The 69,942-nt window shown below is 52.8% G+C and overlaps 2 long non-coding RNA genes, 1 other non-coding gene and 1 pseudogene across 10 annotated transcripts; 3 read left to right on the top strand and 1 right to left on the bottom strand.

The window, feature by feature from the left end:
- Positions 1 to 20,463: 20,463 nt before the first annotated feature.
- Positions 20,464 to 28,925, bottom strand: LOC102554501 (uncharacterized). Of its 5 annotated transcripts, XR_015684233.1 has the most exons (6): positions 28,695 to 28,917; positions 28,425 to 28,514; positions 26,800 to 26,843; positions 26,082 to 26,316; positions 22,179 to 22,219; positions 20,464 to 21,170 (listed from the first exon to the last, which is right to left on the bottom strand). It is a non-coding gene; the product is annotated as an uncharacterized LOC102554501 (transcript). The 5 variants fall into 5 exon arrangements; XR_015684230.1 differs by lacking the exons at positions 20,464 to 21,170; positions 22,179 to 22,219 and adding an exon at positions 22,862 to 23,096 and having other exon boundaries at positions 28,695 to 28,919; XR_015684234.1 differs by lacking the exons at positions 20,464 to 21,170; positions 22,179 to 22,219 and adding an exon at positions 28,183 to 28,259 and having other exon boundaries at positions 25,115 to 26,316; positions 28,675 to 28,925.
- Positions 28,926 to 29,035: 110 nt separating this feature from the next.
- LOC120101517 (uncharacterized) lies at positions 29,036 to 34,369 on the top strand. Of its 3 annotated transcripts, XR_015684237.1 has the most exons (4): positions 29,423 to 29,676; positions 31,599 to 31,758; positions 33,282 to 33,382; positions 34,052 to 34,362. It is a non-coding gene; the product is annotated as an uncharacterized LOC120101517 (long non-coding RNA). The 3 variants fall into 3 exon arrangements; XR_015684236.1 differs by lacking the exons at positions 29,423 to 29,676; positions 33,282 to 33,382 and adding an exon at positions 29,036 to 29,264 and having other exon boundaries at positions 34,052 to 34,369; XR_015684235.1 differs by lacking the exon at positions 33,282 to 33,382 and having other exon boundaries at positions 29,434 to 29,676.
- Positions 34,370 to 41,610: 7,241 nt separating this feature from the next.
- LOC147995412 (uncharacterized) lies at positions 41,611 to 43,175 on the top strand (annotated as a pseudogene). The gene is made up of 2 exons (XR_015683455.1): positions 41,611 to 41,651; positions 41,924 to 43,175. The product of XR_015683455.1 is annotated as an uncharacterized LOC147995412 (transcript).
- Positions 43,176 to 46,650: 3,475 nt separating this feature from the next.
- Positions 46,651 to 52,356, top strand: LOC147995411 (uncharacterized). Its single transcript, XR_015684929.1, has 4 exons — positions 46,651 to 47,040; positions 49,158 to 49,245; positions 50,231 to 50,300; positions 52,158 to 52,356. It is a non-coding gene; the product is annotated as an uncharacterized LOC147995411 (long non-coding RNA).
- The last annotated feature ends 17,586 nt before the right edge of the window (positions 52,357 to 69,942 follow it).

Raw genomic sequence — 69,942 nt, 5'->3', positions numbered from 1 at the left:
GGGGGTGGGGGGAACGAAGGACAGGACCTCCAGTGTCCCAGCAGAGCTGGCTTGCTTGCTGTGGAGTACCTCTCTATGCTGTAGACACTAGAGCATCCTCCCCACACAGACGGACCCTCACTCTCCCCAGCACAGGAGCCTGCTCTCTGGCTGCAGGTAGGATGAGAATTGCATCCAGTTTAGTCTGAGTCTCATCCATTGTAGACATCAGTAAACAGCCCAAGCTGGCCAGCAGCTCTTGGACGGAGCCACGAGACTTCTCCAGGAAGGCTGATGGCTGGTTTTCATTTTTTTTTTTTTTCCTTCCTCATACCTTGACTTTCTGTCTTCTGGACAAACCTCCCTGCTGGTGACACCCTTCCAGCCAGCAGGGTGCACATTTAACCTCTGCCAGTCCCCCTGAGCCACCAGGTTCCCATGGCCTTCTGCACCCCGGTATTTCGCTGCCAGCCATGTCTGAGTGACATTCTGACGGGAATGCCAAGTTTTTCCTTCTTTGCTGCACACACAATGCCCAGGCCGGGGGCGCCGCACCCTGAGGATTCCTGGAAGACGCTGGGAGGATGAATGAATGAGTGAGTGAATTAGTGATTGGCAGGTGAATGAATGAACTCTGCCATCAGTCTAGGAATGCGTGCTTATGAAAAGCTTGTGGACTTGGATGCAAGTGGGAATCCCACCTCTGTGGGTGGCTGGCTGGGCCACCAGAGTGACACCGTCTTCTCCTCCCCTGGCAGACTGTGGTTAACAGCACCTCCAAAAGACAGTAAGATGTTAGGGTGTGGAGCAGACCCTGACATCCTGCACCTGTGGTAATGGCCTTCCTGGAGCCACACTGGGGCCGATTCTACAACCCAATGTCAAAAATCCTCCGGCCTGGCTGCCTTAAGGGTGGGAAGAGCTGACAGAAGTTTTTACTGGGCCAGTGAGATGGTTCAACAGGTAAAGATGCTTGCTGCCAAGCCTGAGGACCTGAGTTCTATCCCAAGGACCCACAGGGTGGGAGGCTGGACTAACTCCTGCAAGCTGTCCTCTGACCTTCACTTGTTGTGTGTGCACGTGCGCACGTACAAATGCACACACACACGCACATATACACACAGATAAATAAATACAATAAAAATGAAATTTAAGTTTTCACCCATTCATTGACTAACTCACACATTCACTCATGCCCAGGATGAGCCACCAAATGGTTTCTGCACGTTCTTGGTGCCCGCTGGATGCTGATGGAGGCAGGCAGGGCCAAAGTCCTGGGGCTAAGCAGAAACCACCATGGCCAGCCTCTCTCTGTGTGGAGGGAAATGGCAGAGACCCTCTGCAGCCAGAGACTTGTGGCTCACCTGGCCTCCTGTCTGTCAGGTCATTTCTTATCTCATCCTTCCTTCCTGCAGGGGCCCTGCCTGACCCTGCTGTGACCTGGCAGGCAGGCCCTCCTCCTGCTGTGCTTCCTCCCATCCTCCTGCCAGCAACTCCTGGGATTCTGTGAACCATTGGTGACCCTGGTTGTGGGGTGATTCCACAGGGTCTGGGCTAAACCCAACTTCTCCTGGGATGCGAGTGGTGTGTGACTGCTGCAGAAGGCCGCTGGCTGCAGGAGAGCTCTGTGGAAGGTTCTTCACGGGAGAGCATGAAGAAGGGACTCAGTTACATAGCAGGCCCTTGGGCAGTAACGCTCACCCATTCTGTGTGTGTGCGTGTGTGTGTGCGTGCGTGTGCATGCGTGTGTACGTGTGCGTGTGTGTGTGGCCACACACAGTGTATCATGGGCCATGTGTGTCAGTCAGAGAACAACCTTCAGACGTTGGTTCTCCCTCGGCTGAGCCATCTTGCTGGCCCAGAGCTAATCCGGTCTGGGAGCACAGCACCTACAACTCTGCCCTGTCTGGAAGATCCTGCTTCTCAGTGAGTGGGACTGGGATTCTAACACCTAACCTTGGGGACACGTTGAAGCGATGTCCCTAGAACCTCTTGACAATGTTCCCATACTGCCACCTTTACCATGGAAACCAACACGGGTGTGCTCCTTGCTGGTACCACAGAATCCATCAGCAGCTTCTTTCCATCATTTTTAAACTGCCTGACATCCTTAGCAGTCCCAGGACCATCTCCAGGTCTGCTTCCCACACAGACTCCCAGGGGAGACATCTGATTAGCTTAATGCTTGTCTTGTTCCCTTGGTGCGGTAGCGGCAGCCATGCCCTGTGCTTATCCAGTGTGCACTGCAGCTTTTGTAAAGCCCCACTTTGTGGGCAGTGAGTCCAGGCCCGGGCATCAGCTTCTGGGAAACACAGAGATCTGGAAATCTCACAAATACAGGGGAGATCTGAGAACCTCACAAACAAAGGCTCTGGGGCCCCCTGGAACCTGCTGGTTCACAGTGCTCCTGTACATACACACGTACACACAAACATGGTACATGCGTGCCCATGGCACTGCCCACACATACATGTTAAATGTATGTGCATGCTCGCACGCACACACACACACACACACACACACACACACACACACACACACACGCAGCCTTCAAGGGGGTGCACTGCTTGTACATACAGAACACCATGCACATGCTGCAGACATGGACACACACTTGTCCTGGGATGGGTAGACATAGACAGTTATGATGGAGTCATAGAATACTAGTCCTGGTGACAAGGACGTATGTGAGTACATGCAAGAGCACCGTGGAAGAGAGGGTGACCACTTCTCCCAAATCTAGTTTGGAGCCTTCGGTCCTTACCGCTCTCTTCCCCTTCCCACCCGCTCGCCCAGTCAGACCCGCTGTCTGAATCTTCTGTCAGTTCACTCTGCCTGCTGCCAACCGTCCCAGCCCCCATCTGTAGAGCCTCCCTCCACCCCCGATAATGTGGCTGTTTCCACCTTTGCCCCTGCAGTCAATTTCACTCACGACAGCCAGAGAGATTTTTCTGGAAAGTGCTTCTAAATGTGCCACTCCCCCTGCCTAAAACCTTCTGTGGTGTCCATTACTCTCAGTAGGACACTGAAAATAACATGTCTACCAGCCCAGTGTGTCCAGCCCTCACCGACTTTCGCCTCCCAGAACTCTCCACTTCTGAAACAACCCCCTTTCAATCGTCTGGTTCTCCTCTGCTGTCAGCCCAGCCCTGGACCCTTGTATATGCCGTGTGTGTCTCTCTATCTGTCTCCAGGGCACCAGGGCACCCTCAGCTTGGGGCCTCAGGCTAGACCTGTCCGGCCTCTCTTGCTACCTGCCCCCATAGGGTGGCTCAGCAGTCTCCTCCCAACTCAATCCTTGCCACCCCAGGCCCTGGGCTGCCCTGGCTTCCCTCCCACAGCAGCGCTCTGCTCGGGAAGGGCACTTGGAAGGGCATTATGGGAAGGATGACCAGAGCTCTCTAGCCAGATGGCCACTGTTGGGTCTCTCTTACTTCTAACTGCCACAAATCTGGATACCGATACCGTGCAAGCCCAGAGGCAAAGAATAGCGAGGGGTTCTCAGGCTGGCCCAGTCCCAGGGGAGGCTCTGTACTTGTCTCCTTGCTTGTCTGTGAGCCTCGGTGGGGACTGACTCAGCCCCTCCTTGAGGTAATGTCTGTGCACCCTCCTTGATGGTTCTATACAGGGAAAGTGAGGTCTGGGGCTTCTGATGGAGTCTTCCCTCACCACCAGTCACGTGCCCAAGTGAACAGAAGATGGGAACCCATCTGGCCTGGCAGAGGATGGCAACATCAGCAGGAAGAACCAGTCCCAGCTCAAGAAAGAAAGAAATGACCCCCTGCTTGCTGTGAACAGGGTTGGTGGCTTAGGCTGGAAGTCCAGGTCATTGTCAACCTGCTGAAGACCACCTGGACCCCACCTACCAGCCACGGTGGCTTTGGCCTTCCCTCTTGTGGTGGCCCTCCTAGATAGCTCTGGGCACCTGGACTGTGCCAGCTTCAGAGGCTTGGAGTGGGAGCAGGGAGACTGCCCCCCAGAATCTCAGGCAGCTGGGGCAAAGGTACCCAGAGTCTCACAAACCAAAGGCAGATGCGGGGTTAGAACTGAGGAGTAGGGAACATCCTAGGCCTCCACCAATGAGCTCTGATTGGGCCCCAACAGGCTGCTCTTCCAAAGGACCTGGGTTCAATTCCCAGCACCCATAAGACAGCTCACAACTGTCAGTAACTCCAGTTCCAGGGGATCTGCTGCCCTCACACAGACAGACACACAAACACACAGCAGTCAGGACACCAAGGTACATAAAATAAAAAAGTAAATAAATAATTAAAACATTAAAAAAAAGAAAAACAAAAAACCAAAACCTAGTATGATACTGGCATGAAAACTGACAGGTTGATCCATGGAATCAAGTTGAAGAACCAGAAGAAAATCCACACATCACCATTTACCAGATAAGACTCCGAGGCCCAGGAAGGGCAAGCAGCATTCAGAAGAGTGGGTATAGCACAGACTCAGGCAAACCACACCCAAGGGGGTTACAGTCAAACAGGGGCCACAGGATATCCTGCATTCATTCCCCTCACTGATCCCACACCTGTCTGGTCACTGGACCTTTGCACATACTAGGGCCTCTCTTCCCTGTGTGCGACTGTACAAGTCGGGTCCCCATGAGGATGGAACCTTGTTTCTCCTTCATTCACCTAGGAAGCAATCAGCCTAGCCCAGTGGGATTTCTGAGCCCCTCTCAGGCCCCCAGCACCCCCAGAACTGATTTCTGCTCTCGTACATCAGGCAGCATTTTTCTAGAGTGTTAGAGAAATCTGAGCAAGCAGGTGGGCTGGTGGGCACACCCTGGGGGGTTTCTGGAATTTGTAGTGTATTCATAGCATGCTTTGAGCATACATGCCCCCTTCTTTGTATGGTTATCCTACTTCTGACACATTTACCTAGGAGTGGAATGACTGGGTAACTAACTGTGTATTCTAATTTTTAGGTATGATGCTGAGATTTGAACCCAGGGCTCCCCACCAATTCTAGGCAAATACTCTACCTCTGACACACACCCCCCCCCCCAGTCATAGTTTAGCATTTTTCAAATGCCAACCGGTTCCTAAAGTGGCCTGTTCACTTTACTAGGCAGTGTGGGGGGTGGGGGTGGGGTTAGGCTGGGGATTGATCCCAGGCCTACCCAACCCAAGGACCCTCTTCCCTTCCTGCCAAGGCTGGACCCCTGCTAACCCAGTCTCATCTGGCCTTGCTCATCTGGCTGCTGGTTGGAGAGGAGCCAAGAACAGCAGGGGTCTAGCTTTCTCCCGTAACCCAGCAGAACCTTCTTCTAGGCTCACAGGGCTTGGAGACAGACTCAGGCTCATGGTGGGTCTGTAAGCTAGCCACTGCGCACCTGTCTCCTGCTGGGTTACCCTGGTAATGACAGAGGCTGGGGGTGGGGGTGGGGGATGGACAGGGTGCTGGAGTCTCCTTAGACAACTGGCTAAAGCTGGTGTGGGGTAGGTGGGCGCACGCAGGGGGAGGCAGCTGCTCTCACGCGGCTGGGAGAGAAGAAAGACAGAACCCAGGCGGAGGGCGGATACCTACACCGAGCCCGGGGAACCGAAACCAGGAGCAGAGACTCTCTCCTCGCAGCCCCGGGAGGGGCGCGGGCTCCTCATTAAAACCGCAACCCGGAGCCGGGCCGCAGCGCACAGAACCGGGCTGCAGGCGGCCTCCCGCGCACCGGGGCCCGCGCCGGCTCCAGCCGCCCGCGGCCGACCTCGCGCGTCCTCAAAGCCAGCCTGTCCCACTTCCCCCGCCGGTTGCTACAGCAACTGAGCTCTGAGTAATCAGCTGCACCGTGACCTTTCTTCCCCGGGAGAGAGAGAGAGGGAGGGAGGGAAAGAGAGAGAGAAAGAGGGAGGGAGGGGAGGAGAGGATTGGAGGGAGGATGGAGAGAGGGAGAGGAGGGAGGAGAGAAAATGAAGGGGGGAGGGATGAGAGAGGATGGAGGGAGGATGGAGAGAAAGAAAGGGAGGAGGGAGGAGAGGATGGAGGGAGGAGGAAGAATGTGGGAGAGAAGCGGAGAGGAGGGAAGGAGGGAGACAGGCAGGGAGGCAGGCGAGGAGGGAGGGAGGAGTCGGAGAGGCTGAGCGGCTGGTCAGAGCTGTAAAGACACCGCAGCTGGGGTCTGGGGCCGTGTGGGGAGGGGCTGGCAGCCAGAAGGCAGGAGAGAGGAGGGGAGGGAGCTGGCAGCACCGTGTTGGAGGAGGGGGAGCCGGGACCGACCAGGACAGATTCCTCCCCCCTTCCCTCAGGGGAGGTGAGGGGGCTGAGAAAGGGTGGCAGGACCCCTTACCAACAGTCCTGACCCCTCTCCCATTCTCCAGATAGGACAACAGAGGCAAAGGCACCACCTCGCCCCTCACTGCAGGGAGCTGACAGAAGGGTTGGGGTGGAGTCCTAAGAGCTCCTCAGCACACACACACACACACACACACACACACACACACACACACACACACACCACCTGCCCTCTGGCCTCAGTTTCTCTGGTGGTGGAGTGTGGGTCCCCAGGGCACTGAACCGGCCACCTCACTCCAGGTAGAGAGAACCTGGCAGCCTTTCACACCAGATATTGACTTGAATTCTCTGAAGGTAGCTGGAGGGCGTGTGTGTGTGTGTGTGTGTGTGTGTGTGTGTGTGTGTGTGTGTGAAGGTTGGAGCTGAAGACTTGGAGAAGGGGTGGACAGCCGCAGTGACCACGTAGGTCTGGAGTGCCAGGGACAGCACACAGCCATGACTTTCTGACATGGCAGGAAATCTTCCCTGGTCCCCAGAATCCATCTCCACTCCTCCTCGGCATGCTGCCCTGGGGTTGGTGCCAGCACCAGGCCTGTCACCCACAGGCCCTGGGGACCTGCCAGCCGCCTGTTTACCAGACACGCCAGCCCCCAGTCACAGCCGGGCCTCGGAGTAGGGAGTGGGGGAGGGATAAGAGATGGTGGAGGTGCCATTCTAATGAGAGTCTGAGGCAGTTGAGGAACAAGAGAAAACCCTCCAGGACTGAGGGGCATGTAGAACCTTACATTACTCCCTCCCTCCCCCAGTCCCCACTGTACACAGCAGCACAAGGACACCCTGGCCAACCTCAGATCAAAATGGCTCCAGACCCAATAGCTTGCCATTTGTACTGACAGCTCAATCACTCTTGTCCTGGCTTCCTGAGGGAGGAGGTCCCCAGAAAGCAGGAGACCCACCATCTGAATAGAACTTCTGGGGTGCTCCAGATAGGTCAGAGTCAAAGACTAGGAAAAGGTAGGCACCTCCAGAACCTGCTTGATGGGCTTGGGGTTTTTCTGGTTTGTTTCCTTTGTGGCTAGGGGTAGACTCTGTGTTTCAACTCTCACTCAGCCTCCTAGGGGCCTTCAGGCCCTCCTCAGCCTTCAGGCAATTGCATTATCTTCCAAGGTTCTGGCCTTCACCTCAACTTCTGGGGTGTAACCAGACAACACCAGGGTCTGCACTGCAGTCCCCAGAGGGCCAGAATGGGCCTGGAACCCACTTTGGTTTTACTGGGGGCCGGTGCTCACAAGCATTTATGAGCCTTATATCCATGCTTTATATGTGTGTGGTAGTTGGAACATCGGGTGTTGGTCCTCGCCTTCAGGCCTAGTCAGGATTTTTGCTGCAGTGAAACACTAAAAAACGAGAAGCAAGTTGGGGAGGGAAGTGTTTATTCAGCTCACACTTCCGCACTGCTGTTCATCACTAAAGGAAGTCAGGACAGGAACTCACACAGGGCAGGAACCTGAAGGCAGGAGCTGAAGCAGAAGCCATGGAGGAGTGCTGCTTACTGGCTTGCTCCTCATGGCTTGCTTTCATATGAAACCTAGGACTACCAACCAGCTCAGGGATGGCCCCACTCACAACGTGCCCAGCCCTTCCTCCCACATCAATCACCAAATAAGGAAGTTCTCTACAGGGTCGCTGACAGCACAGTCTTATGGAGGCGTTTTCTCCAGTGGGGTTCCCTCCTCTCACAGACCGTTAGCCTGTGTCAAGTTGACATAGAACCAGCCAGCTCACCTCCCACCCATTTTGAGACAGGGTCTTGCTCCCTGCTTTGTATGCCTGAAACTTCCTGGGTTCCTCTCCCCTTCCCATCTCTCTGAGTACTAAGATTACAGGTGAGCACACTACTGTGTGGGTTCTGGGGGTTCAATCCTCTTGCCTTACACCTGCTTGGCAAGCACTTGCCCCCTAAATCTTTTTTTTTTTTTTTTGGTTCTTTTTTTTTCGGAGCTGGGGACCGAACCCAGGGCCTTGTGCTTCCTAGGTAAGCGCTCTACCACTGAGCTAAATCCCCAGCCCCGTTGCCCCCTAAATCTTATCTCCCTCCCCACTCCTTTAGATTTAAGTCCTAGCTCAAGGATGCCTTTGAACTTCTTCTTCACCTGCTTCTAGCTCTGAGTTCTGGGACTGAGGCCTGTCCCACCACAGCCAGTTCACAGGAGTCTGGAGATCTAACTCGGGGCTTCATGCATACTAGGCAAGCACTCAACTCGGTGGGGATGACCCCTCCCCCACTCCCCGAATCCACTTTGACTTTAGAGACAGCTTCCTAACTCCAGCCTGAATGAACCAGGCAGAAATATTCTCGAACGTGGGTGTTCTCTGCTGGATTCTGCTGTGAGCACAATTCCCAGGAAGTGTTTCCTGGAACCATACAGAAGGGCCTTGTGGACACAGGGAAGAGGAAGCTAATCACAGGACAGGATGTGGTAGGGTGGGGTTTGGAGGGGGTGGTGTTGGGAGGTCACGGTGCTGTCTGCTGTCGACACACACACAGTCAAGGGTCTGTGTGCACATGTGTGCGTGTACATGAGTGTAGAGGGAGAGGTCACCTTCTCTTGTTCTTCACCTTAGTTTTTGAGACCAGATCTCTCACTGAACCCAGTGCTCACCAGTTGGCTAGACTGACTGACAACGCCTGTCTCCCTCTCTGCTACAGTTAGGGACTATGTGAGGCTACACCCAGCTTTTTAGAATGTGATGTTAGGGATCCAAACTCAGGTCGTTCTGCTTACAGCAGGTCCTTGGATGCCTGAGGGTTAGGAGTGTGTGTGTGTGTGTGTGTGTGTGTGTGTGTGTGTGTGTGTGTGTGTGTGTGAAGGATGTATTGTGTGTGTAGTGTGTGTGTGTATGTGTGTTGTGTGTGTTCTGTGTGTGTTTATGTGTGGTGCGTGTCTAGTTTGTGTGTGGGGGTATGTGGGATGTATGTGGTGTGTGTGTGTTTAGTGTGTATGTGGTGTGTGGGTAGTGTGTATGGGGAGTATGTGTGGGATGTCTCTGGGGGGTGTGTGTAGTGTGTGTGGGGGATGTATGTGGGGTATGTGTGTAGTGTATATGTGTATATGTGTAGTGTGTGTGTGTGTAGTGGGGGGAATGTGTGGGATGTATGTGGGGTGTGTGTGTATGCATGTGTGTGTCCACATACTATTGTCCTTTTTAGACACATGAGGAAGCTGAGGCCCAGATGATTTTCCAAGTCTCACAGAGCATCATGACAGGCTGAAGGCAAAGCTACCATTTTCTGAATGTGGTCTTCACTGGTGGTCAGGGTCACCTCCATTTACAGACTCCTCCTCCCATCCTTCCTCCCGTCCGTCTGTCTCCCCTCTCACTCACGCAGTTCCCATCTGCCCATTCACCTCAGAATCCACCCATCCACCCATCTATCCATCCATCCATCCATCCATCCATCCATCCATCCATCCATCCACTTACACACGGCCTCAATTCACTATCTCCAGACACCCGCCCACCTCACATTCTACCCATCTGTTCCCCTATCCATCCACCTGTCCATCCATCCACCCATCCATCTTCCCAGGTGCCCACCCACTCACCACCCATCCAGCCATCCTTCCCCACCTTTTGCCTGTCTATGTTTCTCCCCACCCTCATCCATGCATTCTGATTTTATTTCACAACCATTCTGTGCCTCAACCCTGTGACTCCCATTCAGAACATTCCTTGGCGAGTGAGATGCCAATCCTGGACCTCACTGGATGGACACCACCTTCTCCCAGTTTCACACCCACTCTGCCTGGTCCCAGAGAAGCTACATCTAGGGGACGGGAAGTCCATGCAGCCACCTTCCCCAGCACATCTTCCTTGGGTGGGGACTGAACTCTGATTTCCCTTTCTCTGAGGGGGGCACTGGACGCCTGAGAAGTTGGGTGGTCATGATCATCGGTGTCCTGTGGGTGGACGGGAATCTTTGGGAGAGATAGCAGCCTCTGTCATAAAAGTGGTTAGAAAGCTGCAGGGAAGAGGGAGCAGGCAGGAGAAAGGGCAATTTCTTGGGGTACCCACCACATACCCCATAAGGCTGTTCCTCTCTTCATGACCCTGGAGCCCCGGCAATTCTATACCAGTGTTCTAGCCCCCTGAGCACTCTTCTCCGATGAGAGGGCTGAGGCTCAGAGAGGGCCAGCAACTTTCCCAGGGCTACACAGCTCTCACTACAGATCTGAACACCAGCTAGGCCAAAGTTTGGAGCCTTCCCCATATCTCCTCTCCCTAAATATGTCCCTTCAAGGTGAGGAAGGAGAAACTGCCCTTCTCTGCCTGTTGGGCAGCACTTAAAGCTGTATTTGGTCTATTAATGCCTGGCCCTCTTGGCTTCCAGCAGGGGTCCTGCTACTCAGCTCCTGGCCTAGCCTGGTTTTACCCCAGGCTTCAAAATGAGTCCAGGCCCAGAGCGGGGCTGCAGCTCTGCAAGCTGGCTGGGGAGGCACGAGCGAGGCTGTCAGCAGCGTTCCCTCGTCAGCGCCGGCCCCAGCCTCCCCGCTTAAAGATCGCCTCGGGCGCTCTCTTAAAGACGCGAATGCTGCTGCTGACATTTGGGAGATCCTGGCAGCCGATCAAACCCAAGCTGAAAATCGGAGCTGCGGGGAGGGGCGGGCACCAGGCGCGGGACCCGAATGCCTGGGCCTGCCAGAGCCAAGGGCGCCAGCGTTAGTGCAGGTCTTGGCTGAGGCTATACCTGCCCACTGGCCCAGCCCATCTGGGTGCTCTCCTGGAAGAGGACAGAGCCAGGGAGGAGGGAGGAGGGAGGAGGGAGGAGGGAGGAGGGTGGAGGGAGGAGGGAGGAGGGAGGAGGGAGGAAGATGGAGAAGAAGGAAGAAGTGGGGAGACAGCAGAAAGCCAGGAAGGAAGTGAGTGGAGGGTGTGGGTGGAGAACACCTAAACTTCCTACTTCTGCCCCAGTCGCCCCAGTCATGAGCCCTGACAAATAACTAGGCCTCTCAGCCAAACCCAAAGCCCTGAGTGAAGAGTTAGGCTCCACATAAAGGGACGGAAGTCCCGGTGTATGTGTAGGGTGTCCAGAGCTGTGCCCTCCAGAAGTAAGGAGGGAGGGGCTCTAGGGAAACTAAGAAACCAGAGGAAGGGTCAACACAGGACTGGCTGTCAACAAATATCGAGTTCCTTGGGTCACCCTGTCCTTGTGTAATGCCCATCCCCCCTACACTATACATCGTTCACCCAGCCACTCCTCCATGGATCTCGTCTATGCTCTGGGCGAAACAACGGCTCCTCTGCTCTCAGGCTTCTGTGTGTCTAACGCACTGTCATCTGTGCCCTTGCCCACTAGTCCTCAGAGCCTAGCCATCCCTCCAGCAGCCACATCCACCTATGTCCCGCAGGACCAGTCAGAGGGTATCTTTCCAAGGAGGAAAGCCGGTGCACCCCAGTGTGGGGGTCAGTGAAGTAGGAGACACCCAGGTCAGTCAGTGTGAGAGGGTGGGTGCTCTTAGAGGCCAGCCTGAATGCCCTGGAACACTAGAGAAGGTCAAGGGCCGGACCTTTAGATGCCTGATATCCACCCTCCAGAAAGGCACCATTCTGCTCTTACCCCCTCACACTCCCCCACTGCACTGTCAAGCACATGTGAAACACACACACACACACACACACACACACACACACACACACACACACAGCCTTACAGACCCCTGTGCAGGCTTTGATTTCTATGGATTTGGGCCTTTGGGGACCAAAGCTGTACCTTCTTCTTGGTGTCCTGACCAATAGTACCTAAGGCTCAAAGGAGGAAAAGAGGGAGGGAGGGAGGGAGGGAGGGAGAGAGAGAGAGAGAGAGAGAGAGAGAGAGAGAGAGAGAGAGAGAGAGAGAGAGAGAGATCTCCAGTACACCCACACAATCTCTTTCCCTTTGTCTCCCTTTTCTTTTTTTTTTTTTCTTTTTTTTTTTTTCCGGAGCTGGGGACCAAACCCAGGGCCTTGCGCTTCCTAGGCAAATGCTCTACCACTGAGCTAAATCCCCAACCCTGTCTCCCTTTTCAAACAGCTCCTTGTGTCCAGTGTCACCTGTACCTGTGGCTCTGCCCCCATCATGTTTCCATCATGTCCACTCCCGCTCCCTGTGAAGCCTCTGGACACTGATTGTGGAGCGGACCTTCCTCTGCCCTTCCCCAGTCTCTGGGCCTGAACCCCCACACACCACTGTTCCTTCTGAAATATAACGTAGACAGCTATGTTCCCCCATTGCCCTCTGGATAGGGTCTTACACATCCCATCTTGGCCTGTGCGACCCTTCCCAAACTGGCCGATGGTTGACATCTCTGGGCTCCTGTAAAAAAAGGGTCCATCAAGTTCATGGCTTTCCACAGTAAATCCACAAAGCCATAGTCCCAGCTGAACTGCTGGGCGATCTTGGCCAAAAGCCCAGAAAATTCTGGAGTCTTCGATTCTCTGCTCATTCCTCCCCTTGACTCTACTTAGGCCCCATGAGCCTGGTCGCAATCCCAAGCTCTCTACGCCCTGTCTAACATCAGGCCCCCAGGAAGAGAAATATCAGTAGGGCTATAAGAATATTCTAGTTTCCCACCCCCAGACCTTTCCTGCTCAGTCTAGCTCTTTGTATGCGGTATTTGTGCCTTAAAACAAAGCCGACTGTTTGGCCTCTTTTTCTGCCTACAAAACGTTTTCACTCATTTCATGGCCGCAAAAAAATCTCCTTCCGGTCGCCACATTCTCAGAAACGCAGTCCCTGGCCCTGACTCAGAATTGGATTGGAGCTGGAGGCTGTCTCCCTGCTGGCTCCAAGGACAGGGTTTATCTGTTTGTTCCTTGACCTTGAGCGGAGAGCTGCTGCAGCCCAGAGAGGATGCAGGAGCTGTAGATGGGCAGGAGCGAGCTGGTTGGGGACCACTGCTTCTGTGCTGTGCCCGGAGGGCCAGGTGGTTGACAGGGGAGAAGGCAGGCTGTGTGCATGGAACACAAGCTTCCTCTGCCCTCTGGGGAACCCCAGGTGGTGGGGTCTGCTGGACAGGGACACAAAGCAGGCACTCCAAGGGATGTTGGGAAGCTTGAGTGCTCCATGCAGAAGTCACCTCTGACTCTTTTGGACCCGGAGCTACGCCTGGCTTTATGATGGAGGGGGACAGGCGACAGATCAGGAAAAGAAAGCCATCTTCCTCCTCTCACTCCAGTAGGGGAGAAGAGGGATGGTGACTGATGTCTTCTGATCACCAGGGTCTTCCCCACGGTGAGGCAGACAAACAACTGGTGCTCACACGGTCTATCAAGAGAGCCCATCCCCACTGCAAGACAACCTGTGCTCTCTCAGGGGTGGGGATGGGTGGGAGGGGAGGGAATATGGCTCTCGGTCTGCCCTCGGATTCCTCCATCGAGTTGGAGATGACCTTGATCAAGATCCTGATCCTCCAGCCTCCACTTCGGTGTGCTGGGATTACAAGACGAGTCACCGCTGCGTTTTCACAGTGCTGGGTGGTGTTGTAAAGATCTGTTCCATGGGGTCAAACCACCACCAACCCAACACCCTGCCTCCTGGATGCCATGGTGTGTAGGCCACAGTGATGGCTGTGTGTCCCAAACCCTGGGCCAGGGACTAATGCCACTCTACGAACCGTTTGTTGAGGTGATCGTATTGAAATGGGAAAGCCACATTTACAAGCTGACCCAGAGTGTGTCTCTGCCTACCTGCAGCCTTGACAGTCCTGAAGCCAGGTGTGTGACGCACTCTGGTATAGAGTGAGCCCCAGCCCAGTGAGACTGCCTGCGGTTCAAACTGCACCCCCTTCCCTCACATCTCACCCCAGAAAAATCAGAAAATGTTATTTCATCATTCTAATAAATGTTACTTTTTATTTACTGCTTATCGTGCAGAGGGATCTCCTGTATGATAGGTAAGCTACTGAGCCCCTAGCCAGAAACCATGTGGAGAAGCATAGACTGTGGTGCCTCAGTTTCCCCACCAACAAAATGGGATGATCAACGACTCTCCTGACCTCCGCCTCCCGCATGATAAAATGACACATTCTAAGGGAAATGGTCAGGTGATGCCATCTCCTGTATGCATGTGTGTGTGTGTGTGTGTGTGTGTGTGTGTGTGTGTGTTTGAGTGAGCATGTGTGTACATGTTTGTGTTTCTATGTGTGTCTCAGTGTGAGTACATATGTGTGCTGATGTGTGTGGAGACCAGAGGTTGATATTGGGTGTCTTCCTCAGTTGCTTACCATATTTTATTATTTACTTTGAAATTCTTTATGTGTATGAATAAGTGTTTCACCGTCATATATGTCTGAGTGCATGTGTGCAGTGCCCACAAATGTCAGAAGAGGCTGTCGGATACACTGGGACTGGAGTTACGGATGGCTGTGCAGCCATGTGGGTGCTGGGAACCAAACCCAGGTCCTCTGTGAGAACAGCAAATGCTGTTAACTGCTGAGCATCTCTCCAGCCCCACAGCCTTATGGTTGAGACAAGGCCTCTCCCTGAACCTGGATCTTACTACCTGGCTGGGCTGGCTGCCAGTTAGCCCCAAAGATCCTGTTCCCTAGCCTCTGCCTCCCCAGTGCTGGGATCTCGGTGCTCCAGCACACTTCTGTGACTCCCCAGTGCTGGGATCTCGGTGCTCCAGCACACTTCCTGTGACTCCCCAGTGCTGGGATCTCGGTGCTCCAGCACACTTCCTGTGACTCCCCAGTGCTGGGATCTCGGTGCTCCAGCACACTTCCTGTGACTCCCCAGTGCTGGGATCTCGGTGCTCCAGCACACTTCCTGTGACTCCCCAGTGCTGGGATCTCGGTGCTCCAGCACACTTCCTGTGACTCCCCAGTGCTGGGATCTCGGTGCTCCAGCACACTTCTGTGACTCCCCAGTGCTGGGATCTCGGTGCTCCAGCACACTTCTGTGACTCCCCGGTGCTGGGATCTCGGTGCTCCAGCACACTTCTGTGACTCCCCGGTGCTGGGATCTCGGTGCTCCAGCACACTTCCTGTGACTCCCCGGTGCTGGGATCTCGGTGCTCCAGCACACTTCCTGTGACTCCCCGGTGCTGGGATCTCGGTGCTCCAGCACACTTCCTGTGACTCCCCGGTGCTGGGATCTCGGTGCTCCAGCACACTTCTGTGACTCCCCGGTGCTGGGATCTCGGTGCTCCAGCACACTTCTGTGACTCCCCGGTGCTGGGATCTCGGTGCTCCAGCACACTTCTGTGACTCCCCAGTGCTGGGATCTCGGTGCTCCAGCACACTTCCTGTGACTCCCCGGTGCTGGGATCTCGGTGCTCCAGCACACTTCTGTGACTCCCCGGTGCTGGGATCTCGGTGCTCCAGCACACTTCTGTGACTCCCCGGTGCTGGGATCTCGGTGCTCCAGCACACTTCTGTGACTCCCCGGTGCTGGGATCTCGGTGCTCCAGCACACTTCTGTGACTCCCCGGTGCTGGGATCTCGGTGCTCCAGCACACTTCTGTGACTCCCCGGTGCTGGGATCTCGGTGCTCCAGCACACTTCCTGTGACTCCCCGGTGCTGGGATCTCGGTGCTCCAGCACACTTCTGTGACTCCTCGGTGCTGGGATCTCGGTGCTCCAGCACACTTCTGTGACTCCTCAGTGCTGGGATCTCGGTGCTCCAGCACACTTCTGTGACTCCTCAGTGCTGGGATCTCAGTGCTCCAGCACACCAGTCTTTTCACCTGGATGCTGGGGATCTGCTCCATGCCTACAGTAAGGGTATTTCACCCACTGAGCCTCTCTAGCTCTATCTATCACATGATCAACACTGTGAGAGACTGAGTCCTGCTAGGGGGCTGAGGAGACAGGGATGGATGGATGCATCCTCCTGTCTCCTCAATTTTTACATTAGTGCAAGTGGCTCCTCTGTGACCACACCCAGACCTTGGTGTCTTCCCTAAGGTCTCCAGGTCACTTCATGCATCGGTTCATGAATACCTGCCACCTACCCATGGTCTAAGGGGCATGAAAACCCAGTGGTTAAGGGTTGGGGCATGAGGCATCTTTGGGTTCAAATCCAATTAATAGCCAAGAGGGCCTTGGACAGGTCCCAGCAGCTTTGCTGAGAGCCACAGTGCTCTCAGGTGTCAGGAATGTTACAGATAACTTGCTCATCTGCAGAGAGAGCGCCCCTCCCCACCTTCACTAGCAGGTGGCTTGACACCTTTACCCAACAGGTGGCTCCTGGTAACCCCCAAGTTTCCCTGAGCATAAGGAAGAACAGATAACTCCTAGCTTGCCAGGGGTTCCTTGCAGAACAGAGGGATGGGCTGGAGGCTTCTGAATGCTAGAGAAGGGAGAGAGGGTGCAAAACCAACCATTAAGAGGCTTGGATACTGTTCCTCTCTGCTTAGACTCCCGGAAGCTGAGAGCGTCTCTCTGAGCAAAAGCAGAGTGGACTGCCCTCCCCGCACAAGGCTCTCGAAGCTGTTCTTCAGTTGGCTGACCCCAGGGTAAGTTCATTGACTAAAGAACGTCTCAAAGCTGTGGTATTGGGGTGTCTGGGGGTGGGGTTCAACCTGCCAAGTGGAGATAGGACAGGCTTGGATAATTCTTATTACAATAGATAGGAACAATGACCAACCTACTTGCCATCTGCCATCTTGGTTGCCAATAGCAACGCCTCATTCCCACCCCCACCCCAATCCATACACAGGGTTCCTCCCCTTTGATCTGGGCTGGCCTGGAGCTGGTTCAGAACAGAGGACACTGTAGCTGTGTCATATGACTCCCTTATCTCAGTGTTTCTCCCAGGAGCTAACCACTCTTTTGAGACAGGGTTTCACTGTGTGGGCTGTCCTGAAAGTCTCTATGTAGACTAGGCTGGCCTTGAACTCACAGAAATTCACCTGCCTCTGCCTCCAAGTATTGGGAAACCTGCATCTTCTCACTCCCTTGTGTTTTGGGAGTGGTCCCTCCAGATTTAACCCCTCAGGATTTCCCCTTCTGCTTTATTGATAGCATAATTTCATTACTCTTGTGTCTTGAAAAGGTTTGTTTATTGCAGTGCTAGAGAGGAACCCAGGGCAGGAGGTCCCTGTACTGAGCACCATTCCAATCCTTAGTGGTTTCGTGGTCTCATATTTAGTCTAGGCTACCCTCAAATGGGGTCCTCTTCCCCTGGCCTGGGATGACAGGCAAGTGACACCTAGACCCTGCAGCCTCAACAAGGGGTATTATGACCACACAGGCATGACATTTTCCCAAGAGTGCTGCTGACCAAACTGACTGAAAAGACATGCTGGCCTGCATGTCTTTGTCCTGTTGTTTTTCCTTTAGTCTAGAATATTCTTTATTGACTCTCCATGGGTGGCTTTGGAGAGTCTCTATGTATAGTTTAAAATTCACGGTTAGGCTTCTCCAACAATGCATTTCAGGGGACACAGATGAAGTTAAAATTAAAACTCTTATCTGCTCCAAGATCATGTCATGTGTTCCAAGCACAGATATGTCAGGAGTCTTACTAAAATGTCATTTGTCACTTGAATTTTGTAGACTCAGTTCACTGCCAGAGGGGCCAGAACGGTGCCTGCCTATTTGTCAGAAGATGGCGGAACTCCAGGCCTGGCCCTGGTGTGGGTCATGAGCTGTCAGACTGGAGGGGTGGGACCTGCCCCAGCTGCTCCCAGCTGGAGGTCTCTCTGCCTGCACCGCGTGTGTGGGACTCTGGACACTAGCACTAGCGGCTGGGATTTCATTTAGTGGCCTTGAACACCCTGTATAGATGAACTCCTGATAGCCTCTACCTCCATGATGTCCCCAGTGCTGGGAAGACAGCGCTACCACTTCCATGTCCTGTTTACTCAACACCAAGGAAGGAATCCAGGGCTTCTTAGGTACTGGCAAGTGTTCAGCTCCCTGAGCTGCATTCCTGGTCCTCTCTCTCTTTCTTTCTTTCTTTCTTTCTTTCTTTCTTTCTTTCTTTCTTTCTTTCTTTCTTCTTTCTTCCTTCCTTCCTTCCTTCCTTCCTTCCTTTCTCTCTCTCTCTCTCTCTCTTTCTTTCTTTCTTTCTTTCTTTCTTTCTTTCTTTCTTTCTTTTTATTCTATTTATGTGAGTACACTGTAGCTGTCAAACACACCAGAAGAGGGCACTGGATCCCATTACAGATGGTTGTGAGCCACCATGTGGTTGCTGGGAATTGAACTCAGGACCTCTGGAAGAGCAACCAGTGCTCTTAACCGCTCAGCCGCCTCTCCAGCCTGCCCTGGGGCCCTTTTACTGGTTAGTTATGGACACCAGCTATACTCTCAACCCCCAAATCTAAAATTTCCCACATCCCCTTGACTTGCAATCAGGCTTCTTCCTTAGAAACCCATTCTCCCTCCCTTTCCCTCCATGGCCCTGAAACCCCACCCCCACCCCCCAGGGTCCTCCAGCGCCCCCAACCCCCCTTTGGGCCCTGCAGCCCTCGCTCCCTCTCCACCCCAGAATCCTGCAGCCTAACACACCCTCCCAAGCCCTGCAGCCCTTCCTCCCCACCAGGCCCTGTCCCCTAAACCTTGGTTAGCTGCTAAATAGCAGCCAACCCCCACAGCCCAGCCCCACAGGGATGGGGCTTCCCAGTGGTTGGAAGTTAAGATCAAAGGCCAGCAGGTCTGTGACCATGCGTGCCAGCCATTCCTTTTCCCCAGCCTCTAATGAATGCTAAAGCCACAGAGGACTATCAGCTTGGCAATCCCTCCTTCCTCCCTCTCTCCTTGCCCTCCTCCTCCCCACCTTCCTTATGAGACACTGTCTCTGAAGCCTAAGGTAGCTGGAAGTTTGCTGATTGTCTCTGGGTACCTGATCCTCTTGCCTGACTCTCAAGTCCTGAGATCATAATGTCCTCCAGTGTCACCCTAGTTTCTGTGTTACTGGGAACTGAGCCCAGGGTTTCGTGCATGCTAGACAAGCACTTTACCAACTGAGCCACATCCCCAGCCTTGTTTTGTTTTGTTTTGTTTGAGAGGAAAGATCTCATTTAGCCCAGGCTAGCCTTGAATTACATAGTCAGAGAAGACCTCGGACTTTTGGCCTTCCCGTTGCCACCTTTCAAGTGCTAGGATGACAAACATGCACAATCTTGCTCAGTTTTTGTTTGCTTGTTTTTGTTTTTCATTATTTGTTTTTTTTTCAGCTTTGAAACACACACACACACACACACACACACACACACACACACTCACTCACTTTTTCAATGTTCATTGGTGTTTGGCCTGCATGTATGTCTGTGTGATTGGCCAAGAAGCTCCAGAACTGGAGTTACAGACAAGTGTGAATTTTGGGAATTAAACCAGAGTAGTCAATGCTCTTAACTACTGAACCATATCTCCAGCTCCAGGAGAACTCTTTTTTTTTTTTCTTTTTTCTTTTTTTCGGAGCTGGGGACTGAACCCAGGGCCTTGCACTTGCTAGGCAAGCGCTCTACCACTGAGCTAAATCCCCAACCCCCCAGGAGAACTCTTATAGCCAGGAGCTTTACTGACTATTTACTGTTGTGTAACACAGGCTACCAAACCAACTTTCTGGCCTTCAATAACTGTCTCCTTGTCATCTATTGTCTGTCCCCTGGAGCCCATGACACATACTTGGCCTACTATTTCTAAGTACCAGTTTCTGCACTGGTCAGCTTATGCTAGGTTATGCTACATAACAAACATCCCCTGGCTAAGAGTAGATTCCTATGATTAAAGTCTGTTAGCACCTCAGGTTTAGTATTGACTGTACTTTGGCTGCTCTATCCACTGGTCTGTTCCACATGCATAATCTCTATTCAGGGATCCAGGCAGTCCTTCACAGAGCATATTCTTCAGAGAAAAGCCCCAGCTGGTGTCAAATTGTGCTGAGCTTTTAAAGCCTCCATCATGTACCAGCATGCTCCTGGCTCTGGTTATGTTCCATTTTGTTACATAAGCACACATCAACTACTCCTGAGTTCATTGTGTGTGTGTGTGTGTGTGTGTGTGTGTGTGTGTGTGTGTGTGTGTTGTTTGCTTAATATGCTTAGAATCATACTTTGTCATCCTTATCTTACAGGGTAACTAAGGCCCAGAGAAATTAGAAAGGTGTATTGATAGGTCTGCTGAAAAATCGCAATGCCCTCTGGGGGCAGAGTATGGACACACAGAGTGGTATGGTGGTTTAAATGAGAAATGTCCCTTGTAGCATCATTTCTACACTTGGTCTCTTGTTGGTGATGCTGTTTGGGGAACTTAAGGAATCTTTAGGAAGTAGAAACTTACTGGAGGAGATATATCACTGGGGGCATGGCTTCAGAGTTTACAGCCACCCCCCCGCCACTCTCTATACTTCCTGTGTTCAGCTGATATGTGATCTCTCTGCTTCCTGCTCCTAGATATTATGATCATCTACTCCTTTGGAACCAGAAGCTAAAACAAACTCTTCCTTAAGCTGCCTTTGATTATGGTATTTTATCACAGCCACAGAAAAGCAACTAAAACAAGTGTGGGTGCTACACTCAAACAGAGTGACAGACATGCACGTGTAAACATGCATATGCACATACACTTATGTACACACATGTGCGCAGTTGTACGAATTTACAAGCAGATGTGCAGCCACATGAACACACATATGTGAATGCAAATGTCCACACAGGCACACACACACACACACACACACACACACACACTCACACACACACACATATACCACACTCTCTTTACTGAGGTGGCTCCCTGGGAACTTAGCAGTGTGCTGAAGAGCCTGCTGTGGGTTTTTCTTGGACTCCTTGTGAGTTCTCAGAACTCCTGCCTGGTGAGATAGGTGTTGCCAATATTCACATATACAGACAGGCAAACTGAAGCTACAAGGAGTTTGGCTCCCAAGTAAAGCAGGCACTTCAAGCTTGGGGCTTCCTTCCTACTTCCTCTATGGGCCCGAGACCCCGAGAGATACCTCCTTTCCTGTAAAGGAAAAGCAGGGCAATGGGCATATCAGTAAGGAAAGAGGGGAAATTGGGGTGTTTTGCTCTGCCAGGGTCTGTGCATGCTGGAACACTGGAGGTCCCAGGAAATCCTCATCCCAAACCAGGACCTTAGGGAGTAGACTGAGGTGGCCCTGGGTTCATGGAGAAGGGGAGAGAGGGTGTTTGGAGGGCCCTTGCTCCATTCTGGTCTCAATCATGCTCCACCCTTTTCAGACTCAGTGAGCCGCCCTGCATAGCTCTGCCTGGGTGTTACCTTGAATTTGAGGGCCTTCCTTACCTAGGTGGACATCAAGGGTAGGTTCCTGCCATGCTTCCTTGCCTGAAGCCATTTCTCTTATTCTGTTCTGGCTCTAGGAAAATCCTAGCCAACCTCTTGCTTATGAAAGGGGAGAAAGGGGCTGGAGAGATGGCTCAGCGGTTAAGAGCACCCGACTGCTCTTCCAGAGGTCCTGAGTTCAATTCCCAGCAACCACATGGTGGCTCACAACCATCTGTAAAGAGATCTGATGCCCCCTTCTGGTGTGTCTGAAGATACTTACAGTGTACTTATAAATAATAAATGAATAAATCTTTAAAAAAAAAAAAAAAAAAAAAAAAAAAAAAAAAAAAGAAAGGGGAGAAAGTTCTCCAGAGCGATTTGCCCTCTCCCTTGTGCCTGCAGGGGTACTTGATGGCCCTCATGGCCCCTCCTGGAAGAGACTAGCCTGTGCTCGGAGGCTTGGAGGTTAGAAGACAAGTTTGGCATAATCTGTATGGCCCATCTACTAAGGATCAGGTACCTCATGCAGATATGCATGACCAATGGAACATTACGTAACTATAAACAATGCAGTGAAATAACCTGCCACACAGAAGCCATAGTGTTAGCTGATTCTCCTATAAATAAGGCTTTTTAAGTGTTCAGATGGACAGGAAAATTCCAGTCTCTACTGTTCTCCCATCTTCCCCAGCATGGGAACCTTCCAAGGGCTTGGGTGGGACTCACCTAAATTAGAACTGAGAAGCTCCTGAGAGACACTTCCTGTCCTGGGAAGGAAGAGCAAGACTGAGAGGTTACATCAGTAAGGAAAAGAGGGACATGTTAGGTGTTTTGCTGTGCTGGGCACTGTGCATGCTGGAACACTGGAGGTCCTAGGAAGTCCTCATTCCATCGGGGCCTTGGGGAGTAGACACTGCCATCTTTTCCTGGGGGTTTGTGTCTCAGCCAAAGGGTCTCCTTGGAGACAGAAGCCCCATGAAGCGAGAGAGACTGGAGGCTGGGGACAAAAAGAGTGGGGCTGGATAGATTAGATGCAGAGTTGACATCCTCAGCAACTCGGCAGACCTGGTTGCCCAGCCTTGGCCAACCCGCTTCCCTGGGAGGTGGCTAACATGCCACGTGAAGGTCAGAGAAGGGACAGTGGGTAAGGTCACCGAGCTGGAGAGCTGTCCTTCTACCAGCTCCCTCTCCATTTCCTGAGGTGCTGTGTATTGCAGACACCCTCATCACCAGCCTCCCTCCTAGTCTCCGTCTGCCATTGAATGACCTTGGCCTTGCTGATCTCCTGAACTCAGTCTCAGGGCTCAGTGTCCGAATCTGCACAAGGAGGTGCTTGTCCCTCGGTGCCCTGAGCACATTTTAGGCTCGAGGGGAAGAGGTTGGCAGGAGTCTTCCGAAACCGGGGCAAATTTTGGGGGAACCAGGATTGCTTTATGGGATAAAATGCGGTGCCTCAAGATAACCCTCGCCAGCACCCTGCACTCAGCAGGCCTATCTGCCACCCAGAGCCCTGGCTGTGGCGGGGCAGTCCCGGGCGCGGACCGCTGGCCTCTCCCCACCGGATCCAGAAGGGCGGTGGGAGCCGGAGATGTAAATGCGCTCAGCCTCCTTTCTTCTAAACGCCGAAACCAGCCTTGACAGGCTCTGAAAATAAATGGCACCGACTCGCTGGGATTTCAAATTCCGTGATTAAGGGCTGAAGCAAACACTTTCCCTCCCTCCCGCCCGCCTGCCGCCCTCCCTCCGTGGGCTGATAGCGCTGGCGGCCGGGACAGCTTCTTGCGCGCCTGCCAGCAGCTCCGATAGCAGCCGCCAGCGCGCCGCTCCGGGCTGTTTATCAGCGGCTCTCACGCCGCTTCAAATCCCTGCCCCGCCTGCACGCGCGCCCGCGGGCACTCACTCACTCACACGGGCGCTAGCAAGCACACACCTGCACGGATGCACACGGCCGTACAGGCACGAGGCTCGTGTGCACAGAAAAGGCATGCATGTGTGCACACAAGGCACGGTGCATGCATGCATGCACACTGGCCCACTTGCATGTGCACACACACCCAACACACGCACATTTGCAAAAGCACCATGCATGCACACCAGCCCACATGCATGCAGATGTGCACACAAGGCACCTGCAGGTATGCACACTGGTGTGTACATTCAACCCCAAGAGAAATTTCGCTGAGGAGGGCTGCGGAGTTGAGGGAGAGGAGAGGAGAGGAAGGGGGGAGAAGAGGAGGGCAAGAGGAAGCTGGGAGAGGCTCTGAGCTCATGGTTGGTTGGATACCTTGGAGGACCAAGTCCAGGCAGCTGCAGTGTAACAACATTCCCCAGCCTCCCTCCCTGGGAGTCTGACTGCTGGAGCCACCCAGCGATTCTGAGCTCCCCTGACCTCCCTCCTCCCTCCTCCCAGCTGAGATTCTGTGACTGGGGTGGTGGTGGTGGTGGTGGTGGTGGTGGTGGTGGTGGTGGTGGTGGTGGTGGTGCTGGTGGTGCTGGTGGTGCTGGTGGTGCTGGTGGTGGTGGTGCTGGTGCTGGTGGTGGTGGTGGTGGTGGTGCTGGTGGTGGTGCTGGTGGTGGTGGTGGTTGGTGGTGGGAGGTAGTCTCCTGCTAGCCTCTAAACTAGGAAGTCCTGGCTGCTAGGAGACAGGCCATCTTTGTGCGGTTTAGTCTGAAATCTAGGAACTTGCACAAGATGTTCACCATGGGCACCAAAGCAGTGCACCTCCCAGGAATCCCTCAGCAGAGCTGTAACCTTCCCTCAGAGGCAGTGCTGACAGGTGACTCCCCAGCTCCCTGATACTGTAACTACCATATCAGTGATGCCAGCCCCCCCAAGTCCCACACCCTCATCACCCTGAGCAAGATTCTGCTGCTGTCCCTGGGTGTTGGAACTGGGTGCCAGGTGGAGGAAGTCCCCCTGCACAGTGGCCACTCCCATCTCACCAGGAATGACACTTGACTCACTTAGCATGGGTGACCTCTGGGTGTAGAAGCCTATGACGTCCTCAAATCACCAGCTGCACCCCCAACTGGAGGAGCAACTGACAGACAGCAGGGATCCTCTTCAGCACCCATCAAAGCCTGTCCTTCCCTTAGGGAGCTAATACGGTACTGATCTGAATCATGCCCACTCCACACCGTTTTATAGAAGGGGAAACTGAGGCTGTTAAAGCAGAAGCCCGAACTTGCCCGAACTCACTCTATGTGGACTGAGTCAGACGCCAATTGACCTCATTTTACCCCAAAGATGTCACAGAAACTCAATTTTGTTTTGTGTGTTGGAGATGGAGCCCAGGCATGTGCAAAATCCCCATAAACATTTGGATTCCAGTGAGGATCTATGAGGACCTGGGGAGCCGCTTTTTTATTTGTTTTTAATTTTATTTGTGTGTACATGTCCTGTTTGTGTGTGCATATGGGAGGCCAGAGTCCAGTCTTGCTGTTATTCCTCAGAAGTTCTCTACGTATTTCAGTTTTATTTATTGCTTTTGCTTGGTTGGCTTTGGTTTTCCAAGACAGGGTCTCTCTGTGTGGCCCTGGCTGTCCTGGAACTCACTCTGCAGACCAGGCTGGTCTTAATCTTAGAAGTTTGCCTGCCTCAGCCTCTGAGTGATGGTATTAAAAGCATGTGCCACAACCACCCAACTTTATTATTATTTAAATGTTTATATATTTGTGTGTGTGTGTGTGTGTGTGTGTGTGTGTGTGTGTGTGAGAGAGAGAGAGAGAGAGAGAGAGAGAGAGAGAGAGAGAGAGAAAGAGAGAGAGAGAGAGAGAGGGAGGAGGGTGTTGGATCTCCTGGAGCTACAGTTATGGGTGGCTGTGAGCTGCTAAAGTGTCTGGCTCTTTACATAGTTACAGGGATTTGAACTCTGGTCCTCAAGCTTGCAAGCTGAGCCATATCCCCAGAGCCCAGTCACCTTGAAGCAAAGTAATCCCAAACTGAGATTGGGCTGCCCTCTCCCTCAGGTGATCCAGGGTGGGGTCAAAGAGCCAGCTCTGCCCTTTGAGAACCTCTAGAAACAGAACCCTGGAATGCAGGGAGGGAGGAAAGGCACATTCTCAAGATCACGAAGCAGGGCATTTTGTGAGGACATATGCTCCCTCATCCCTCTGCCGGGCTGAGAGAATAAAAACTCCAACCACTGCAATGAGTTTCTACCTTGCCTTCTTCCTCCAATCCTCTTCTCTCTCCTCCTCTTCCTCCTCCTTCCTCTCCTGCCTTTCCTCCCCTTCTTCCTCCTCTTCCTCCTTCCCCTCTTATTATTTGATTTTATAATATGTGCAGGTGTTTTGTCTGCATGTACGCTAACACACAGTTCTGTGTGCCTGATGCCACAACGACCAAAAGGTGTCAGACTCCCTAGAGCTGAGGTTCCAGGTGGTTGTGAGCTGCCATGTTGGTGTTGGGAATGAAACCGGATCCTCTGGAAGAGCAGCCAGTGTTCTTAACCACTGCACCACCTTTCCAGCCCCTCTTATTTTTTATGACAGGGTCTTATGTGGTCAAGGCTGGTCTGGAACTCAATTGTAGCTGAGGATGACTTTGAACTTCTGAGCTTTGGGTGCCCAAAGAACAGAGTCAGATTCAGCTTCCCACCCATGGAAATACAGATGGTTAGAACTTACCCACTGTTCTTAGAGCTCCCAGAGTCCTTGAGGGTTACCCCACACTGGGAAAACAATGGCTTCTCTTTGCAGACAGCAGGCAGGGGGCTTTCTCTGGGACTGCTGAGTTATCCGTGGAGACAAGACAGACTACTAGAAACCCTGGTGACACAGGAGAGTTTGTAGTCCCATTCAACTGCACACTGTGAGCAGAGGAAGAGAAGCAGGTCCAGACAGCCAGGGGTACACAGGAGATCTGAAGATAGGCAAGGAAGGCACAGTCATGACATCATTGCTGAGGCTTGCCTGACCCAACCTGTGTGACCTCTCGCACACAAGTTCCATGCCTCCGGTCTCTGGCCTGCCTCTACTCTAGGACCCAGACAAGCTTAACACTTAACCTCTCAGCATCTCTTGCAGCTAGGGTGGCCCAGCTCTGGGCAATGGAAGAAAGGCAGAAGAAATTCCTTCCTGAATCTAAAAGTAAAACTTTCCTAGAAAACAACTGTCACATTACTCCTTTTATTTCTTTCCGAATAGAATGTGGATGTAGTAGCAAAGGTGAGGCAGCCATATTAATACTAAGAGGATAAAAGCCAGACACATCGGCTGGTAAAACAGGAAGCCAGATGAGCCTGTATCTTTTGTACCGATGCTGTCTGACCTCAGCCTGTACACACACAGGAAACCCTGTTCACTTAAACTATCTGTTGCCCAGCAAAAGACCTAGGAGACTCACCAATTTTAGGGCCAGAGGGAGAATCCTGGACCTTGCAGATTACACTGGAAAAGGAGTTAAAAGGCTCAAATTAAAGGGCTGGAGAGATGGCTCAGTGGTTAAGAGCACTGGCTGCTCTTCCAGAGGACCTGATTCAATTCCCAGCACCCACGTGGTGGCTCACAAACATTTGAAACTCTAGTTCCAGGGGATCTGATACCCTCACACAGACATGCGTGAAGGCAAAACATCAATGCACACAGAGGCAGAGGCAGGTGGATCTCTGTGAGTTCAAGACCAATCCTGTTATCTGATCTATCTATCTATCTATCTATCTATCTATCTATCTATCTATCTATCTATCTATCTATCTTTTCTTTTCTTTTTTTTTTCTTTTTTTCGGAGCTGGGGACCGAACCCAGGACCTGGCGCTTGCTAGGCAAGTGCTCTACCACTGAGCTAAATCCCCAACCCCATCTATCTATCTATCTATCTATCTATCTATCTATCTATCTATCTATCTATCTATCTATCTATTTATCTATAGTGTGTCTTGATTTTCAAGACAGGCTTTCTTTGTATAGCTCTGGTTGTTGTAGAACTTGCTGTGTAGGCCAGTCTGGCCTTGAACTCATAGAGATCCACCTGCCTCTGCCTCCCAAATGCTGGGATTAAAGAAGTGCTCTGCCAGTGCCCAGCACCACTATATTTTTGAGACAAGGTCTCCTGTTGAACCCGGAGCTCACTGGCTCGGGCAGACTGGCTGGTCAGCGAGACCCAGGGATCCTCTTGCTTCTGTGCTCCTGTCCCTGGCACTACAGGAATGCACCTTCACACCTGACTTGTCACATGGTGCTGGGGATTGAACTCAGTCCTCTGTCACACTTGCACAGCAGTCAGTCAACCCACTGAGCCATCTTGCCAGCCCCTGATGGTGGAACTTTTCATGTCTGTGGGGCTTTGTTGTATTTTGGGCCAGTTTTGTAGCCATTGCTATTAAACTTTATTATTAGTGTATGTGCATATTTATTATGTGTGAGTGCACACAAGCCATGGTGCACATGTGGAGGTCCGAGGACAGCTTGGGGGAATTGGTTCTCTCCTTCCACCCTGTGGGTCTCTGTGGATAGAACAAGGCTCTGCTGCAGGCATCGTTAGTTTGTGACTGAACCATCTCACCAGACCTAGTGCATTCTGCTTTTCTGAACGTCCTTCTCCAAAGAAACAAATAAACAAAAAATTCCATTGCATTGTTGTAACCAGTCCGGGGCAGTTAGTAGGGGCTGCTAGGCTCTGAGCTGGCAGGTAAATGATGGGGGATGGGGGTGGGAGATGGGTGGCCCTGGGACAGCAGCTGCCCCCCCCCCCCCCGTAGGGAGGGCCCTGCTCTGCTGCTACACTTACAGACACCGCCTGCTGACACATCACTCTGGGAGGAACAGCAAGTCCCGGCTCCCCAGGAGGCTCAGTACATTCAGTGCCTGGATTGTGGAAGGGCCTGTTCTGGACCTTGGTGGGCGGGTCAAGTACATCCACCTGCCCCCAGGCGGGCAGCTTGGCCGGTCCGTGTTGTGGGCAGTCCCCCCAGGATATTGATCTGGGAGATGGTGGGGGACTGTAGGAACCCATGGGAAAGTCCAGGTCACCTCAGAGGTCTGCCAGAGGTCCAGGAAGCCCTGACATTTCTTCTGCCGCAGGGAGAGGAAACTGGTGACACTGAAGAGTCCCGCTTGGTGCTGAAACAGGGGAAGAAAGCCAGGCTGTGCTCACAGCATTTTAAACCCAGAGCAAGCTCAGCTCTGCTCTAATGAGCAGCAGAGGCAGTGCAGCATGTGTGTAGGAAGGGGGCTGGGGGGGGGGGGTGGCAGGGCAGGGAGCTCAGCCAGACCTCCTTACCTGGCCATCCTGGGCCTCACCTGTCCTTGGGGACTCCAGCGAGTGTTTCCAAGCAAGGGCAAGAGGCAGAGTTTCTGGGCTGCATCTGGAGGTCACACCAGTGAGTCCCGTGGGAGGCTTTCACAGTCCTGTGAAAGAGTACTGGAAATAGCTCTGGGTCCTACCAGGAGGTCCTACAGCCCTCCCTTTGCTGGGGATCAGCAGAGGGGCACCCCGTCTTCTTAGGTGAGGCCCAGCTGTCCTACAAGGACAGCCAAGGCTGGCACCCTACACGGTTATGTCCCGCCTCACCCTCCCACTTGGCTCTAGCTCCTGGCCCAGCCTGTGTTGACATTGTGTGAAAGATGCGGCTATTGGAGTTTCTGGCATCAGGCTGGGTGACCTTGAGCATGTAGCTTGCCCTCTCTGAGCCTCAGATTCCTTCCTTTCCTGAAGACAGATGCCTGTCCAACATGCCTGGAAACCAGGCACCGAGTAGACCATAAGCAAAGCTCCGGCCAACCATTTAGAGCAACAGCTAACTTCTTCTAGAAGTTTCCAGCACTTCCTATCAGGCAGTACTCCTGGGAGCTGCGTCCAGATCTCTGAAGGTCCGGGGAAAGATGGGCTTCATTTGCAGCATGTGTGTGCATGTGATGTGCACGCTCGTGCAAGAGTGTATGCGAGTGTGTTCGGAGGTGTTTGCATTTTAAAGGAATCAGGCTGCTCTGCAGTCACGGGCTGGTGGCTGCTGGTGGGGAGGGAGTTTAGAAGGGCGTTAATCACAAAGGGAATACACAAGACAGGGGAAGCTGGTAATTGAGGGCGCTGGTGAAGAGAAAGCTGGGAGCCCAGTGATTCAGGCCCACTAGACCTGCTGCCCTCATGCTGTCCTGGGACCAGGGACAGCAGGCAGTGAGTGAAGGAAGGGCAGGGAGAGAGGAGCCATGATGGGCCTGGGGAGAGGCCTGTGGTAGGAGCCTCTGTCTCCCAGCTGTTGGAGGAACTGGCGTTGAGTCCAGGGTGAGTTCTCTGTTTCCTTGCCTGGCCTGGATGCCCCTGCTCCCTGAGGCATGAGGTAGGGGTGTCTTAGAATTCACGCTGAGCAAGACTTATGCCAATTTAGTGTGAGTGAGTGTGTGTGTGTGGTGTGTGTGTGTGGTGTTGCACACATGGGTATGCACGTGCCATAGCACACAAGAGGAGGTCAGAAATAACCTTTGGAAGTTGTTCTTCTGTTTCCACTGTGTGGGGTTTAAGGATTGAATGCAGGCCTGCAGGCTTGGCCACAAGCACCTTTAATGGCTGAGCCATCTCAGTAGCCCCGGTTCTTTTTTTGGGGGGGGGTTCTTTTTTTTGGAGCTGGGGACCGAACCCAGGGCCTTGCGCTTCCTAGGCAAGCGCTCTACCACTGAGCTAAATCCCCAACCCCCGGTTCTTATTTTTTTACAATGATCTCGTGTTCCATTTGTCACCCACACGGCCACTTTTTCCCCCTCTTTTTCATGGAAGTTGCTGGCAGCTGTGGAAGTGCAGCCCAGTGGTGAAATCCACTGAGCACTGTGAGGCCCTGTATTTGACCTCCAGCACTGGGGTAGGGGTGGGAGCAGAGCCGGGAAGAAGAGGGAGGGAAGGAGGAAGGGAGAGGACTAAGTGGAACAATGCACATCTGTCATCCCAGACTGAGACAAGAGGATCAGGAGTTCAAGGTCAGCCAGGGACACTAAGGAAGTTTGAGTCCAGACCAAACTACATTAAATCCTGTCGCAAAACAAACTTGCTGGCTGGTTTTATGTCAACTTGACTCAGCTAAAGTCATCTGAAAGGAGGGAACCTCAATTAAGAAAAGACCTCTACAAGATTGGCTGTAGGCAAGTCTGTGGGGGCATTTTTTTAATTAGTGGTTGATGGGGGGAGGGCCCAGCCCATTGTGGAGGGTGCTATCCCTGGGCTGGTGCTCCTGGGTACTGTGGGAGAGCTGGCTGAGCAAGTCATGAGGAGCAAGCCAGTAAGCAGCATCCCTCCATGGCTTCTGCATCAGCTCCTGCCTCCAGGTTCCTGTCCTGACTTCCTTAGATGATGAACAGCAGTGTGGAAGTGTGAGTCAAACAAGCCCTTTCCTCCCCAACTTGCTTCTTGGTCATGGAGTTTCATTTCAGCAATAGAAACGTTAAGTCAGAGACAGAGAAAAACCCAGAAACCTAGGACCTTAGCTCAGTTAGTGGAGTGCTTCTCTAGCATGCGCAAAGCCCTGGGTTCTGCCCCCAGCACTGGGTAAGCCAGTAATATCACACACCCATAATCCTTTGAATGTGGAGGCAGGAGGATCAGTTCAAGATCATCCCCAGCTACATATCAAGTTTGAAGGCAGCATGAGATACACAGGCTCTCTCAAGAACAACAATAAACAAATACGTAAACGAGGAGTAAGGTGAGGTCTGTTTTATGTTGCCTCGGACTGGAGAAGTGCCCATAAACTGACCACACTGAAGAGGCAAGCAGAATGTCAATAGCTTTCTCTTCTCCAGGGCTGGATTTGGCTCTTGAATGCATTTAGCAGAACATGGGATTTTCAGTCCTGTGACAAGTCAGGATTACAGCTAAGAAGCTAGGGCTCAGGGTGGGACAGCTCTGGCCTCGCTGTCATTTCAGGTCCCCCAGCCACAGATGAGCAGAACCAGGTCCATTGCTGAAGGGAGTGTGCAATGGCCACCTGGTTATCCTCAGTCACGTGTTGGACCAGGAACACTCCAACTTCTCTTTTGCACACAACTCTGAAAATCATGTCACTGGTCCTGCCGGGTCCCTGAGGGAGGCACCTAGCTGCTCAGTAAATCCTGGAGGAATGAGTGAGTGAGTGAATGAATGAATGAATGAATGATTGAACCAGTGCACATCCCAGTTGCTCCCTGCTCTGCTTCTTGCTGATTCTCCACTCTCATCAGAATCTGGAGAGACCCACCCACCAGGGAGAGCATGATGTGGAGGCGTTCTCCTAACCTGAAGGACAGTGCGAGCCAATCAGCCAGTCTTGCAGCTGTTTCCAGGGTCACCTTGCTCTTGGCCCTTCTGTCCTGTGTGACCCTCGACAGAACCTCCCAATGGGTAGGCATCACCCTTTAACCCTTCCAGGCTGTGCATGTGGAAATGGACCCCATATCTGTCCTCAGTGTCTCTGCTTATCTTCCTGGGCTGGATCCCCTGAATTGCTCAGAAGGTGGGAGCACTAGGGAGAGGGTGGCACTCCAATAAGTGTTCTGGGTGGCGAAGTCCCTGTTGGTCTCCAGCTCCTCTTGGGGCTGTGGCATTGCTGTGCCTCCCAGGGGTGGAGGTGGCAGCCAGTGACTTGCTAGTGGCTGCAGCAGGAGTGAGCAGGCAGGGAGGACGATGGAGTCCAGGCACGTCCTGATACCAATTAAGGCAACCCTGGCACACAGGGGGCCTGGAACGGCATTTATCAGCCAGCCGGGAGGGGCTCGGCGAGCTGTCCTCTGTTGATAGATTAGACAGCACACAATTAGGTTTCAGACGCTGCTCGCCTGTGCCCCCCTCCTCCATTCTCTGCAAGGCACAATGACAGAGCCCTACAGGGTCCCAGCAAGAATCATGAAGGGAGACCTTGCAGGTCCCTTCCTGTCCCACTCATGGCTTCTATTGGGTCAGGAGTGGGCTGATCTGGAGGCCACGGAAACGTGGGTGACCGTGGCAAAAGTGGTCTCCATCACTGAACAAAGGGTGAGCACAGGATTCGTCCCCGGGTCCCAATCCTCAGAAATAGCCACTGCCCTTGGCCAAGTTCCTTTGGTCCCCAGTTCCTTGGGAGGGACATGTGCAGCAGTCACAGGAAGCAGAGGAAATATCCAAGCCTCTGTGAAGTCTTTCACTGCTGATGTCCTGGGGCAAGGCAAGGCTACCCCAACAAGGTTGACTGAACCCTTGGCTGGGGATCCGAGTCAGCTGTCATGTTGGCTGAAGGCCCTAGCCTGGTCTCACTGGGTGGGCTTTCCTCTCTGATTGATTGAAGCATCCACACAGGGCAGTCCAGGGCTCAGCTGACCACCTGCCTGGCCCTGTCCTGTTGGCAGGCCAGAGTCCTACCAAGTCCCACCTCCTCACCCCACCTCCTCATCCCACCCTCACCCCCTCCCTCACCCCCCACCGCCTCACCCCTCACCTCCTCACCTCTATCTCCTCACCCCTCACCTCTTCACCCCTCCCTCACCTCCTCCCTTACCCCCCACTTCCTCACCCCTCCCTCACCCCCTCTCTTACCTCCACCTCCTCACCCCCCACTCCTCACCCCCTCCCTCACCTCCACCTCCTCACCCCACCTCCTCAATTCCATCCCTCACCCCTCTACCTCCTCACCCCCTCCCTCACCTCTACCTCCTCTCACCCCCCACCTCCTCACCCCCTCCCTTCACCTCCTCACTCTCCTTCCCTCCACCTCTACCTCCTCACCTCCACCTCACCCCCACCCCTCACCCCCCACTTCTCACCCCCCCACCTCCTCACACCCCCCACCACAACCACATTGTCCTTAGCCTCAGCACCAACTCCCTCTGCCTTCTAGGGAAAATGTAGATTCTGCCCCAGAATAACTGACCCTGACTTTGTCTCCTGCCCAGATGCCCTACCCACATCCACTTCAGGTCTCCAGCTTCAGCACTGACCCCTCCCCCAAGACTCATGACTTCTTTAACACTGGACTCTGCAGTGACCTTGTCCGGTTAGTCACTTGGCCGATGTCACCCATCTCTGTCTCCTGTCATGAAATCCCACGGGGCAGGGACCAGTGCCTTTTGCTCATCCTTCCAGCATCTGCCACTTATGAGGGACGTAAAGACACAAGGCCCATGCCTGGGACCTGTCGCAGGGCGTTCTCAGGACCTTTCTGTCTGTCTCACCTGCTCCACCTGTAGCCTGCATGATCCCTGCTGCCCCACCCCTAGCCTCAGCTAAGAAGCCATTCCTCCTGAGGGCTCCTAACTGCCCAGCTAGGTCTGCCCCTCCTGAGACAGATGGGAGCCTAAAGGCCACCGAGCCAAGATGTCTGGTTTAGTTGGTGGTATCATCCAATGATGTGGGCTCTTGGGACTGTCTCATTCACAGTCTCTGACACATAGTAGGTCTCCACGAACACCTGACAAACTCCCTAACAGAGTGCCTGCCTTGGGGTTGGCTGGGTCTCCCATTTGCTCACAACTCTGAGTGTTCAAGAGCTGGGGTGGACATGACCAGGGCCGAGGCCAAGTGACTTAATGCTCTGGGGACATCTTCAACTGACTGGAGCAAAGCCTTCTGGGAGAAACCATATTTTGAAGGACAGGGAGCTGGGCTGGAAACAAAAATGCAGAATTCTTCTGTATTATTAATGAACAATTGTGTCTTTAAACAGGTTCACAGATTTGCTTCTTCAATGCCCCTACCAACCTCATTTTCTCTGTGCCTCAGTTTCCTCATCTGTATAATGGCCACATAATGGTATCTCCTTCATATGGAGGATAAATACCTTTAAAATGCCCAGAGCAGGGGCTGGAGAGATGGCTCAGTGGTTAAGAGCACCGAATACTCTTCCTGAGGTCCTGAGTTCAAATCCCAGCAACCACATGTTGGCTCACAACCATCTGTAATGAGATCTATGCCCTCTTCTGCTGTGTCTGGACAGCTACAGTGTACTCAGATATAATAAATAAATAAAGTATTTTTAAAAAAATGCCCAGAGCAGTGACTAGTATAAAGAAAGAAAACACTGTCTAAACAGTTTATAAGTGGGATTGGGGGTTAGGGGTTGGGAGTTAGGGGTGAGTCCAGGAAGTTGGCCGAGGTGTATCTCCCCTGTTCTGGATTGTGAAACCTGTGGACTCTTAGGAGGAGCAGGCATGACATACAGGTGCAGGGGTGGGGAATGCTGAGTCCCTTCCCCAGCCAGTGCACGAGGCAGATAGGTCTCTGAAGAACCATGATGTGGCTTGTGAACCCCCAATCTTGGCATAATCAGGATTCCCCCCTAAAGTCCCTGCACTCTGCAAACTCTTAAGTGACCCTGGCTATGGCAAGTTAGGTGGGGGCAGTTTCCTAACACTCTCAGGGCCACAGTTTCCACATCTGTAGGATGGGGTTGTTGATGAGCACAGCGGCAGGCCCCAGTATTGTGGAAGGAAAGGGGTCATCCCTAGGCACCAAATGGTGCAGTGATAAGGACAAGGTCAAAGGTCAAAGGCCAGGGAGGCCCATGCTGTTCTCTGTGGGTTCCCTTGGTTTTAGCTTCCGTGTTGTATTACTATGATAAATGCCAGGACCAAAAGCATTTATCCTCCTGGGGAGGATAGGGTTTATTTCTGCTCACGGCTTACAGTCCACTGTGAAGGGAAGTAGGAGCAGGAGCTGAGGCAGAGGCCGTGGACAAATGCCGCTTTCCGGCTTGCGTCTCCTGGTTCTCTCAGATACTTTTCCTCTGTCACCCATTCCTGCCCTGGAGTGGTGCTGCCCACAGCGTGTGAACTCTCCTACATCATCTCTCAAGAAAATGCCCCTGCAACCTTTACAGGGCCGTCCTGCGGAGGAGTTCCTCTCTTGAAGTTCCTCTCACAGGTGAGCCCAGCTTGTGTCACATTGATAAAAGACAAAACAAAACAAACAACAACAGCAACAAACCCAGGACACCAGGGCACAGCTGGCTCCTCCCACAACACCTGCCTTCGCCCCTCCTTCCTGCTATCTCAGTCCCCGGGAAGGAGACACACCAGCAGGACCTGAGCCCCAGGGCCTGGTGTCCCCTCTCGGACTGAAGGTAGGGAGAGGTCAGCCCTGCTCACTCCCCTCCCATGTTACCACCCCACCTTTAGAGCCTTGGTGAAGCCCTTTATTAAGAAATTGGTCGGGTTGGGGATTTAGCTCAGTGGTAGAGCACTTGCCTAGCAAGCTCAAGGCCCTGGGTTCGGTCCCCAGCTCCAAAATAAAAAAAGAATAGAGAGAAAAAAAAAAAAAGAAATTGGTCAACTTAATGCAAATTAGGAAAAACACTATTCCCATTACGGGCCAATCAACGGCCCCGCCAGGAAGACACAGCCAGAAACCCATCACCTTGTTCTAGCACCATACCCCGAGTTGCACCAAGATGCAGCAGGGTCCAGACCTGGTGAAGAGTCAGCAATAGTGATTCTCACAATTCCAGTGATCTTTCTAGAACAACAACAAAAAAAGGTGAAAGCACCACATTTGCATAAAATTCCATCTTATCGACAGCCTGAACCCTAACCCGAGCTCTACTCCATTGAGACTTAAAGGTGTGTCTGGACACCTGCACCCTGCACAGTTGACCTTCGCCCCATCCTCACCAGCACCATGAGGCTCAGAGGGGTTAGGTAACACACCCAAGCCCACACAGCCTGTTGCTCACACCTTAACTAAGACAAACTCCTGTCTTCAAGGCCCAAGGTTTTCCATTTCCTATGGTCAAAGTCAAGGCCTTTGGATCCTCTCTTCTGGAGGATGAAGGACCGGGGACAGAGCACGTCCTCTGCAGTCCTGGGTTGACTACCTCCCCTTTGAGGGGAGCTCCCGGTTCCTGTCCATCAAACCAGAGGGCTGTACTCACTGCTCCTGCATTGCTCAACCCCAGCATTCCGCCTGGGATCTAAGCTTGAGTCCTAGAGGGAGATATGGTGGGGACACGGAGCTCTGTGGCCTCAGAGTGGCAGGCCCTCAGCTGTACCTATGGGCAGTTCAGATCTGCACACAGGAGTTGGGACTGGCTGGAGAGGAAGTGAGAAGGCATAAGCAACTGGTCTCACCCAGCCCCCATTCCACCTCTCCCTCAAAGAATACAGACCACAAGCATCTCAGAAACGGGTCTCATTTCAGGACTCCACAGCAGCCCAGGTCTTGAGAGAGCTCTGCCTTCTCTCTCCTCCCTAAATGTTCTAGAACAGGGTTTGGTTTGGAGCTTCCGTCAGCGCCCATTGCTCCTGGGTTCCAGGTTAGTGCTGAGGCTTTTGCCAGGACCTCCACAGATTCCCACCTACTAGGTTCTGCCCACTCACCTCTGTTTTTCCCCTCAGTAAGTTGACTTTTTTTTGCTAACCCACATGGACCCAGGCAACCTCAGAAAGTGCTGCATGACCCCTGGCCCCACCCACCCTGTCCCACCCCTCTGTCTTCCTCCAGCCCTTTGGGGCAGGGGGAGGTGAGTTACTTTCCAAAGCTGTTTTCTGGGATTTCCTGCCCCTTTTGAGGTCTCAGTTCTGTAAGCCTCATAGAAGAGATTGTTTGGGGGACCTGTCGGTCTCTCTTCCTCCACCACCCTGCGGCCATACGAGGAAGCCATGGCCCAGACTTAGACTATAGTGTTGAGTTGAAATAGTTCCTGAGCCCCATGAATGTGAGTGTCAACTTGTGATCCACCAGATAGCATGAGTCCTCGGTTAGCATATTTGCTTCCCAAAGGGGTAAACTGAGGCAGGCAGTAAGTCAGAAACTTGCTCAGGACCCTCTAGCAGCAGGCAGCCACCACCACAAGGATCTCCCATTTAAATGCCTTCTTAATCTGAATTCACAGCATGGCCAACCAATGTCCTGGCTTGTGCTCCCCTCACCATGCCCGTGACAGGCATTACTAATGGATCACAGCACTCTTTCCCTTAAATCCACAGAAAGCTTCAGGATCCTCCGCACAGCCTCAACCAGCTGTGGGACAGGCACTAACAGTGATCTGTTCACCTTCCTCCCAGGATGTGGCTTTCATTATTCTAGTACCTGGACCCAGGACAAATCAGACATTTTGCTTTTGTTTTCCTGCTTTTGATTTTGTTTCTTTGTTTTTTTTTCTTTTGTCTGTTGTTTCTTTGTTTTTTGTGGGTTTTTTTTTTTCTTTTCTTTTTTCGGAGCTGGGGACCGAACCCAGGGCCTTGTGCTTGCTAGGCAAGCGCTCTACCACTGAGCTAAATCCCCAACCCCTCTGTTTCTTTGTTTTATTTTATTTTATTTATCTATTTTGTAACACAGTCTCACTATGTCCTGGCTGTCCTGAAACTCACTAGGTAGACCAGCCTGACTTTGAATTCAGAAATCCACCTGCCTCTGCCTCTTGGGTGCTCAGATTAAGAATGTGCACCACCAAGCCCAGTTTGCTTTTTTCTTAAAAGAAAAACTACAAGTAACCATAAAGAATGTCACTTTAGAGCCCCTTCCATGCCGTGGAGTTCTGTGACATCAATAACAGCACTGTCCCAACAGCCACAGGGTCCCAAGGCATCTTGTCTGACCTGACAACTCTGGAGGAGAGAGGTATTTTCCCAGGGTCATAACCTGAGGCCTGGCCCTGGCTCCTGCCCCGAGCCCAGTGCTCAGCCAGTCCCTTCCCTGTTCTGTGAGCTTCCTGTAAACGTGTGTGTCTGTGTTTTTGATCTGTGGGTTCAAGGGAATCTGGGGGGGGGCTGGTAGCACAGCTGATTCCCGGAGCTTAGGTGGGGTAGCAGAAGCAATAGCCAGGCTCCACCTCAGTTCAGTGGCTAAGCTCTCATCAGTCTGGGTTTTAGGTCAGAGCTTTAGGATCCAAATGGGTCCTTGGAAGAGCGCTTACTTTAAGGGTTAGTTACCATGTGCAGAGCTGTAGAACTGCAGATCTTGGAATACCACAGCCCACTTCTTCTGCTGTGATGTGAATGCACAGCCATACATGTTGGAACATGATCTTATGATGGGGGTGTTAGGAAGTGGGTGGTATTAGGGGCTGGCAAGAAGGCTCGGCAGGTAAAGGAGCTTGCTACTCACCTGACAGCCCAAGTTCAGTCCTCCGAACCCACGTGGTCAGAGAGACCCTTCTCCCAAGTTATCCTCTGTCAATGTGGCGTGTGCATGCCTGCACACACATGCACACACTCACATGAGCACACACACACACACACAGACACACACACACATACAATGCAACAATAAAAAATCTTTTATGGAGGTGGCGTTAGGAAATGGTACTTTAAGGCATTTGGGGGTTGGGGTATGGGGGCTCCCCTTTACCGACTGATTAGTTTCCTCATAAATGTGGCTTGAGATGACAAGGAAACCCATCAGTCTGCATAATTAATATGCACTAATAAAAAAAAGACAAAGAGACCCCAGGGACCAAGGAGAGGTGGGGTGCATCCTCCTGCAATCTCGGGAAACTGAGGCACCGAGGGTGTGGAGTTCAAGGCAAGGCTTGGCTACATGGTGTGTCTTTGTCTGAAAGAAAGAGGAGGGGACACAGAAAGGCAAGGAGGAAAGAGGAGATGCAGAGAAGCCTCCCACCCCCGCCCCCTTACTACACTCAGGTTAGAAGGCCTCACCTAGAAGAACAGGCCCTGACCAGACTCAGCATGATTGTGGCATTCCCCTGCCCCAGAATTCAGGGAAATACATTTCTGCTGGTTGGATTAGAGTAAGGCATTTTGTCACAGCAGACTGACTGACAAACAGGCCGAGAGAGTGTGGCCCGGAAGGGCAGGGATCTGACAAGCACCCTGGAGCTTGGCTAAGGCTGCCCTGCAGACCCTGCTCTCACAGACCCTCTGGCGTCCTCTCTTCCTCAGTTGTGCCCAGTTGTATATAACACAAAGAGAGGAACCTGGACATCTAATGGGAGCCTTGGCCAAGAAGGATATTCCATAAACACTGGGAGGTAGTAGGGTGGATGGATGGAGGGATGAATGGATGGATGGATGGATGGAAGGAGAGATAAGTGAGTGTCCCTGCATCCAGTGACTCAGCTGAGGACAGGAAGATGGGGCCTGAGACATGAGCAGGTGCTCCCCCACCGCCACAGTCCTGACATTTTCATTAGGACGCATCTGCTGCACCTGGACCCCGGCCCTGCCCCGGGAAGCCGCTGTCTCTGCAGCTTTATTAAGGACCTATTAAGGCGTCTTTTCAGACCTGGGTTGCACAGTGGCTCTGGGCAAGGTTAACAATGCTTGGCTGTCACTGCAGACATAGGCAGAATGGCCTCAGAGGGTCTGGGGAGGGCGGGCCGACTGGAACCCGAGGTGAGGTCTTTAGTGTCACTCTGGCCTGCCAGGCTGAAGCCCTGCTCCTCGCTAATTGGCTGTGTGGCCTTGGGCAGCTTGCTTTCCTACTCTGGCTCTCAGGTTCCTGTACAGGTCAAGGAGGTGAGAGGCAGCTTGTGGGAGGATCTACTGAGCTAGAAGCCAGGAAGCAGCCCTGGCAGAATGGTCCACATGTGAGACTTCATCTTGTTCTGGGGACAGCATGTGCTGTGACCCCCCGGATTTCATGGATGTAGAAACTGAGGCTAACAGGGAGACCAGGGCTTCAGCAAAGCCATACAGTCAGGCAGTGACAGGGCCAGTATTCAAACACAGACACTGGCCACTGACTGGGAACAAAGCCCGGGGCTGGTGGGCGGGGCTTGAGGGGCGGGGCTGGAGGGGCTTCTCACACCAGCTCCTCCTCCAGGTGACGGCACTGCCAAGAGGAGGGAGGCTGGGACAATACCGCTGATTTACGGTTCCAGCGCGATTAACCACACCATCTGGATGCCACACGCCTGCCTAGAGAGTGAGGGCCCCCAGCCCTGCCACATCAACGGCAGGAAAGGGACAGGGGAGATGGTAGGCAGATCTCAAGCTCTGGGGCAAACTGCAAAGCTGTGCACGGTGCACTTATCCTTGGAGACCTACCCTCCCAGTCACCCCTCACTCTTGACAGTTAGCGGCCACCACAGAGATCTGGTCCCTTTGCTAACCTCAGAAAGGAAGGCTGGGCGTCCCAACTCCATACAAAGGGAAGGCTCTGGGTGGAGCCGTCAAAACGGGAAGGGCTGAGCAAGGGAGGGGGGGAGTGCTGACATGTGACTGTAGCACTCACAGCGTGGTTCCTGCTCTCCTGCGGGTGTGACAGACGCCTATGCTACCTTCTAGCTTATCCTGGCAAGTGACTTCACTCCTCTGGGCCTCTCTCCCTGAGCCTGACTTGGGGACCATGGCTGTATCTGCCTCGGTGGGCTGGTTTGAATGTCAAATTAGACAGGACATACAGACCTCAGAAATACTGACTGGGTAGCTATGAGACAGTGGGTGACTGCCTTGACACTCTACCTGTTTGCCAGATGGGAAACTGAGGCCCAAGGAAGATAAGTGGCCCTGCCTCAGATTCCACAGGGCTTTGGTGGCAGAGCCAGGGCTCATGATGCTTCTTAACCCCTTAACTCAGGAGTCATTTGCCTCTGGACACAGTCGGCCTAGGTCTCAGGGCCCAGAGGACAGCGAGGGAGCCCCTTCCCGCTGCAGTAAATACCCATCGGATTCTGGGCACCTACCTCCCTCAATGGACAGTCACAAGCCACGAGGACCTGCAGTTCTCCGTCTACTTTGGCCTCGGGGACAGGGGCTTTCTCTGGATTACAGCCCAGTCTCTCTGCTCCTTTTCTCCCACATCTCCTTGGCTTCCCCTAAAAAAAGTTAACTGCGATCCCCAAATCTCTATGGCAGATGCAGTGTCTTTGGACACCCCATCTTCAGGGCAAGCACACCCCCTACCCCCATCTGTACAGGGTGAGGAAGGAGGGAAAGACACACAGCTAGGCTCTCCTGGGTGGAGATGCTCTTCTATAGCCTGTAGCCCTTGGTCCTGACGCTGGGCTGGCTGGCCAGGAATCTGAAGTAGCTGGGGGCTCCCTTCACTTCACACAGCCAACCTGAAAACTACATACATAAGCCCACCCTGAATAGTGCTGTAGAAAGAGCCAGACAGCAGCAGCTCCCTTCTCTCTCTCTCTCTTGGACAGAGTTGAGAAATGACAGCTGTCCTGCCCAGGGAGACCAGTTGCCGTTCCAGGGTGTCCCCCCTCTGGGGCTCCACTCTAGGGAGCATCCCAGATCCTGGCTGCCTGTGCTTGCCTGCCGGGAGCAGAGCCAGATGGAGCAGCTTTAGCGGCTGGCCTTAGCTAGCATTGCAGGCCCCATGACCTGCCCCCCTGGGACACTTTGGCCTGGCCATCCGAGGTGACCCTTCCCCCTTCCCCACAGAAGCACAGACCTCTGACCCTTATTAAAAACAAACCAAACAGAATCTACAGAGAAGAAAATTCTCCACAAACGGCCTCAGATCTAATCACGTGTGTCCCCTTAACAAACACACACACACACCAGCTTCAGACCCCCAAGGCTGCAGCCGCTTCCACATAAACAAGCTATTACGGGATGTGGGGGAGGGCTTTTGTTATGAAACATCTAGGTTTCCCTTAACTTTAAGGGGGGAGAACGTTGTTTTCTAGCACACAAGGGGACATAGAGGGTGCCGGGGCTTCTGTGTTCTATGCAGGTTGTATCTGGCAAAGGGACACGTGGAGAAAGGGACCAGGAACAGGCATCCCAAACGTCACTCAAGTGCCCCATCCATGGTGAGGGAAGCCAGGTCCTGGCTCTGTAGTCATTCAGAACACGTCGGGGACTCCGGTACCCACGTCCTTCTGCATGCTTGGAAAGCATTGCCTCTGCCAGAAGCCGAAGCGAGACGGCTCCCAGAGCAGACACCGGACCCTCGAGTAGCTCTGGTCTCCACGGGCCACCCTGGGAGCTGTGGGGCGAGGCCCACCCGCATGTCGTACTGCGCATGCGCCAGTCGGCTGAGCAGGAGGCCGCCCGCGCAGCCTCGCTCCCGCCCGGTCGCCGTGGCAACGGGCTCACGGGGGGAGGGGCCGCACCGCGGCGGCTGCTATTTCTGCCGCTTCCTGTTCCTTGCGGCCACGTCGCCATGGCAACGGAGTTACTCAGCTCGGCCGCCTCTCGGCTCGGCTGGCGCGCGTGACCCCGGCCGCTCGCGCCCCCTCGTCCCCCTCCCGCTCCCTCCCCGGTGCCCGCGGCCGGCAGGGAGGCAGATTGATGGGCGACGCTTATTAAAACACAGTGGAAGCGTTTCCGTTTTTATGACGCTGACGAGGCAGCGTTATTTACTGTTATTGTTCGCCCTGGCCGCCCGGGAGCTCACCTACAGCCAGTCCCGGGACGGCGCGTGGCGCCCCGGGGTTCCCCTATTCTCAGAACCCCTTCTCCCCGCGACAGCCGTGGAGAGGGGCCGCACAGGCCCGGAGGCTCAAGCTTGAAGGAGAAAAAGGCAACAAAAATAAATAAATAAAAGGAAAGCAGATGACTTCATTCTCGGGAAGGCCAATTTCCTGGGGACGCTGGTGGAAACAGCCCCCGAGCCGCTGAATGCTCTCAATACTAAGCCAGATGGAAACCAGAAAATCCTCGGCCCTTCCTGAACGTGTGACCCCAGGCTAGGCAGCCAGGCAGTAACAATTCGGCCACCCAGTAGGGTCTAGCATCCCAGATCCCATAGCGTTTGTCCTGAACCTCCCCACTTAGCCTCCCCTCCTGGAGAGGGTGAGCAACCGACTCAAGGTCACACAGCCCAGTCCCTGATTTTTCTGCTTGAGGCTTCTGTAAGGAGGAAACCAGTGAGTACTGTTGAGCCAGAGAGACAGCAAGTTCGACCCAGGGTTCTTTGAAGCCTGGCTCAGCTTCGAGGCGAATAAAGATTAACTCAGCACGTGTAAGCCTTGCTGTGCGGTCTCCTGCACATCCTGTATAGGGTGCTCTTCACGGGAGGGGGGTGTCTACTGGGATCAGATAGCTCTGAAGGAGGCCCCCACCCCAGGCCCCATGCTAGGATGTTAATCTCACCAGGCTAATTAAAGTTTACAGTCCTGCCCATATCCACCCCCAAACTCCCAGGTCGTTATTAGCCCAAATGCAAACAGTTATGACTCCGGTCCTAGACAGAGAGGCCAGAAAGAGTGGATGGAGGGGATGGGCCTCGGGCACAGGAAGTGGACTTTTAATAAAAAAAATATTTGCACATACAAACCGCTCGAATGAATGACCCAGGTTGTTTTTTCTTGTGTGCGGGGAGGAGCCTAAGGCCTCCAGCAAAGAAAGCCCAGTTACCTCCAGACCACATCCAGCCCTTGCTTTGGCTCAGAAACAGAAGTCAGGGTCCTCCTAGGTTGGCCACAGGGTTTTAGTTTGATTTCATTGCCCTTACAAGGCCAGAGCTTTGGGCCCTGGGCCTCCTGGTCACTTCTTGGTAATTAGCAAGGGTCCCTTCAGCCCCACCGACACCTTCTCAGACACTCTGGAGTCCAGTACGTATGGCTGGTTCCTAAGTTGCCTGGGTCATCACAGAAGGTGGTCTTTAGCTCTGCTGGGTGAAGAAAAGGTTCCCAGAAATACTTAGAAAGTGTCCTTGTTGACGGTCCAGAATAGGGCAGGCGGGGGGAAGGGCGTGTGTGGACTTCTTCACTATTGCAAATCACCAATGTGCACCCCATAAACTCATACCCTCGGAACAAGCTGCCGGGAGCAGCAGGCAGTGAGGATGCCATCTATACCTCCCGGCAGTCTAGGACTGTGACTGCCGGGCTGCTTTCTTGACACATGCGCAAGCAAAGACCCCCCAAGAGACAGACTGGTTTACTCAGAGGGACACCTCAAGAGAGACCCCAGAGCTTGACTGTCCTCATGACAATTGTTTCTTCTGTGATGTGTTCTTTCACAGGGGAAGTTCTAGAGGCTGAGGCAGGGTGAGCTGAGGAACAGGTAGCACAGAGGCTTCTAAATGGACCCTCCACTGAACACCTTTCCCTGTCAAGAACGCCGTGTGTGGAGGGAAGGTGGTCTGAGGAACAGGGCACAGGAAAAGTTTCTGAGCTAGCGCCATGTGTCCCACAGCATGGCCGTAATGAGCTGTGTGTGCCCCCAAAGGTATGTCTCTGTGTTAATCCCAGGAGGCTTCGAACATGGCCTCATTTGGTAAAAAGAATCTTTGCAGACCTACTTAAGGTCCTGGAGCATCTTGAATCAGCCAGGTGGGACCTAATGCCATCCCTCATGTCTTAATGAGACTCGAGACAGTGGCTGGAGAGATGGCTCAGCAGTTCAGAGCACTGCCTGTTCCTGCACAGCACCAGGACTTGATTCTCAGCCCCTGCTTGGAGATTCACAACCATCTGTTAATGCCAGCTGCTGGAGTCTGATGCCCTCTTCTGACCTCTCTGGGCACCAAGCACGAATGTGATGCTACACAGACATGCAGGGAAAACACTCACACATAAAATAAAACAGGGACATTTAAAATAAGTGTGAGATGACTCAGCAGGTGAGGTAGCTTGCCGCCAAGACTGGCAAGCCTTGCCTCACCTGGCACCCACATGGCCAAAAGGAAGAGATGACCCTCACAGACTGTCATCTGACTTCTGCCCACGTACACAAGCGCTGTGACGTGCACACACACAAACAAGCCGGGAGAGCAAGAGGAAATTCAGACTCAGGCAGAGAAAAGTGGTACAGAGCCACAAGCCACAGAGCACAGAGTGGAGGCAAAGAAACCCCTCTCCAAAGCCTGGAGCACAGTGCTCCTGGCACCTACTGCCCATGGCCAGCCTCCAGAGCTGGGAGGGATCGGTGCCGATAAATCCACCAAGAGTAACACAAATCCAGAGATGATTGGTGGGGGTGTGAGGTTGGGGTGATGACCGTGTGGTGATGGTCATGTGGTGATGGTGGTGGTGGTGGTGATGGTGGTGGAGATGGTGGTGGTGATGGTGGTGGTGGTGGTGGTGGTGGTGATGGTGGTGATGATGGTGATGGTGGTGTAGTGGTGGTGGCTGCAGTGATGGTGATGGTGGTGGTGGTAGTGGAGATGGTAAGCCTCTCCTGGTTGTATAGATGATGTGGTGGTGGCGGTGTGGAGCTGGTGTGCAGGTGGCGATGGGTGTTGTGCTGGTGATGTTGAAGATGATGTTTGCGATGGTGATGGTCATGCTCATGTGGTTGTATGAGTTTCTAGAGCTGGTTCTGGAGACCATAATGAAATGGAGGCCCCAGCAGGATAGTCCCAGGCCTTGCTCCTTGCTCTAACACTCAGTGGTGTCCTCCATCTACACTGGGCTGCCTGTTCCTCCTTTGGAAATGTCCACCCCTGTGTCAGATACCCCTGATTGCATGAAGCCAGTGGTCTTTGTTGGAACCTACCAGGGTGACTCATTTTAACTTAATCACCTTGAAAAGACTTATTTCCAAACAGGGCCTCCTGAAGGGCCAGCATCAGAACTGGACCCTCTCTAGGGGCTGCCATTCTTGCCAGTTCCGTGATAGTGGGATCTTTGAGGTGCTGGGGATGAGAGCCATAGAAATTTGCAGATGGTGTTGGCTGTGGACCCCAAATTCCTACAAATGCTATGTGATATGCAGTGGTCAATGCCCACAGCTCTCTGGAGGTCAGCAGGACTGTGCTGGAGGGTAAGGGTTGGGGACCATATCTTCTCAAAGCTCACTCGCCAACTGCAAAGCTTCAGGCAGCCTTCTGCTCTCCTGGCCTCAGGTTGAAACCTGTCGTCTGGGCTGCAGGGTGCTGAGAGTCTAGGGTTACACATGGACCAGAGGTTGGAGCTGGTCAGACCCAGTGGCAGGGCGCCAAGGGGTGAGGAGAGCAAAGAGGGCAGGAACGTGGCCATGTTCCCATTCCTCCCTCCTACCTACCCGCTCCGGTTGGTCATGCTCACGCGTGAGCCCTTGCTGTTTTTACACACCACAGTCCGTCCTTGGCTCCTCCCAGCTGCCAGCAGCTACCCTGAGGGTAGAGACTGGCGATCTGCAAATCTCTGAGTCTAGTGGAGCCCAGCCTGGCCCTCCAGAAGTGCACAGGGAAAATGGACCGTTTTATTGACCTTACATCCCTCCTACTTTACAACTGGGCTCAGTGGAGACAAGGTGAAGACAGCTTTGCTTTTGAATGGGCCACATTACCACATCCCCTGTGCCTGGCTGGCCTTGCCTTTCTTTGGCCCAGCTGTGCCTGGTAACCATAGCAGCAGAAGCTCCTGGTCTTTGGTCTTTGGCAGAAGACAGGCCAGGTTAGTCTGCAGTTGTTTTTTTTTTTTTGCTTGTTAAATACAATTGCATTAGGTCCTGCCGTCACCTCCGCCATCCTCCAGCTTCCGCCCCGGAGCTAACAGTGGTGATAGCGTTCACTGTTTCCCGTGTCCCATCCATATTTATGAGCACGGACTCTTGCCAGAAACTCCTCTGCGCGCCAGGAGGCAAAGTTGTGGTGTCTTTGAGGCTTACGGTCTATGGGAGAATAGACTGGCGACCTGGAGATGCAGACCAGTGCTGTGGTCCAGGGAGACACACGGATGGGAAACAGCCGGAGTGGACATTGCTGAGGGCCCTGCCCAGAGAGCTGAGGACCTGACATTTGGAAGGGGGACGTATTACAGGATATTTGATCACACTGTGAACCCCAAGACTGTGATACTTACTGGGAAAAAATCCTGTTTTTAACTGTGGTTTAATTGTGGCTCAGCACCTTTAATCCCAAACAATGAAGGTAAAGTTAGTTTGTAGAAGGAAGCAGCCATGTTTGAGAGTGATGTCTAATTGAGTGGCAGAAACAGTGGCGATTCAGGGAAAGAGTAGGATATGGCCAACTCTCATAAGAAGAGAGAGGAAAAGGAAGCTGCCCGAGGGTCAGTGCCAAGAGAAGGAGGAGGCAGTTTTTACTGGACTGTTTTGGAAAGACAGGTTGTAGAGAGAAAACAAGCTAGACACACGTGAAGACAGAACAACCCAGAGAACAAGGAGCCAGAAAATTAGAATGGATTGCCAGAGATAGTTTGAGGTCAAGCAGAGCAATTCAAGAGAAGCCAAGAGAAGCCAGATTGAATCAGTCAGCTTTGGGAGGAGTTTGAGCAAGAACAGCTGAGTTGACCAGCCATCCAGAGTTCAGAGAGAACAGGAAAGGGTGAGCTTACTCAGCAGTCAGTCTCAGAGGCCGAAAACATTCTAGGCCTGGATTGGATTGAACAGAGGCTAGAAGCTTCCAGGACTAGGCCTAGGTTAGCACATGGAGGCAGTGAGCCTCCAGATGACAATTATACCAGGTGAATAAAAGATACTTTTACATGGCTAACTCGGTAAAGTGAGAAAAGGGAGGGTTCTGGGGAGGGTGGGGAAGAAAAGTCCAGGACAGGAACAATGGGTTCAAAGATCCTGAGATGGGTCGGGTACCTGGTGTGTGTGTGCGTGTGTGTGTGTGCGTGTGCGTGTGTGTGCGTGTGCGTGTGTGTGCGTGTGCGTGTGTGTGCATGTGCGTGTGTGTGTGTGTGAGAGAGAATGTGTGTGTTGTATGTGTGTTGTGTATGGTTGGGGTGTGTGTTGTGTGTGTGTGAGAGAGAGAGAGAGAGAATATGTGTGTATGTGTGTGTATGTATGAGAGAGAGAATGTATGTGTGTTATGTATGGTGTGTGTGTGTGAGAAAGAATGTGTGTGTTGTGTGTGTTGTGTATGGTATGTGTGTGTGTTGTGTGTGGTATGTGAGTGTGTGTTGTGAGTGTGTATGTTGTGTGTGTACATAAGTATGTGTACATAGATGTGTTGTGTAGGTGTGTGCAGTGTAGGTGTGTGTAGTGTAGGGGCTGTAGTATGGGAGATGTAGGTGTGGGGGTTTTATATGTGTAGTATATGTACATAGATGTGCATATGCATGTGTATAGTATAGGAGTGTGCAGTGTGCATTGTGTGGTGTGTGTGTGTGTGTGTATGTGTGTGTGGTATGAGAACCTGTAGCCTGGGGCCCTTCCAGGTGTGCTGGGTGAGGACAGCCACGTTGTCCCTCAGAGCCACCACGTATTTGCTCTGTCATGCAGAGTGACAAGTGTTGTTCTGTAGCACTAACACTGGCTCTGACATGAACAGACAGGTAGGTAAGCTGTGAAGTGCTCAGCACAGTCGAGGTGTGTCCACACGGAGGAGACACGGGTGGAGGCTGTATGGGGAGGGCCGGAGGAGACATCTGAGGGTTATTGACTGCCCTGGTCAGGAGGCTCTGTTTCAGAGACAGCTTAGAGACCCACGGGGACCAGGCTGGACAGTCCTAACTCTGGAAATGCCGGGGGCCTTTCTTACTACCTTGTTCTGTGTCCCCCGGAGGCTGCCAAAGGCAAAAGGAGACAGGGGAGCAGGATGGACGGACTGAAGAGAAGCCCCATACTCATTAAACATCAAGAGAGCAGGCAAAGAAGCTTGGAGAAGGGAGACTTGGACAGAGGGCGGAATCCTGGAAAGGAAAGCCAGGACAAAAGGAGGGAGAGGGACTAGGGAACCAGTATGGTAGGCAGTTCCAGCCAGGAGCCTTCCAGGGACAAAGGCCAAGCCAGGACAGAGGAGGAGATGGGGTCCAGTGGGCCTGGACAGAGGCAGCTGGCTCCTCTAGCAGAGACTGGCCCTGCCTCTGAGGCTCCGCTGAGAGAGAAGCACCCCAACTCAAGAAGCAAAAAGCCTTTCTGCCACTGCCCTTGGGGCTGTCACAACAGATAAAACCTCATCCAGGCTTCACCGGCCCTGCACACTGATGCTCTGCAGAGCTAAAAATACCGGCTTGGGGTGGGAAGGAGGGGAAGGGGGAGGGGGCGCTTCGCCCGCTCAGGCAGCCTCTTGATTTCCAGAGCGTCCTAAGGATCCAGATGTGCAGCCTCGGAGACGACCGCCCTGGGAACCGCAAATCACGGCCCGCCAGCCCCTCCCCGGGACAGGGTGAGGCGGAGAGGAGAGAGCTGGAGAAGAGGAAGGACCAGAGGAGAAATCTCAGAGAGAGCTGGAGCCAGATGAAGGGCAGGGCCCAGAGCTTGGAGGAGAGGGCGGGGAGGGGCAGAAGGGAGGGAGGGAGAGGGAGACAGAGGTGAGGGGTGAGGATGGGGAGTAAAGAGGGCTGAAAGAAAGACAGGCGTGAGGAGGGGATTTCTGGGGCACAAATATTCTGAGGATTAGTCATCGGATGCCCCCAGATGTTGGAGAGCTAGCAAGGCAGGGGTTCCAGGATGAGTAGGTAGCCAGACACATTGAGGGTGTCACTCACACTCACCTAAGGGTGAACCTGGCAGAACCTGGTGAACCTGGGTTCCATGGAGCTATACTGAGTCCCTGGCTAGTCCTTGATATGTGACAGGGAGTCAAACTGTCCTCCTTAATAGATTCAAGTCATAGAATGATACCCTCTGAGCCTTTCTGGGCCTGCTGGGGTTCTGGACAAAAGAGGAACTCACAGGAAGGTTCCTGGTCCATGAGGTCTCATCAGGGTGATGGACAGGGCCGGGGATGCTTCACCAAGGAGGCATACCTGAAACCCGAATAGTGAGCAGGCAGGCCCCAGAAGCGTGTTCTTCAGAGGGGACCCAGGACTGAGTTACAGCAGAGTCTCCAATTGTCAAGTAGGATTCCAAGCCTGCAGCCAGCTGTCCCCAGGCTGGGCAAGTGACTGGGAAGGGTGTCAGCCAGGCTGGGCAAGAGGTAGCACCCGGGTATGTGGAAGAACCCCTCCCATTGGCTCAGGGGTGGCTGGTGACCTCCTCCCCCTTCCAGAAGAGGCAGATGGGCTCAGACACACCTAGCCTGCAGTGTTGTGCATCAAAGTGGTAGAGAGTGGTCTCTGCGCAACTGAGGCAGCCGAGCCTTACAGCTCATGTGACTCTGGTCAAACTATGGAACTTCTCTACAGACAACCTGTGTTTCCTTCCCCCAGAGTTTCCATTCCAAGCCCTCAGTGGTTACCTGGAACCTTCTATGGCCGGCAGACAGAGGTGGCATTGTGGGTAAGTGGGCAGGTGAGAGCTAAACTGTCACACCATCTGGGTGTCCCCTTGCTGGGGTATGCTTAGCCGCTGATCTTACGCTGCCTGTTAGAGCTGCCCCACATGCCCTGGTACTGTCCGTCTTCTCTGTCTGTCCTTAGCCTCTCTACAGCGGGGACCTTCCTGAGGTATCACCTATGGCAGATAAACCTCTTGGCAAATCCTTTGGGCAAGGTTGTCAGGGTCTTGGCCACTGACTTCACAGCATAGTGTGAAAGGTCACCCATCAGTGTGAAAGGTCATTCACTATAACTGCTCTGCCTACACCTTACCCTCCCTGTACCTGTCACCTGGATGCCTTGTTTTTTACTCACTTAGGCCACAGAGAGGTATTGGGGGACCATTGAACCGACTGGGTTCCTCCACTCTCCTGCTTTTCTCTATGTGTCCTTCCCAGACACATACCATCATTGAGAGGTAACTTTACACACGAAGCCAGTGACTGGATCCAATGGGAGTGGAGAAAGGAGCCCTGGGGGGACTGAGAACAGAGCCAGCGTCCTAGTGTCCCACATCGTCTCCAAGGCCCCAGTTTCTCCCAACACCTTCTTATATTTTTGGTTGTGAGCCTAGCCTTTAATAGCTGAGCCATCTCTCCAGCCCTCCCAACACCTTCTTACTAACACATTTGTGTGTTTCTGTGGAGTGCTTGGTGTGTTTATGTTGTGTGTAGTATGTATGTGAGTATATGTGTATGCATGTGGTATATATGAATGTGTGCGTGCTGAGTACATGTGTATTATGTGAGGTATATGCTGTGTATGCTGGGTATATATGTGGGTGTAGGAATATGAGTGTATGTGATGTATGTATGTAAGTGTGTGTATATGTGTGAGTGGATTTGTGTGTATATGCATGGGAGTAGATGTGTGTGGGTATGTGTACGGATGTGGGGTTGGGGGTGGATATTTGTGCACATGTGTAACAGTTGCCGAGATCATGAGAACAAAGGCCTCACCACAGCCCCTCAGGACAGGTCCTGAGCCAGGCCTCTGGTGTTCAGTGGGGTGCTGTGGGCTGCCAGGGCCATGTGGATGTTTGTTTGATTTCCCCTGACTTCCAAACTAGTGGAAATTACACACCAAGCATCGATTTAATTAAGTTTTCCGGTGTGTGGCGTAATTAGTAAGACACACCACGGAACAGGGTGGGCGGGCACATCCTCCCCTGTTTGTCAGGAGGCTAGGCCTTCGGGCTACAGAACATGGCAGCTGGAGGGCTAGGGACACGGAACCTCCATGTCTGTGTGGCCTTCCTGTCCATTCTAGGAGAGCTGCAGGTGGTCTGGCCTCCCTCACAGATGACCCTAGACTGAAAATGAACCGAGGGAGCTCCTTCCCTTCCTTCATAGAGTGGGGACTGAGCACCGGAAGGGTCCAGCTTTTTACCATAACACCGTGGAGCCTTCAACCATTTGACTCTGGGACTCAGCCACCATCAGGTCACAGGCTGGTGGTCGGAAGCACACATGGACGTGAGACCCTGAGGGCATAGGCCAGCACCTTCTGTGTGCTCTCCCAGATGGTCGGAGACCCAGCCTGCTCCCCAGCAGTGCTCCCCATCCTCACCCCAGGACTGGAGGTGGGAAGCACAGTTGGAAACCAGCCTTTGCGTGGGAAAGCCCGGTCCAGCGTGAGCTGGAGGCAGGTCTGCGGAGCTGAAAAGCTCCTGCCTCAGCCTCCACTTTTCTGGATCTTTGCCCTCACTGTGTGTCCTGTGCAGTTGTCAGGGCCAGACACACATAAGGATTTTCATCCTCTTCTCACTGGACTCCAGCCCCCCAAGGCTTGGTCTTCCCTGACCACTCTCTTTCTCCAGGTCTGCCATCAAAAGCTGCCCGCCTGGGGCTCTAGCCAGTGCCCCAGATGAAAACTGCCAACCTGTTCCATCCTGCCCAGCTGACTCAGAACCTAAGAGAAGACCCAGAGACACCCTCCATGTGTCCTCCTAAGAGTAAACATATTAAGCCCTTACTGTGTGCACAGGCTGGCCGGGTATTAAACAGCCATTATCTGTTAGCCATTCCTCATACAAGAGAGCTGAGGCTCAGCGGCATCTGGTGCTTTGGCAAAGTGCAAGGGTTTAATGCAAAGCTAGAGTCAGAGCTCTGTACCTACTGCACACAAGCCTAGTCATAGTGACAAACAGTCTTCCAGTCACTTCTACCCATTACTCCGTCCACTCTGCCACCCTCCCTCCATCTTTCCACCCAGTCCTTTACCTAACCTTCTGTCTACAGTTCCACCCATCAAGTCACCATTCTCTCCCTCTCCTCTCCCAACTGCCACCCCTCTTCCCCATCACTCCCACACCTCCTCCCCACCACTCCCACACCTCCTCCCCACCACTCCCACACCTCCTCCCTACCACTCCCATCCCTCTTCCCACCACTCCCACCCTTCTTCCTCACCAGTTCCACCCCTCCTCCCTACCACTCTCACCCCTCCCGCCCACTATTCCCATCCCTCCTCCCCACCAGTTCCACCCCTCCTCCCCACTCTTCCCACCCCTCCTCCCCACCACTCCTATCCCTCTTCCTACCACTCCCACCCCTCCTACCCACCAGCCCCACCCCTCCTCCTTATCATTCTCACCCTCCTCTCCACTATTCCCACCCCTCCTCCCCACCACTCTCACCCCTCCTCCCCACCACTCCCACCCCTCCTACCCACCAGCCCCACCCCTCCTCCCTATCATTCTCACCCTCCTCCCCACTATTCCCACCCCTCCTCCCCACCACTCTCACCCCTCCTCCCCACTACTCCCGTCCCTCCTCCCCATCACTCCCATCCCTCTTCCCACCACTCCCACCCCTCCTCCCCACCACTCCCATCCCTCTTCCCACCACTCCCACCCCTCCTCCCCACCATTCTCACCCCTCCTCCCCACTACTCCCATCCCTCCTCTCCACCACTCCCATCCCTCCTCTCCACCACTCCCACCCCTCCTTCCCACCACTCCCACCCCTCCTTCACCCACTCCCACCTCTCCTCTATCTTCCCCACCACTCTCTCCCTTCTCCTTCATTTATCCTTCTCTCTCTCCATCAACCAGCCAACAGTCTCCCCTCCCCCTCCCATCCATTCCCCACTCTCTTCTCCTGCCCCCTCCTCCAGGAGTCTGTGCTAACATCCAAGCTTTATTGAGCAGTTCCCGCAGTCAGACAGCCTCTTCCCTGTTTTGGCCTGGGGACCACACCTGTAAGGCTTATCCTGACCTAGATGCAGTCATGGGGTGCCATGCCAAACCGCCCCTTGCCAGGCACTGGTGTAGCTGTTGGCAGGCATCTTGCTGGGGTCCTGAGTTCTCCAGAGCAAGCTCTGCAGGGAAGAATCAGGGCCACACAGTGGCGTGAGCCATAGGAGGTGCAACTAATTTTAACAACAGCCTCAGGAAAAGGACAAATCAGTGCCTTTCTTCTCTCCTTGGGGGAAAAATGTGTCACGTGTGTTGTAGGTATGACTGAAAGCCTTGGGAACCTCGAAGCCACGACTTTGGTGCCACTACCACATACATCTGCCTGCAGCGGCAAGGTTAGATGTGCTGTCACAGGAATGGCCCCATGCATGTAGCAGGGACCTGGGGTCTCTCTAGAAGCCCAAAGCCTGTGAGCCCTCACCTGTCTGCGGTGTGCACTAGTGCCCTGTGAACTTTGACCCTTTGATCTGCAGTGAGATCAAAGGAGAAAGCAAGCAATTTTGCCCACAGTGACCCCGGCACTAGTGGGTCAGCTAACAACCTCAGCTGTGCAGGGTGGGGGGCTCCCAGGCTGCTGCAAGAGGCCAGTGATGAGGAAATAGACTCTGCTTCCTCTCCAGGGATGTGCTGACCCCAACCCTGGGAGCTGGCTGGAAGACAGATGAGGACATGTGACCATCACTCTGTACAGACGCATCACAGAGCTGCAGTTCTCGGGGGACTAGAAAGCCCTTGACACTTGTCTCTGTCCCCCCAGCCATTTCCTTTCCAAGGCAGAATGTGGCCTGCTGAAATTCTGTACACTAATAACATTGTAACTAATTTACATAGGAGATGGGGAATGAGTGGCAGTGGTTGCCATGGAGACCATCTCCCAGGCTCTGCTGTCTCCGCCTCTCCCGAGCAGCTCAGACATCAAGAGATCCTGCCTGGGATGTGTGTGCAGCTGAGGCCCCAGCCTCCTGCCTTGCAGCACCCTACTCTCTTCAGAACCGAGCAGTCCCTGGGAGAACAGCATCGGGGCCCACCAGCTTGCTCCCAGAGTAGACATTGATGTCCTCTCTCACACCAGATGGTAGTCCTTTCCCTCTGGCACAGTCAGTGATGATTACACACGGGGACTGTTTCCAGGAGCAAGGCACAGTGGCTGAGCCCACCCCCAAGCTGGTCTTCCCCGGAGAAACCCCACCCTGGATCCCAGGGTTCTGAGGTGGAGTGGTCAGTCCAGCAGGCAGCCATAGAGCCCTTCACTCGAACTGTCTTATTTCGACCCCAAGGCAGCCCCACAAAGAAGGCAAGGTCAGTTCCCACTGTGCCCACAGTGGAAAGGTTGTAGACCTTGTTAAAAGGAGGTCCTGGGCTAGAGCCAAGTTTCCTCCTGCCTCTGATGCTGAACTGCCTCTAAGAGAGCAGAAGAAACCATTTCAGCAAGGCAGGAGTGAGCTTGGGGGTGGGGTGTTTTGTTTTATTTGGGTTTTGTTGTATTGTGTGTGTGTGTGTGTGTGTGTGTGTGTGTGTGTGTGTGTGTGTGCATGTATGTTTTGTTTTGTTTTTGAAAAAGTCTCACCTTGGCTGTCCTGGAGCTGACTATGAAAATCAGGATGACCTCAAACTCACAGGAGATCCACCTGCCTCTGCCGCCAGAGTGCTGGGATTAAAGGGGATGCCACCATTGCACCCATGTTGGTGGGTTTTGAGGGGTGAACAAGAGTTCTGTCCTAGAGATCAAACAAGAAAAGGCTTGTTGCAGGCAGAGGGAATAGACCCTGCGTCATAGACGTAAAGAACCTTCCCTGAAGGTCTAAACCTCAGCCAGTAGCTAGGACAGGAAAGAGACAAGCTGAGAGACAGAAGCTCAGTCCAGTAGCTCAGGAAGCAGAGAGAGAGCTAAAGTCTGAGCAGGCCCACCCTGCATTTGTGGCCTCTGGGGCCTAGTCCCTTGCTCTGAGGATGCAGATTCCTAGGCCCCACCCTTCCCAGGTGGGTTCCATTTTAACCATGCAGAGAAAGCTACAGATTCCTCCATTAGTGGCAGCCAGAGTCCAGGGCAGGGATGTGCAGCACAGACACATGGGTTTGCAAGCAGTGCGATGACATGGAGGGTGAGGGCAGGAGACTGTGTCAGCTGTCAGCAGAGGTCACGCTTTCTGTGGGGAGGGGCAGAATGGCCCCATGATGGAGGGGTGCAAGATGAGTGAGAGCCCCAGGTAGCCAGGGGTCCCGGACTTGGAGGGAGGCCTGAACTCTGGGGTAGACTCCATAGAAAAAGTCGTGCTCCCCTTGGCCTGGCAGGACAGCTGGGGTCCCCTCTGGTCCCCTGACAGCCATCTCAAGGAGATGCAAACGAAGTGAAAATCTGGGTCCTGCTGCTGCTGGGTCACTGGTGGGAACCATGGCAAAAGTAAAGGTAGCTAAACCCTCCTGGGAGGGTGTGAACAGTGCGAATGGGGAGGAGGGAACCTGGTGAAGCAGACCCATGATCCCAGCACAGGGCAGGCTGAGGCCGGAGGGTTGTCACTGGTTTTAGGTCAGGCCGAGCTGTATAGAGAAACTTTGACTCCAACCGATATAACTCTCAGTCCTCAGAGCTGTGTGTGTGGTAGACATAGGTCTACTTCTGGGAGCGTATGGAAGGTTCTAGAAGGCTCCAACCTTTCTGACTCGGTTACATAAGCTGAGAGGGCAGACAGAGAGGTAGGCTGTGAGGGATGGCACGCCTGCAGTTGGAAGCTGTACGGGCTCCATGTTGGACCATGTGAGGGTAGGAGAGGCTCTGAAGGGGGAGGAGCCACAGCCTGGGCAGTGTGGCAGAGAAGCAGAGGAACAAGAGATAGGTTGATGGGCTGGCTGGGCTGCAGGAGCCACAGGAAATGGGAACCTCTGCACCCATAGCAGATAGAGCCCTCCACCAGGCTGGTGCCCTCCTGCTACCTAAGGCAGTTGCAGTGGGGAGCACTCTGGGGAGCATTATCAGAGTACAGCATTTGGTCCAGAGAGGTCTCACTGCTGGGAGGGCTTCATGAGACCCTAAGAGCCAGACAGTGGAAGTGTCGAAGCGGCCCTAGAATCATTAAAGAAAAGGACTCATTCCCCAGCCCCACTTCAGCCAAGGATGCATAGTCAGTAAGACAGCAGCAGAGCAGTCCATGTGGCCTGATTGCCTGCCCCTCTCTATCCCTGGTGGCCACCCTGAGATCAGAGCCTGCTCCTCCCCCTCTATTGAGTGATCCCGAGCACATAATTTTTATTTCTGTGTTTTTCATTTTTTTGTTTGTTTGTTTTCTCAAGGCTTTCTCTGTGTAGCGCTGGCTGTCCTGGAACTCGCTCTGTAGACCAGGCTGGCCTGGAACTCAGAGATCTGCCTGCCTCTGCCTCCCGAGTGCTGGGAGTAAAGGCGTGCTCCACCACACAGCAGTTTTTGTTTCTAAGATTTTATTGTAAACTGATCTGTGTGTGTGTGCGTGCGCGCGCGCGCGCGCGTGTGCGTGCGCTTCTGTGGTTGAGCACAAGCGTGCGCACAGTGCATTCATGTGCAGGTCTGGGTTCAGTGCTTGGTGTCTTCTTCAATTATTCCTGAGGGCCTTTCCCATGGGTGCTGGGGTTTGAAGTCTGGCCTCTTGCTTAGGCAACAAGCACTTACACATCGAGCAGTCTCTCCAGCCCCAACAGTCTTTATTTTGTTTCTTCTCATTCTTGTTTTGAGGCGGGGTCTAACTATGTAGCCATGGCTATTTAGGAACCCACTATGTAGTCCAGGCTGGCCTCAAACTCACAGATCCCTCTGCCTCTGCCTCTTAAGGGTTAAGATTAAAGGTGTGCCTCACCATCTGCATCTTTAGGTCTTGACATTCTTACCCATTCTGAGCTAATGCCGTCCCTCCAAGAACTTACTGATCTCTTTTAGGGCTAATGAGGTGAGGGTGGGACACGATGTGGCTTTCACAGCCCCCTCTCCACAGACTCTGGGTAGCTGAGCGGTAGCTGCAGAAGATTCTGGAGTTTCGAATATGTGAGTCACCAGACTCCTCCATCAAGCCGAGTAGAGGACACTCTGCACCTCTGCCTCACCGAGAGTCTTTTTTTTTTTTTTTTTTTTTTTTACATAAAACCCGAGGCTCAGGTGGAGGTGACTGGCTTTTTTTTTTTTTTTTTTAAAACACCATTTTCAAAAAGATGACAGAGTTTGGGAGACAGTTTAGCCCCTGACCCCCACATAGAAAGCTGCTGTGGAAGCTTTCTGGGGTTCACTGGCCAGCTGCCAGTCTAGCCAAGCTCCAAGCACATTGAGAGACCCATCTGGAGAGTGACTTGGAGCACACGAGTGCCAGTCTCTGCCCTCCACCCACACGTATGTGTGCTGCCTGCTTTCCTCTATGATAACACAAGGCTCTGGGCTTCTAGAGTTTCTTCCAGCCACCCAGGCAGTCACAGCTGTCCCCTCTGATGCCCTCATGTTCGTGACTAATAGGTGGCATCTCCCACGTGGAATGCAGATCTTAAGAGTACAGGCAAACTGACTGACTTGCAGCCCAGACTGTCCACGTGGGTCCCGGAGGCCCCAGGTTCCCTTCTTAGAGCACACGGGTGGGGCTTTGGCCAGCGGTCCCCAAGGAGTGGGGTGAGGGTGGGCTGTGCATTAGCCCCAGCTAGCCGGCTGGGCTTCTTGCTAATGGGTGCAAATGCACTTAGTGCTGAGGCTCTAGCCGGTGCTTGGGGGGTCTGCAGCTTAATGGCTTTCCTGCCAGAGGAAGAAGGATGGTGGGGTAGCCAGACACAGCCCAGATGAAATGGGAAGACAAGGCCTTGCCTTGTCTGGAACACCTCCCTTCCTTAGACACTTGGGGGCTGTGTAGGGAGACATATCACCCAGCTCCCAGTAGGGTCACCTGGCCTTGACTTGGAATGGAGACACTTTGGTCCCAGGGCTCTTAGGACTCTGAGAATGTGCCCATTCAGCAGCCAGCATACACAAATCCTGTGCCCTGTGCATACAGTCCCCCCGCCCCCAATTCCCACAGCTCACTGCTGTGACCTCATCACATTCTCATTGGCCTTAGTCCTCAGAGTCACAGGGATACTTTGAGGCCTGAATCCTTCCTCCAGGCCTTCTTTCTACTTGGCTCGGTTTCTGCCCCTGTTTGTGGCAAAGCTCCTCCCCCCAAACCCGGGGAGACACAATTTACATTTCAACTCACCCCAAAGAGGAAGCCCCCAACATTGATCAAGGCATGGACACTCCCAAGTCCAACTTGGTGCACCAATGAGTTTAGTTGAAGAATATGGGTGAGGGGTTACTTACAGACACAAAAGTAACTCAAAGACAGCTGCCTCACCAAGGCCCACTCCAGAATGGGTGACAGCTCACAAAGCTGGGAATCTGGAGCAACTACATGGCCTATAGGCATGAGGAGTGTCTTTCTAGGTGACTCAGTTGGGCTAAACCCCTTCCAGGAAGGCCAGCTAGTGTCTGCTTCTTCCAGGCAGCTGGTCTGGTCTAGAGACTTCTTTGTGTCGTGTCTTGTCTTGTCTGAGAACTCTCAGCTGCTTGACTTGCTACATCTTAGCAGCTACAAGAACCTGAGTAGAGTCCGGGACTTCCTGAAGCCATTCTGAGTTGACCACCTGCTTAAGACCCTTCCCAGCAAGATGGAATGTTTCAGTCTTGGAGGAAAAGGATACACAGTAGCCTCTGGCTGGACGACTCCTCAGAGTCTCTTGCATAGATGTCCAACCAACTCTGAGGAGGTGCGCTTGCCTACCTTCAGGGCTCCAAAGCTGCTCCAGCCTCCAGGGTGGTGAAGAAGGGGAGAGCTAGGACCCAGCAGTCATTGCGGCCCCAAGTGGGCACACCTAGCCAACACTGTGAGGAGGGTAGAGTGGAAGGAATGGAAGAGAAGTCCAGCCCGTGCTTCAAAGTGATGAGCATCTGGATCAGACTCTGCCGGAAGCCCACTCCTACCCCGGAGTTGTTCTTTGACAGTTGCCTGTACTTCCTTCCTAGATTAGATTTCCTATCTCTTGTAAGCAAGACTTCAAACAGATTCCAGACATCACCAGGCGGTGGGGAGGGGGTGGGGGTGTGGCTATTCTGTGTAGCGCAAGAAGAGGGAACTTCCTTTGTCCAGGCTACAGGTTTTGTCTAGTTTGTTTCACCTTGGCCAGGCTACAGAGTCTGGAACAAGTGAGTTGGCCTGGAGCTTAAAGAAGAAGATGAAGGACAGGGCAGTAATAGAGGAGAAGTTTTAGGTGAAAGGTGGGGGGGTGGCATTTAAAAAATGCTTTGGGGGGGGGCTGGGGATTTAGCTCAGTGGTAGAGCGCTTGCCTAGGAAGCGCAAGGCCCTGGGTTCGGTCCCCAGCTCCGAAAAAAAGAACCAAAAAAAATGCTTTGGGGGGGCTAGCAAGATGGTTCAGTGGGAGGAAAATGTTTTCTGTACAAAGCTGACACCCTGACTCCAATCCCTTGAACCCCACAGAGGAAGGAATCTTACTCGCGCTGTGTAAGAAAGCAAGTTGAGCAAGCCAGGACTGGGGGTCAGGGGAACCAGCACCTTCATGTTCTCTGCCTCAGCTCCTTCCTTGGCACCTCAGTGATGGACTGTGAGTTGTAAGATGGAGGAAACCCTTTCCTTCCCAAGTGCTTTTGCTCCCAATGGTTTCTAGCTCACCAACAGGAACCAGACTCACACAGTAGGTGAGGGGTTATTTATTGACCCATGGATGACTCTAGGGTGACTGCAACAGGAAGAATTCCGACCCGGCACAAGGGATTGAAGTCAAGGGATTGTAGGTGGCTCAGGAAAGCTACATCTCTGCACAACTTGCAGGCCGCTCCACTCACAAGCGTGCCCTTCCCCCAAAACTTGTTCACTCTTGTTGGCCTTTAAGAGGGGCCTCATGAACCTTAGTAACTTTCTCAGCTTCTTTTTTGATTGCTTCTACTATTTACTTTCCCCTTTTTTGATTAAAAAACTTGTATTTATGCACACATCCACACTACATGAATGCAGAACTTGGGGAGCCCAGTAGAAAGCATCCAATCCCCAGGAGTTAGAAGGGGTTGTGAGCTGCCCAGGGTGGTTGCTGGGAATTGACCACAGGTCCCCCTGCAAGAACAGTCAGTGCTCTTAACCACTGAGCCATCTCCCCCGAAGGAGCTTCATGGTCCTTTTAGGTTTATTTTCTCTCCTTTTGTTTTTAGCTCCTCTAGACTTGTGTACCCTCCCCTCCTCCTCCTCCTCCTCCTCCCTCCCTCCGGGAGAAAATGTTTCAGTTGGAAAGAAATAGCTATACATCACGCCACTCCTTCCTCTGGCTATGACCTTCCTTCCATCTCTCTCCTGAGATGGTTGTTCCCTGAGCGCTGAGTAGGGTGAAAGAGATGTCTGGTATTCTTCCACTTGTGTCTGGATGCCACAGCAACAGTCACTCACTTTCAGACACTTTACTGGCTGTACTACACTTTGCCTCTAGTAACCACTACCTAGTATAAAAAAGAAGTTTTCTTCTGTGACCCTAACAGAATTAGTATATGGTTTGTATATGCTAGGGCCAGAGAGTGGCACTATTGGGAGGTGTGGCCTTGTTGAACTAGGTGTGCCACTGTGGATGTGGGATTTAAGACCCTCATCCTAGTTGCCTGGATGTCAGTCTTCCACTAGCATTCAGATGAAAATGTAGAACTCTCAGCTCCTCCAGCACCATGCCTGCCTGGACACTGCCATGTTCCCTCCTTGATAATAATGGACTGAACCTCTGAGACTGTAAGCCAGCCCCAGTTAAATGTTGTCCTTCCTTATAAGAGTTGCCTTGGTCATGGTGTCTGTTCACAGAAGTAAAACCCTAACTAAGACAGAAGTTGGTACAGGGAGCGGGGTATTCCTGTGACAGCCTGACCATGCTTTTGGGAGGACTGTGGAAGGACTTCAGAACTTTGGGTTAGAGGAGCCATTGGGTGTTCAGAGGTCTGTGGGATGTTCTGTAGGAGCTTGGAAGATAATGCTGAGAACAGTGCAAACAATGGAGGCCTGGCTTGTGACATTTCAGAGGGCAGATTAAAGACTCTTATCAGGGCTGATGCTGTGTTGATTGTGGAGATTCTGTGGTTTTGGTTAGCTGGGGCTGAAGAATCAGCTGTGATTAACAAGATACCAGAACTACTAAAGCGAAACCTTTGCGTCGATGGACGATTGATGCTGGTCAGCTGGAGCTGAGAAATTAGTGGCGGTTAAGAAGAGACCAGCATCGTTGAGATGAACTCTTCTGGGAAGTCTTTTCTGAGAGCAGAGCACAAAGAGGCTGTGTTCCAGATATAGCCAAGGTTGTATCTCGTGCTGTGGCTGGAGTTGGTAATGTGTAAGAGTCACCCAGGTGGTACCAGTTTTGAAGGCATGAGAAGGTCATGGAGAGCACCTGAGGCTCGGTACTGTGAGAGGCCATGGAAGGCCATTGGTGAAGCCTCAGTTGCAGTTGATGGCCCAGGACTGAAGGGGTCATGTAAAGGTGTTGAGCCTGTGAGAGGCTATTGGTGAAGCCTAGTTGCAGCAGAAGACAGCAGTGTATTAGAGATGCCAGTGCCATGAGATGACCACAGAGAACTGCAGCAGCAGTGGAATACAGGCAGCTGGAGCCTAGAAGACCAGGCGTGTGCTACAGAGGGCAGAGGTGGAGATGTGGAGCCCAGAAGATTGTGGGAAGACTCTGCTGGGAAGTCTTTTCTGAGACTTCCCAGTCATTGGACAGTTGGAGTTTGATTTTGCTTTTGATTGTGACTGTGTCTTGGTATTTTTCTTCTTGAAGGAAGAAAGTATTTTAGTGGAACCCACAGTTAAGAGACTTTAAATTGAAAAAAAAAAGACTTTGAATTTTAAAAGAGATTGGATATTTTAAAGGAATTGAAATTTTAATATGTGGGACTTTTAAAGTTATTTACATCTTGGGGATGAATAAGAAAGTAAGGGTTTAGGCATAATAGTGATTTGTTTGTGTGTCAGGTTGACAAGGGGTCAATTGTACTGGCTGGTTTTGTGTGTCAACATGACAAAAGCTGGAGAAAGGAGCCTCCCTTGAGGAAATGCCTCCTTAATACCCAGCTCTAAGACATTTCTCAACCAGTGATCAAGGGGCAGGGGAGGGCCCAGTCCATTGTGGGGGTTGCCGTCCCTGGGCTGATGGTCTCTGGTTCTATAAGAGAGCAAGCCGAGCAAGCCAGGGGAAGCAAGCTGGTAAGTAACATCCCTCCATGGCTTCTGCATCAGCTCCTGCTTCCTGACCTGCTTGAGTTCCAGTCCTGACTTCCTTTGGGGATGAGCATCACTGTGGAAGTGTAAGCTGAATAAACCCTTTCCTCCCCGACTTGCTTCTTGGTCATGATGTTTGTGCAGGAATAGAAACCCTGACTAAGACACAGGGTGGAAACATACATGCCTAGAAGGCAAATGTTTCTAGGTCACCACATCCATTTAATAAAAGAGTTGCTGGGGCCTCCCAACTGGGGCCATAAGTCTTTGCCCCAATCTGAAGTACCAAACACCAGTTCTTCCTGTGGAGCAGCCTTAGATCCCAGCAGAGGGTAATTGGTTGCATCCTAACTGGAACCTCTATTGCACAAGCAGGCACATCTTGCTGTGCCTGTTGGTAGAATTTCATGCAAGGGCCATAACAGAGCAGGTCCATTGGCAACAGCTCCCCTCACCAGCCTGCTGAACCTCCCAGCAGTACAAAAGCCAGCCAGTAGGAAGGGTGCTTCCAATCCTGTCCCAGCTCAACGTCTCCATGTCCCGCAACCTAAGTGTTTAGTGTCTTTGGCCTTAGAAGCTTTGCACCTAATTCTGGCATTCAACCAATAGCAGTGACAACAGCCTGTATAGTTTGGGGTCTTCTAGGGACCTCCTGATCCAAAACAAACAATCAAACAAAAAATCCTTGGGGAAGTAACTCATCTCTCTCTCTTTGGAATTTATACTCAACAGAGATGACTCTTAGGGAATGCTCCTCCCAGGTGTCTCAAGGTCTTGGCATCCCATCTAACCCACACCAGTCAGGAGGGGTCAATGCCTTTCTTAACTCTTTGGTAAATATCAAACACTGCCTTTCCCAAGCCCAGTTTCCTGAGTAACTCTTGTCCTTCTTCTGGTGTCTTCCAGTCCTTGGTACCAATGGGAACTTAGTCATTGATAATTATGTGTTCCTAATGGGGGGACAGCTTTCTCTCCATTGCCATGGTTGATTTTTTTAATCTTCCCAATTCCACAGCCCTCTATCAGCCTCTGCTGGGGTACCCCAATTCCACAGCCCTCTATCAGCCTCTGCTGGGGTACCCCAATTCCACAGCCCTCTGTCAGTCTTTGTTGCTGTGTAACTTTTCTTGGGGGGAGATGAACAAAAGTCCAACAGACAGAAGAAATGATTCTATTCAAGTGTAGCTTGGTGATTTTTTGGGGGATCACCAAGAGAACCATGGTTAACACAAAACGGAGGCATTATCAAAAGTACGCCCAGCCAGGGTGCAGGCTCGATAGACTGAGGGTCCCAGGCACCAGAGACCTCCATGAAGTACTACCGTGGAGACTTCTGGGAGCTGGGGCTCACATTCCCATGAGGGAATCTGAGGGCCCTGAGGCAGAGCTAAGGGGGTCACACCAACCCTGTGTGGCCAGGGCTTGTTTATGGGAGAGAGCTAGCATGTCTTTCCCTTACACTCTGGGGTCTTTCATCAAAGGCCTCAGGTATCTATTTTTTGGAGTTGTGGTCAGGGCCGCCTGTGAGCTGCTCTGTCCGTGTTCTGAGAGTGGGCTTACCATCCTCCCTCACACAGTTGCTAAGCCGCCAGGGTCCAAGCAGCGAGCTGGCTGTCTTGTCCAATTCCAAGTTCTTCCACCAAAGCTTTCTTCTGCTTAGAAGGATGGCAGCTGTCTGCCATGCCCTTCAGAGCCCTAAGATGCAGGCCGGGCAGTGTTCTTCCCCATCCTAGAGGATGTTCAGGCACAGAGCGGCTCCGCCATTTACAAACAGTCAGGCAGCTATGAAGGACACAGAATCTGGATCCCGTTCCCCTGTCTACAGACCTGGTCCCATTCAATTTCCATCTGCTGGTCCTTAGAGTAGGGGTTGGGACAGGGAACTGTCCTGAGTAAAGGTCACAGCCTGGAGAGGTGGGACAAGAACAGGCTTCTGAGGGAGTAAGGAGAGGGACCCAGCTCTGCCCTCAGTGCCAACTGTGTGATTTGTGCTCTGCTCTACGGGCCTGCAAGCTTCCTGTCATGACCCACTTTACAGTCAGGGAGACGGAAGCTCAGAGAAGTTATGCCATTTATCTAGAGTCACACAGTGAGAAATAGAGGTCTCTAGAGACCAGAACCTGTGCAAAGACCTCGAGGCAGGACCCAGAAAGGGCCCAGCACATCATGTGTAGATTGACATCAGGTTTTAATTCCTTAAGCAAAGGCCGGAGCATCTACAGATATGGTTTCCTGTCCACCCAGGCTTTGTCAGTTCTGGCCTTGGGCTCCTGCTGGGGATGGAAGAGAGGGGTACCAAAGACTTGAGAAGATAGATACAGCTCAGGGCAAGCCAGGTTCTAGTCAAGATCTAGAAAGGTGGGGGTTGGGAGTTTGGGGATTGACACCCATTGGGGGCTTACTCTTCTAAGTCTAATGGGGCTGGACCTACGTGAGGGAGTGCTGGGAGGAGAGGAAAGGCTGATAGCGAGTTATAAAGTAATTCAATAAATTGATTTAATAGAAAATAAAAAAGATTAGGAAGGGAGAGGAGTAGGTGGGTTCAGGGAAGCTGGGGAGAGCTGGCTGCCTGCCTCTGGCCTAGCAGGAGCTGCGGGGTGCTGAGGGGAGAGTGAGTGCAAGTGTCCAGCTGCACAGACAGGCTTGAGAAGCGTCAGAGCAACCCAGGGAAACAGGAAGTGAAGTGGGCAGCCTGGAGTGAGAGAAACTGACAGGCAGGGAGAAGGAGGGGTGGGAGGAAGACAGAGAGGAGGACTTCGACAGGAAGCGGGAGGGGAGGAGGGAGGAAAAGGAAGAGAAGGAAGGCACACACAAATCCCTGTGCTCTGTGGTCCTAATGGCTTTGGACAAGATCCTTTCCAAACAGGCAGAGGCCCAGTGTAAGGCCCTGAGCTGTGGCCATGCAAACTCAGCTGGAAAGCCTGACCAGGTCCCAGCACCCCAGACACAGAGCAGAGAGCTTCTTCCCCCCACCAAGCCTCTTTCAAGACCCTACAGAGGCTACGCTGCAGATGGCCTTGGCAAGAACCGTCTCTAAGATGGGGAACCCCCAAACCTGAAGAAGAGTGCCCTGGGGCTAGGGAGGTCCCCACCTTGCTGCCCTGTTCTTTCAGCTTCCCTTTGTTGACCTATTTTACAAGGCTGCAGTCCAGGCTTTCTGCCTCAGGACATGGGCCACCCGTACAGCACCCACCATTCCACAGCCAGAAACTCAGCATAAACGCTGTTGCCCTCAGAAGCCAGTGCTACCTCACCAAGTCCAGCCTTTGGGGCAAATATTGGGGGAACTTCATGACTGGAGGTGAAGCTCTGTCAGCCAGACTTCTGGGGCTCCAAGGATGGCCCACTGGAGAAGATACAGATCTTGGCTTCCTTCAGCCAGATGCAGGAAGGAGACATCCTGCTCCAGAACTTGGGGCTCATCCACCAATGAAAATCAAGCAGGAAACAGCCGAGTTGGGGTGATAGAGTTCAGAGGGCATCCTGAGGAAGCTTTTCCAGAGCACGGGATGTGGGAAGGAAGCAACACGGGAGGGCGTGGGGGCAGTTAGCGCAGACCCCAGAGCTCCTGCCTCCCAACACTGTAAAGAGCCCAACACCCAAATCAAAGTTAAAGTGGATGGTGCCTAGGCCCAGACCACCATTTAACACAAAGATCACCAGACTGGGAATGTGGCAAAGCCATGCCCTCAGTGTCATCCACATGGCTTGGGTGAAGATGGGCATAGCCAGAGCCTGACATGGGGCCATATGGAGGCTTGGTGCCCTGACTTTCCCTTCCACATGCACCTCCCCCCTCACTTTCCCAGGCTCTTATGCTGGGCTTCCCTAGACCATCGTGATGAGAGTGGACTGGCCCCAGGCCACATGAGTTTCAGACACTCTAAAGGCCCCAGTAGAAGATTCCAGAATGCAGGAGGCACAGTTGGGGAGGGTCTTGTCTCTCCAACACACACACACACACACACACACACACACACACACACACACACACGACCCTCAGTTTCCCCCTTTGAGCTAAGTTGCTTCATAAAGGAGGACAGGGCCACCCTTGTACTTCAGGCAGAGGTCAGCCCCTGTGGAAGGCCATAGCCAGCCTCTGGCAGCCATGTCCCTTCACACAGCTCTCCAATGCCTTAGCATCTGCCTTTTGCCGCTCTCAACCTCAGCCCCCATAGATGCTCTTCCACCAAGATTACCATGAAGGGCAGATGGCACCAACAGGCTGACCTGGACACACCCTTTGCCCTGTCACTCAAACTTCCACTTGTCCAGCCAGCCCAGCTCTGCCTCTCTTTCCAGGCTGGGCTGGCAACAGCCCCATCCCCTCCCCCAGCTGAGGGGTTCTGGGTATTGGTCAGGGATGTTCTTTCCTTTCCCTCAGGCACTTCTCTGAAGGGTGGGAAAACCGATGGGGGCAGATGAGCCCCGAGTGGAGAGTAGTGGAGGGAATGGCCTGCAGAAACCAGGTCCCCTCTGCACCTCCAGGACCCGCCCAGGGGTGGGTGTGGCCTGGGCCGGCACTGGCTGTTTTTGTCTCTCCCTGTTTTTGTTTGGATTACGCAACCTACGGGAGAAAGTAGAAAGCAAATCTCCAGAAAGCAAACTGCATCCCGCAGTGGCCTCCCTGTTAACACGTACGGTAAATCCTTGCGCCCCCCTTTCTCTGCACGTACAACGCTCTTTTTTCTTTTTTTAGTTTTATAAAAATACGATGCACGCGATTTCTGTCTTTCTCCTTGGGCCGTGTGGCCACACCCCTGTGTCGGACCTGTCACCAGCTTAATGGTGTCTGGTGGCTGCACCAGACTGTCCTGTAGGATGGAGAAGACATAGCCCCCGTCCTGGGATCGGGCTGCCTGTCTCTCAGCTTCGGAACCTTGTGCAGGTGGCTGCCCTGAGATCTCTCCGGTTTCTCTCTGAGTTCCCATGGCTACCTCTTCCCATGGCCAGGATTCTGAGAGAAGGGACAAAGGGTCCATCCCTGGGGGGTGAGGGGATCATCACAGACCCTCCACCAACCCTGCCATCATTACTGTCTTTGTCTCTGTTCTTATATAGTAGTGACTTCCCAATTGTCCTTTGTTTCTAGGTAGACTGCTAGGCTTTCCTTCAAGAAGTGAGTACTCAAGCCAAGAAATCTTTTACAAATCCTCAGTTATTCATATCCAGAACGTTCTAGAAGGAAAGAAGGCCCATGTCCAAGCTTGGGCTGCCAATTCCCCTGCCACGATGCGCCACCCCATGAGTGCCCACAGCAGGGTAACTTAGGACAACGGGAGCAGAGTCCCAAGCTGAGGTCAGGGTTCTGAATCCCCATGAAGATCGGGGGTGTGGGGCTGAGGGGGTGGGGGTAGGAGGATGCTCCTTTTTAAAATTTTCAGCATCTCTCAGCAGCTGGGGGTTCCGGACTTGTGGCCATTTTTATCTCAGCCTTAGCAGTCACATTGTCTCCTCCTCATCTGTCTGTCTGTCTGTCTGTCTGTCTTCAGCCTGTGCATCTCTTATAGTAACAGTTGGTGCTGGGCATGCTTTAATCCCAGCACTTGGGAGGCAGAGGCAAGTAGATCTCTGTGGGTTTGAGGCTACCCTGGTCTACATAGCAAGTTTCAGGATAGCCAGAGCTAAACAGAGAGGTCATGCTTCAATAAACAAACAAACAAACAAACAAACCCACCGAACAATAAAAGGACACTTGTCATCAAATTTAGGGTCCAGCTGTGTAGTCACGGATGACTCTATCTTAAGCCCTTAATTTGACACACTAAGGAGGCTGATGCAGGACCATCCTGAATGGCGAGATGCTGTTTCAAAATAAAATTAGGGAAAACAGATCGGAAGACCCAAGGGTGTCCATCATCCCAGCACTTGAGAAATGGAGGCAGGGGGATCAAAATTGTTCAGGGCTTGCTTGGACTATGTAAGACCTTGTTTTTAAAAACAAAGAAACAAACAACAAACTACCACAAGAAAACCCTAGCCCATCCCCCAGTGGCTGAGTGCCATGTAGCATGATGTAGGTCCCGGGATCCATCCCCCTCAACTTTCTTTTTTCCTTCTGGAGCTGAGGACCAAACCCAGGGCCTCAGTACTCTACCACTGAGCTAAATCCCCAACCCCTCCCCCTCAACTTCCTATGGTCACATGGGCAAATTCTCCTTTTTCCCAGGTCAGGTCACACTCAGGGACTGCATGCTAACCCACAGCATCCTCCATCACCATGACGATATGAAGGTCACGACGACTTACAGGAGTCAATTTTTCCTTCCCACTCTGAGTTTCAGGAATCAAACCCAGGTCGTCAGGCTTGGTCACAGACACCTTCATGGATGAGCCCTTTTGCTGAGCCAGAGTCTGGTTTTAGGCCCAGGATCTTTCACTGCAATTAGTGAAAGGGTGTGACTCTCACAGGCTTCTGGGTTGTTCTTTCTTGTTTAATGAATTATGGATTTATTTCTTAACTGACTGGGTTTGTCTCAACTTGACACAAGCGAGAGCCATCAGAGAGGGAGGACCTTCCTCTCTGATGGGGTTTTTATTTTCTCCAGTTGAGGAAATGCCTCTATGAGATCCAGATATAAGGCATTTTCTCAATTAGTGATCAATGGGGGAGGGCCCAGCCCACTGTGGGTGGAGCCATTCCTGGGTTGGTGGTCCTGGGTTCTATTAGAAAGCAGGTTGAGCAAGGCAGTAAGCAGCACCCTCCATGGCCTCTGCATCAGCTCCTGCCTCCCAAACCCTGCCTTGAGTTCCTGTCCTGATTTCCTTCAATGATGAACAGCATGGATGTGTAAGCCACATAAACCTTTCCCTCCCCAGTTTGCTTTTTGGTCATGGCGTTTCATCAAAGCCATAGAAACCCTGACTAAGACGATGTCTTTCTCCCATTTTTCTAAGAGGTATTAATCCACTTTAGGACATTGGCAAGCATGCTGCAGACTGAGGCACTGAGCCTCGAGATCGAGGTCACTGAATCTGTCTCATACTAAGCACTGTGCAGACTGAGAATACCAAGCCCGGGTCAGCGCTTGCAAATATTACCTTAGCCTCTTACTTCACAGGCTCCTTAGTTCTCTGGCGTGTGTAACTTTTAGCAGTTTGAAGTCAGGACTTCAGGTTGGTTGCAGTTTGGTTAATAATTAACAAGCCCGTTTCGTCTCATCAGTAC

This window comes from Rattus norvegicus, chromosome 3, assembly GCF_021556685.1.
Source record: "Rattus norvegicus strain SHRSP/BbbUtx chromosome 3, alternate assembly SHRSP_T2T, whole genome shotgun sequence".
Classification (NCBI taxonomy): Eukaryota; Metazoa; Chordata; class Mammalia; order Rodentia; family Muridae; genus Rattus; species Rattus norvegicus.
The sequence above is the reverse complement of the archived record's forward strand: the minus strand, read 5'-3'. Positions and strand labels throughout refer to the sequence as shown.